Genomic DNA, 68,726 nt, shown 5'->3' with positions numbered 1-68,726 from the left:
GGTCCATTTAACTTTTTCCTGATTGCGTAATAATCGTGTACGAAGATTAATAATATTCTGATCGTGATTAAATGAATAATATTAAAAAAAAAGTTGATTGAAACCGACGATATTAGAGAAAAAAACCTCTTTCTGCCAGTCTGTACTTTTTCCAGGAAACCGATGCGCCCAGCCACACATAACCTACACGACGAGTTAATTACTCTCATCGGCGGAAGTTGGCATTTACGACGATTGCCCATCGTCAATTTATACTAATTCGGCGAACGAACGGTTCGAAGTAACTGGAATTAAAGTCGAAAAAGGAAAGCAATACCGAAAATATAGCCGCGCGAGTTTCGAGTCGATCGGCCAGAAAAGAATTCATTTGAATGTCTAACAAAGTATGGTTTACGTGACCCGTATTCTCTGTTCGCGAATAGAGAACGAAATTGGTATTGTGGCGAGCAGAATTGATGGGCCTGAGCTACCCGCACCGGTGCGCGAGAACTATCGTGCTCTTCCTATCGCTGACGATTCGGCACAATTCCTGGCAAGGTCTCGGGAATGTATATGGCAGGAAGAATAAAAACAGCATGGGATAACGAGCTCGTAGGTCCGCGTGGGCGCGAACGTACAAAGCTCTTTCGCTTTCTCCCTCGTGGTACCGTTCGCCTCTTCATTGATTATTTTACTTTGGCACCACTTTCCCACCTACCACCATGTGCCCACCATCCTGTATTAGCACGTAACTTATACGTCCTGTATATACATACAATATACACACCTTCGTGCGTAAACGTATTCTTGGATCTCGATGGAAAAGGTATTTTCTAACAAACGATGTTAATTAAAGGCATACATGTACAACGTTCAATCGCATTGCGTGCCTTCCTTACTTTGCTCGTGAGTATTAACCTTATGTCAACAACCGGATGCCCAGGGTACCCTTTCTCACATTTCATTGAAAAAATGTTACAATATTCTTCTTGTAATATCGTAAAATAGATTAGACCTTCCTTCTTTAGATAGTTGTACGTCAGTTTGTATTTTTAAAATAAAAATTTATGGAGAAATTATCGAGCAAGTAAAAAATATTTATATGCTTGTTCTCGTCAGTAATCTCGTTCAACATTTTATAAATATTAATATTGTTAAACATACATATTATACACTGTGTCTCAGGTATCTTATATGAAAATGTTATTTGCAAAAGTTGTAAGGTTTAAGGAGGTGCGTAATATGTTATAAATTATTTATTTATAGGCGGATGCGTAGAGGGGCTATAAAGGTCAATTTTGTGTTCTAAAATTTAATGTACAATTTTTATATCAATTCACGTCACTGGATGAGTATTTTGGTTATTGACACAAGGATCAAATTTACGAAGAGATGTCGTTGCCTTTTATCAAATCTCAAAAGTTTGTAAAGGTGGATCTTACGCCTCCATTGGAATCATTAATAATAACGCTGATCTCGTCGTTTCAACGTCTTTCAAGTAATTTGGAGGGAGTATGTACTTACGTCATTGAGTGTTCCGAAGCGAAAAATAATTTACTCTCGCTTCTAGGTTTACGAATTCACGCCTTAACAGGCACGAGGTTGATTCACGTAAGCATCGGGTTGCTTCTAATTAGGGGCGTTTCAATTGGAAGCACGAACGAGAAACAATAATAGGTAATTACAATTTATTTTGAATTTAGAACTGTTCATTCGCCGTTATTGTCCCGCAAATAGAACCAGACCATTTCAGATTGCAAGCAAAGGGTGAAATTTCTGAATTTATCTGCGTCTGTTTTCAAGACAATGAAAAGCTTCTAATGCTCGTATCTCAAAATGCTGGCAGCTAGCAACAAAAATGTTTTATTCCAAAATAGTGTTCCGGTTGTATAACTGACTTAGTTCTGAAGTGTTGTTTGGCTATTTATTGGGGAATAATTATACCCTATTTATAAAACACTACTGAATAGAAACGACACGTGATTCGAATGACATTTACACTTTATAAATATGTGTAGTTTAAAGGCCGTTTTTTAACGTCTAATAAGTTTCTAAGCGTGGGTTAAAATTGACCATCCACCATCCGACTGTAAACCAAAATAATATTGCGTTACTTTTTACATCCTTCTAAACGGTCGACTAGCCTAATTTTATTTTTTTTTATTTTAGTTTGGCACGATCCACAATGGAGGAGGTGGCTACGAGCAACCAAAGTGTTCACTCTCTACTTAGTTGATACGGGAACGTTAGAGAGGTGAGAAGGGGGACAGGATAAAATCCTGCAGGCAGTTTTACAGCCGTGCCTAGTGACCGTGTAGAGGCTTTGCGTGCCCGGAGGAATGTGGGCGCACCAGTTTCGAGAGTCATTGAAAGAAGCATCCACCAATATTTAGATTTCTCCGTGTACAAGGCGTGAAACGCGAAATACGACGGGGGAAGCCGCAACCTACGAAGACACATGTACAATCTTGTCGCGCGATAGTGCCAATATAATCCAAGTATCGGTGTTTACGTTGCTCACGTTACATCGTCTGGAAACACGTTGAACCTTCGAGATCAATTGCGATAAGCTACCGCCGTTGCTTTTAGGCCCGACGTCGAACGCGTGCTCGATGTTTGTGTATTTCTTCCTTTTCTACTATCGACCGCGGGCAGGATACGATTACTCAGACGCTGACGAATATCAGCAGACGGAGGAGGCTGGCTTCGCTGTTAAAATAGAGATCTGTTTAATTTATACGACTGTCGGCGTCCTGGTTTGTATATTTTCAAAAATCTCCGACGGTATTATTCCGGACGCTATTCTTGTCTAACGCGGAGAGGGGTCAGGCAGATCCTGACGATTCAGTGGAACGAAGGTATCAATGAAACGTTGTATGCATGTATGTACTACGTTAACTATAATTCAATAACACCTTCTACAAATATATACCACGGGTTGGTGTTACATTGGTGCAAGGGACCCCCGATCGGTTTCCACGGAAGTATCTAAGATACTGTTTTTAACACGGTCATCGCCGCGTCGGTCAATGGTGACCGTAATTGTTATTTTTATTTATATATTTATAACGTTTAATCACAGTACTAGACTAGCACAATAGTAAACAACTGTGTATATATTTGCATTCGAAACAAAATCTAAACTTTCCTTTCAATTATACAAATTTTGGTCTAAAGATATTTTTAATTTTTGTTAAGTATAAAAAAATAGAGTTCGCTTAATTTTGCCCCCAACCAAGTATGCCTATCAGTTAGTCTCAGCTGTCGATAGTGTAGCATATCAAAATTCGGTTACGTAATTAATTTTCTTTCTGTACAATGAAAATCGCCTTCGAAGAAGCGTGGGAGATAATGGAAAATGTCCTTGACGTCGAACGTGTTAAGGACGCGTTTGTAAATACCTGCCCTCAAACAATACACAAGAGGAACCTTTTACATATAATGTTCAGAGTCCGTTGTACGGCGAAGAAAGCTGCCGGATGCAGAAGAGGCGAGGGACGTCATTATCTTATCTCGAACCATTTCCTGTCAACCTGGGGCCGCTTTTCGTGGTAATCACACGCACACTCCCACGCGTTCGTGGCGTGTAGGCACACGAGGCTCACGCACACGCGGCCAAGTGCGTGCACTAATGACCAGCCAAGTGTTAGGGAGTATTGCTTCCGGTGCATCGTACACCCGCCCGTGTGCGCGCGTTTATGTGTGTGTTCGCATATTCGACGCTAGGACACGTTTACGCTGCTGCAACGTTGAGTAATCCTTGAAGGGGGGGACGATTTTCCGAACTGTGTTTGTAGCGGAGATGGGCGAAATTCTTATCTAGATAAAAATTCCGAACGACGAATAAAAGATAAACGATGCTCGTTGAATAAAATTTAGAATATGAATTACGGAATGTATGTACATATAAATATTTAGTTATTTTAATTAGTAACCAGTAAATAAATATCTTGCCTTAGATCGTACACTGTACTTTTGAAAGGAAAGTATTTAATTTGTTGGAAAAATTCTTTAAGAGTGTGTCCTACTGTAAAACTCATTTAAAACTCATTAAATGAATGATCTCGTCTCGTCGAAATCATTCAACGGTATTTCTATACGAACAGAATGACACGCTTCTTATAGCAACAAACGAGAGGACTGACCTTGGTGTATGTAATTACATCTGGATTTTTCAAACCATTGTCATAACATAGTAAATGCATGCTACTATAGAAACTGTAGGTTTTCTTATGCGAGTAACAGTTGACTTCAAGACGACACGTACATTAAGATTGTTGTACCGCGCATTGGTAAATCCTACTTGGAATATGCGTCATCCGTTTGGTCACTGCATCGAAATGTGTATATTATAACTGTAGAAAGAGTTCAACATAAGTTTCTGAGCGTAACGACTCGCAGAGTAGGTCAGCCTATGTCCATCCTTGACCATAATTATGAACCATTACTGAAATCGCTTAATTCAGCGTCGTTGCGAGATCGTAGAATTGTGGCAGGTCTCGCATTTTCATTGAAAATCATTAATGAATACGTTACGTATCCTCTCTTATTAGATACAAATCATTTTCATGTTCCACCGAGACCGACTAGGACTACATGCCTGACCTTTTTACGCGGCACTTTTTTATACGATTTTTTTAAAACGATTTATTCAAAATTACACGATTAATACAACCGTTAGACTAGGGGATAATCGCCACTTTCAAGACATATTATATTGAACAAACAATTCAACATATCTTCGATAAATTAGATAAGGATAAAATGTTATCGTTCCAGATATTTAGAAACAATTTTCTATAATGGTTCGTGTGAAGTGTATTGAATTGACAAGCTGGCTGAACTGTATAAAAAATAATAATGTTGTACCAACATGTAACATCGAATATTATTTGTTTAACACATGCAGTTGACGAAGAAGGATTTATCGATATTGAAGAAATGATGAGTGATGATCTGCCTGACGAGGAAGAGTCGATTGAAGCGGCCTTAAATGATTCTGATCAAAACAGCGATGATAATGGTGAAAATTGTCCTCTGCGAATTCATTGAAAAGGATCCGGCTGTTGAAAGAGCTACGAACATCCGAATAAACTTCAATGCTTGTATAGCTGGTTATAAGGGATTGTTAAAAACAATATCTATTCTACAATTGTGAAAAATTTCATCAAAATTAATAAAAATGAAAAAAAGAAAGGGTATTCTACGAGTACATTGTCTGTTGGGTTAACGAATGTTTTCTTCATTTTTCAGCTTCTTTTGCACGGTTTCTGGCAGCAGCGTAAACGTGCCGTTACATCTGGCGAAGCATCGTGAACCCGATAATCGGTTTCCTCCTCCGGTAGAAGAGCCTGCAGGATCCAGACGCAAATAAACGCGCGCTGCGCGGAGCCGCGAGTTGTTTTGGATTCGTAGAAACCGTCCGCGCGGGCTCGTGCAGGCCTTCGAAACGATCGACACACTTCCTGCGGATGTTTCCTTTCGACCCGTCTCGCTGAACGATCGATTCGAGAGGTTCAGGGACCCGCTCGCGAGATATTTGTAATGTATGTACGTACGCCGTATCGAGTAGGAGCGCGTTGCGGCTGGTCAGTGTTGGTACGGCGCAGCACGCTCGCTCTTTAAACGAAAAACTTTTCCGCCTGATAAAGTCGAATTGTGCTTTCAACGCGACACGTCTCGTGACGATTCGTCAACGCGCGTCGACCGAACGATCTCCGCTATCTTTCAAGATTATATCGTGCAACGTTCACGCGTAACGAAATATATTTTTCTTTTTGTTATTTCAGAATGGGAATTATGCGACGATGCTTATCGCGAAACGTGACAGCAGGCATGCAGGCTTCATTTCGATGATCGAGGGTACGGACAAAAATACTATTTTACGATTCGCGAATTATGCACGTTGCGTACCTGTTTCGCGTAATAATAATAACCGATAGAACGTTCTTTTTTGTGTATATGTTTAACGTCGTATCGACTGCATCAAAATGATTATTAGCGACGATGATTTAGCATTTAAAGCAAAGAGGTCTTCTATTCGTTGTGTATTTATCGATAGCAGTGTTTTCGAAAAATGTAATTGGAGCTTCCAGAGTAGTTGTTTCAATATGCAAAGCTCAACTTCGTCTCATACATAGTGTTTCTTCTCAGAAGACACCTTGTTTTTTCATTTAACATCGAAAAGTATGATTCATGATTCTCCTGAAGATGCTAAAAAATTGTCAAAATAACATTCCTTTATATTAAACCGAAGACTTCCATGATCGTATTTTATTTTATATCAGATCGACGAACGCTCGTTGCTGACCTTATCCGTGGTATACACCGATATAAGCCGGACACGTGTGAATGATATGAAGTATTTCCTGTAGAACGTTAAACACATAAAATGAAATTAAATGCTAAGCTCGCAAAAACACGGCTTATAATCACAACTGACTAAATACTAAGCATTATTATCATTTATCTTGATTTATGTGTCGAGGTAGTATCATGTTAAAGACACTTGACTTGTCATTGATCATGCGAGTGTTAAGTTATTTGCCATTTCGTACGCTACAGATAATAGAAATAAAAACGGTGACTACAAATCCAAATATTTGCACTTTGTCTTAGTAATTGTATTATTTCAATATGTTGATTTCCTCCACTTTAGCAAGCAAATAATTCTCCATTTTAAAGACGAATTTGTAGCCTCGCATGCATCATTTTTGTAAATTCTGTATATCATATGATATTGAATATACGGTAAAAAAATATACATTTTAGATCAAACGAACAAGTTTATGATACAAGAAAGTTTCTAAAGGAGAGGGTTGGAGGGTTGCGCTTCCGTTACAGAGAGTACCTGCTAATAACCTTTCTATGATTTTCAGTTCCGGACAACACGAGGATGCAAGGAGTAAAAGGAAAGCGCAGTGAATTACAGCAGGAACGAAGCGTTCGTTTGTCGATTGGGTCTCGTGCACACGAAGTCGTGAGAAAAGTGCAACGTGCACCCGGTTCCGCGATGCATACTATGGAATCATGATTGAGTAACGCGCGGTTGTGACTTCCGACTGCATCACGAAATACGTAATGCCAGTCCCATTAAGTATGCACACCTGTTAAGGTCATCAACAGGTATAACTTACGTCATCTTAGCGTACACATTACCACTGGTGTGACTGCCATAATGATATACCGTGTGCACCTTTCGATCGGCGACACAGCTTTCCTTCGTTACGCGTATACTTTTTCATTAACGAACGATCGATAATCGCTTTAATGAAATTCGTTTGGCGGCGTGCTCGGAATGAATACGGTTTATTTCCATTGTCCTGTACACGCGCATATACGAACGATACTATTTTAACTTGTCAACCGAGGGAGGCGAATTTAATTGTTCTTTGCAAATACTATGTAACAATGGACATAAATCATTGTTACATAGTCCGAGTCGACGATGCAAATACCATTTTTCATGTTTGCGCTAAATGTAATATACAGATTACATCTCTCATGATTTAACCCTTATGTCAATAACCGGATACTCGGGTAATAATTTTATTTTACACTATATCCGATTTATTCAGAGAGAATGTGTGAAATGGTATTTCGGTTATTGAACAATCACAAATATATTGGTCATTGACATAAGGATTAATGACGAGTATACTCCTTCGCGCGTTGCTGATTGTAATGCTAAAAAAAAAAGAAAGAATGTAAATGTAGCGAGCGAATGGGAATTGTTCCGTAAATCTCTGTACATACACGACCATTGATCGAATAGAACGTGTAATATCAAGGACGGTATATGTAGTACGCTCACCTTATCACGCTCGTCTCCCACGCAATCGAATCGAAATTCGTCTCGGCATACGAATGCCTGTGGCTCGTCGAAGGCCACCGACACCGGCAGCCCTTTTTGCCTCCGCCTCCGCCTCCGCCACCGCCCTCTCTGTCCTTCTCTACATCTACGGTTCTTCTTCCACCCAACCGACGGTTCTAGGGGTCGCGATGAAGTGGCCCTGCGCCGTCCGCGTGATCGAACGTGAAAATCTTCAACGACAGCAGCCCAAATGAATGGAATGCCAGCCCACGCCTGAGAGCCGCCTGATAGGCTGCTCGATCCGAGGTGAGGCTTCACGTACACTACGCAAGAGTTCAGGGACGTATCGTTTAATGGGCACCCGGGTAGAAAGAGATTCATTCACTCGCGCATTCTACACCTACAACCATCTACGTGCGAGCGTTCCGTGATGCGTATTTTTTTTCGAAAACGATTCGTTATTCATTTAAGAAAACATTGAATGTTTCTTGCGTGAATGAGAACTTTGTAGGGCACGAGGATGAAACGAGATTCAAATTCGAATAATCCACTAGCGAGAAGATTCTAAGTAAAAATAAATAGTTTTCTAAAAAAAAGTGCATGTGTTATAAATATTTGAATTTCATTTTATGAAGTAGTTAACGAATTACTTTCACGTTTGGTGGATTATTATTTATTTGTTAAAATAAATAGTATTAAAATTTATAAAATGTAATATGCAACGAGTTCGATCAAAATTTTCGACGAATTGCATTTAAGATTTATGTATGACAACGATCTAATGAATATGTAGATGCACTTCATTTGAATATTCAGCACTCTTTAAAATTCAAAATTCGTTTGAGCGCGTAAAAATCTGAATGTGAACTTTGTTCGAAACAGTTTCATTCATGTTTTCGAGTCGATGATCGCAACGATTATCGTTTCGGATTTAAAAAGTTCCCGAGTTTGTCTCTATCTGTTTCTTATACATACGTCGATGAATATAAAGGTCGGTCAAAGACACCGACGGATCGCATCGAAGATTATATAGTTTCATGGACTTCTGTAGGGGCGATATCGAGCGTCACGACGAGCCTGGAAGCAAAAGCACGTGCACACTCGTGTGCGTGCACGTCGATACGAAGTAGACTCTAGTAGACGGTGCTGTCTTTCTCGCGTGGATTGTAATAATATGCGCCCACGCACGCGTGAGACAGTGAGCGTGTAGTGTACGGGTCCCCCTCACGTCACCCCTGTACCCCGTTTCAACGAACGGCTCGGTCAGTACCGACCCCCGACTCAGTATCTACCCACGCCTTGTTAATGAAAACATCTTTTGTCAATGAACTGACGTCAGTCTGTTCGCGGATTGGTCGAACAGCCGGGACCACGTGATCCGCGGCGAATCAACGCCAAGATGAGGTTCCCCTACGCTCGAAGACTTGAGCGCCATTTGTCCATTCTGTACGGAAGAACGCTCGAGGTAAGGTGTGGCCTGCGGCAGGTTGGCTCGAGGAGCAAGGGAGAGTGAGTGAGGAAGAAAAAGATAGAAGGTGAGACACGAGAATCGTCGTTGGTAGTGTGCGAAGAAAGAGAAGGAACGACGAAAAAGGAGAAGAGGAGGAAAAAAAGAACAGGAAGTCGGTACGGCAACTGAGGGAAGACGCGTCGAGCGATGCTGGAGGGATTCGTGAGGTGAGGGCGACGGTCTGGTCTCAGACCGAGTACCTACCTTGTTCGCTTCGACCGATTCGGTTCGGTCCAGCGTGTACCGCGCAGCATCCTTTTCTCGAGAGGAGGGCAAGAAAGATCCGAGGATTCCGTTGAGCGCGTGGCAACACAGCAAATAATTCCGTGGAGAAAAAGTGTTTCGGAGTCACGTCTATCCGTCACCCGAAGATAATGCCACTATCCGCGACAGGTCGAGATGAAGTCGGTTCGCGCGAACCTCGAAACCCGTGGTTGAGATAAATTCAGAAAGTGACCAGCGTGGATCATGCATTTCCCCACCGAGCTGGAACAGTCCGCGGCTGTGGCGTTAATTGGGCCTGTCGTCTTTATTTACGAAAGGATCAATAATCGAGACGAGCTGGTGGCAGTGGAGAAGGAGAAGGAGGAGGAGGAGGAGGTGGTGGAGTAGAAACGGCGTTGAAGTGCTACAGGAAGTAATGGCAACACGTGAGAATAAAGCTCAGGAACGCGAACGTGCGTCCGGATGTCTCTGAGAAACACGTTCCATCATATAAGTCCAAGTGCCATTTCATTGTATTTGATAAATGTTAAGTACACGTATGCTTGTTTTGCACTATCCGCAGAAACAAATTAATAACAAGTTTACGTTCTGTGAAATATCATGCGTGTGTACTTAGATCATCTTGCGCCAATCTTTAGTAACATGTTATTCAAAAGTGCCATAGAAAGGAAGAGATTCTTCTAATGTCGTGAAGCGGAGGACATCTGCTTTGTAGAATACAATGGAAGGTAGAGAGGTCTTTGCGACAAAGGAATTGCTTCTGTGAAAAAAGAAGGGTGTGTTTTAAAAGAATTAAAGACCAAAGAAGCATCAGGAATTTGAATTAAAACTTGCAACATGCCTGGTGGAAATGCTATGGAGGATGATCTTGTGGGTCCTGAGTGGCTCTTGAGAGAACTTAGATCACACAACAGTCCCAGCAAGCTTCTTATCCTAGATTGTAGAGCACATTCTGATTTTTCTGAAACTCACATAAGAGGTTCGGTTCCTTTAGCTATACCTAGTATCATGCTAAGGAGGCTGGCAGCAGGTAAAGTTGATTTGTTATCAACTATAAGGTGCTCGGATCTAAGAAATAGAGTTGAAGTGTTTCTGTGTGGCGAAGAAAGCAGTAGAGGGACATTTGTGTTGATTGGTGACTCTACAGGCCCTGCAGGACATCAGGGTGAAACAATTCAAGTTTTAAGTCGAAGAATTAGAAACAGTGGAGGATGTGTAGCTATTTTAATTGGTAAGAAAAATAACATTCTGTTCTTTTAACAAAATAACAAAACTATATAGAAATATGTATTACAATTTTTTTTATTATATTTTAAACTGTTACTCTTGTAAATTACAAGCAACAAATTATTCATTGAAAGTAAGAAAATATCATTGATGCTTTAACAAAATAATGTTGCTAATTTGATGAAAACAATGTTGAAAGAGGTTGTAAGTGTGTAACAGTAAAATAATATTGTATATGCTGTAGTAGTAATCTAAAGACCTTCATATGTATCAATTGGACATTGGGAGTAGTTGTGAATGAAATATTGATTCTTGTAGAGGGTACTCCTATTCAACCAAATATTTAAATCTGTCCTATAGTTCTCCAAGTTATCTATGTCCATAGCTATGTGTATACATTAGATATTAATTTTAGTTTGACATATGTGTTTACTATTATCAAATAATATAAAAATATTGTGTTAGAGTGGTTAAAATAAATATGGCAGTAATTACTTTTACTGAGAATATTGTTATATACTCTTATTATTAATTGATTGTATAATACACTTGTACATATATAGATGTACTACTTCTTAACAGTTCTTAAAGTTTACAATGTTTATTCCTATCTATATATGTGTAATTACATTTGTATTTTTGTTTTTACAGGTGGTTTTGGAGCATTCAGAGATAGATATCCTGAATGGTGCGAAGGCAGTCAAGCTAGCGGCGAAGGACCTCCTGGTCAAGATGCTAATGAAGGTGAATTAATGGGTCTTAGATCCCTTCGAATATCTACTCCACCAACAAGGTCTTATTCAGATTCTGACAGTGATAGTACATGTGATTCTGTTGGTTAGTATGTTTGTATACATACTAGCAAAACATTATATTCATTGGGCATGTAGGAAAAAAATAATAAAATTATTTTGATATTTTGTAGGGCCTGAAGAAGATAAAGACTTTCCAGTTGAAATTTTGCCTCATTTGTATCTTGGAAATGCAGCCAATAGCGAGGATAGGGAAGCGTTAGCACGTCACAGGATACAATACATTCTCAATGTAACTCCAGATTTGCCAAATGTATTTGAAAACGCTGGTTCGATAAAATATATGCAAATACCCATAAGCGATCATTGGAGCCAGAACTTAGCTAGTTTCTTTCCACAAGCAATTCAATTCATTGGTAAGTGTAAATATTTTCTACAAAGTATACGATATTGTCTGATGTTTAATATAAATCTCTTGTTCTATAACTACGAAATTAAAGAAGATATGTCCAGTCTGGAAGAGATACACCTACAAATATAAACGGAATGTTAGGACGTGTGTAAATTTGAAAAACATTGTTCATTTCCTTTCAGAGGAAGCTCGAAGCTCGGACAAAGGAGTGCTGGTTCACTGTTTAGCTGGAGTATCGCGGTCCGTCACAATTACTGTAGCCTACCTTATGCACAAGTGTAGCCTCAGTTTAAATGACGCTTTTAATTTAGTACGTAGTCGAAAATCTAACGTTGCTCCAAATTTCCATTTTATGGAGCAATTACATAGTTTTGAAAAGGAACTGAGAGATCGGGGTGACAGAAACAGGGGGAATGATCAAAGATGTATTGGGGCATGTCGACCTGGAGGTCCTTGCAATTGTCCAGCACCTAGTTTTCTCAGCCCTATCGATTTAGGTCTCAGTCCAGATTCAGGTATAGAATTTGATAGATGGGCGGCGAGTACGCCGGCCGAATGAGACGGGTCAGGGGGGACCCAATATAAATTTTAGGTCCCTCCTAGTATGTCACATGTCATAGTAGAAAAGCCCTAATTGAAGGGTACGGGAAACGAAATTTTACATTTTGCTAGGGAAATGATGATCGAAATACGGTGTAAAAGTAGACGATCAGATATGTTTGTTGCGTACTAACTGACGAAGTTGTTAAACGGCTGAGCCTTTCCACTATTTTTCTATATAAATTCTTTCCTAAGGCTTTGCAGCCATGATCTATTACCACATAATAGAAATTGAACGATAACTAAGTAATGGACATTGTTTCTTAGAATATACTCCGAACGATTCGGATGTAAACAAATATTTAATTTTACGAGAAAAATAACAAATGTTCTTGTTATGATTCTAAATCCTTACATTTCTCGTATATTGTCAAATTATTATAAGGTATAAATCATATTGCAATCTAGGGGGGGGGAAAAAAATAGGTAGGACTGCGGAGGTTCTATGACTTTTTTTCTAAGTTGTCAGGGTAGCATTAAACATTGAAAGTATTTTATATTCGAAATCTGTACTTTCTTACTATATACTACAATTGTAATTGTATATTCTGAAATTATGCTTCCAATTTCGAAGTTCTTCGTGCAAATTATTATAGTGCCCGAGACACATTGAATTTGTTGTTTAATACTATGTTGTTCCCACATGTTTCTAGGATACAATTTTATACATACACTATATCTTGAATGACAAAATCTATATTTTTAATACTTATTCCCTGAACCCTTCAATTAATGAGGCTGTGTTTGTTTCATCTCAGACGATGCTTACTATGGAATGAAATATTCTCTAACAAATTAAGTCGTCAACCAGGCAATCACGAGTAGTTGAAGTAAAAATCACTGCTTAATACACTAAGTTTAAGTTATCGGAGGTACAAAAATTGAAAAATGTCTCGTACTCAGCAGTTAGATTTTAAATTATATACATATATATACATATACGAGCATATGTATATGTATGTATGTGTATATACGTACACGTATATGTAAAGTAATTTGAAACTCAAGCGTAATTTTTGACATAGTTTTTCAATACACAAAAGTGACTTATCTTGAGAAGCGTATTCTCGCTGCATTGTGACTTTCAAGATGCAAAGTTGGTATGCACGGTTTCTCGAGTGAATATCTCGGTTAAATAAATTTAAGGAGTACATCTTATGGATCAGTGCATTTCTATAGGGCATTCCGAATCTCTCCTACTTCCGAAAAAAAATCAGGGTCGTCGTAGACACATAGGAGTTCAGAAGCTTTACGTTTTGAATTAAGCTGGGTGAAAAGTATCTACAGTTACTTTTACCAAGAAGTCTAATAGTCATGAAATGGAAAGAGAAATGACTCGTATACATCAGAATTCTGCCAGTACAAGTAAAATTGGTCTTTGAAATTTTTTATAGAATTTTTTTATACGGCGGTCTTGATTCTGTGCGTCGATACAAGAATGCAACTAATTATACGCTGTACAGCAATTTGAACACTAAATTTTGAATTGTACGAATCAGCACTGTTTCTATTATCTTACAGATCTCAGATATATATTTAAAATTATTTTTGTAAAAAAGAAAAACGAATCGCATTCACATTCCCATAATGAGCCACAATGACCTGATATACTGTAAACTATCTTTCATGTACTATATGTATTGTTCATTGAGCATAATTGAGGTTAATATGAGTGTACACAGTGAATGTTATTTTCCATGTAATTAACTACAAAGTTGTGGTAATGAACTCTTGATTATTGCGGGAGTGAAATTGATATACAACTAAGGAAATATATATTTGACGTTAATGTAATAACAATATTCTACTATTACACTGTTGTCTGTTGTATGTTTATCGAGCGCGATACTCGAAAGATTTAATCAAATATTATGTATATTATATAAATTATTATTTTATATTCATCGTTGTACATATATTTTAATTAATTTTCATTAGAAATACAACTTATCTTACCTGAAACGAATATAAACAATTATTCTTTATAAAAAGGAGCACGTTCCGGCAAGTTTAGCATTGGTTTTTATATTAATGAAAATCATCTTGATTATGGCAAAATGTACTTTTATTAGCAATGAGTAATTATAATGTTTTAATCACCAAACTGCATAAAATATAAGAAACCTATTTAACGCAATGTTGATAAGTATATTCGTTAATTACAACATTAATTACTTGAGTCTTGTGTTCGCCGTTTCATTTTTATAAATTTTCTAGAATACCTTATAATATTTAAAAGATTAAACTAATAATTTGATTTGAACAATTTGCCAGCTTATTTGTAGTATTCGCTGGGACATTCGTTTCCGACATAGTTTTTAATACATTTAATGCAACTTCGGATTGTTTTACCGCTTTGATTAAGTCATTACGATCTTTTGAATCTGATGTTGTATATAAAAGTGTTCCTAGTCCCACAAGAGTTCTAAATACCGCTTCGGGCTCATTTAAATGAGGTAAAACGGAAAACATTGCATTCAAGCATTGTGCCCTACCAACTGCATCATTGTACTTATTTAAAGCCACGGTTAAATTCAATATATAAGTTGATATTGCGACCTGAAAAATGTGTACTGAATTAGTTTTATATTATACTTTATTCATGTATAGCTTACTCTTTTACATTATTTTTACCTGATTATTTTTACTTCCAAGGAATTCCAAATCTGATAAAAGTTTTAATATTTCGTCTTTACAATTAAAACCGAGCCTTTCTCCTTTTTCATGGCAAAACATGTTCGCTAATAAACGAAACGCGAGCATTTGATTAGAAGCAGATGCATCAGGTTTGATGTGTTTTTTTACAATTTGCAATAGATCATCCGTACATAGCGCATCATTGATTTCTTTATAAAGTACAGCGAGTCTTGTTATATCGAGCACGGGAAATAATATATCGTCCGGCCAATTTAAAAGTATCTTCAAAGTACTTAAAACATCAATTCCTAATTGTTCAGAAGTTTGTTCTTCCCCAAGGGTTATCAAGGTGTCTAATTTATCATCGGATACTTTTAAAGCTTCGCCTTGCTTGGAATTAAATTCACGTAATTTGTCTGTAAAAAGTATAATGAAACAGTTTCTAGTTCTATGTTAATACAGAAAGTTAATAGCATATTATAGAGTATAAGTACCTAATATAGCAGACAGATTGGCATGCTCTAATTTTAAGTATTTTGTATGAGGAATATAAGAAGAAGATACAGAAGAATCTGAAGAGTTAAGCACTACTGGTCTCACAGGCTCCTCCTGTTCAGTTGCATCTGTTGTCGTGCGCGGAATATATCTATTGCCTCCTGTGAAAGGATCAGCATACTGTGCACCGGCATTTACAACTGGTACAGATTGAGAATTTTTTATTATGAAATTTGCAACCTACAAACGAGAATCAATTATTAAAAAATTGTATTATCAATGGAATATAACAAATATCTTTCGAGTTATGTACCTGATCTAAAAATAATTGACTAAGATCATTGTCATGAAGAAATCTCTGTGCAACATGCCAAGGATCTTGGCCATCATTATATGGTAGTTTTAACGGAGGTACACCATCTTGTATATCAACCGAGAACACATAATCATATTCTATTCCATTATAAAGTCGTTTTCCAGACGTAACTGCACTACCGCCCGTTGCACCCATGACATCCCCAATTCTTATCCATCTTTGTTCATTTTGTGACCAGCTATATGCTCTTACTACATCTCCATCATTCACAACTTTTGTTTGTCCATCTCTTTGACCAGGCTCTTGCAATGCATTTCTGCTTGGTAAACTGTTCATACAAAAATTAAGACGCTAATATATTACTTTTATTTTACTTTTTCATCCAAAAGTTTTACTTACTCTTTAATTTTGATCCCACCTAATTCTTGTTGAGCATTTAACTTGGTATGCGCTACCTCCTGCTCAAATGCCTGTAATGTCTCTGCATCAGCATATCGATCCGAATCACATGTAAATATCCTAACAATACCATCAGAACTTCCAGCAACTATGTCACCATTAGGGAATAAATCGATACACCATATTGATTGAGTTGGCAATACAATAGTTTGACCTATTTCACTATTATGCCATACCCTGATAGTTCTATCTTCACCTGAAGTAAATACATTTGTACCACTTTCCTTAGCTAAAATACTATAAATATAATTTTCATGTCCACAATATGTTCCTAAACATGTTCCAAGGGTTGAGTTCCAATGGCGCACAGTGGCATCGTTGGAACATGTTAAAAATTCATTGTTATTTATTGTAGCGATATCACGAACACAATCGGTATGCCCGGTTAATTTATGTTGTAGAGAACCGTCGTTTGTCCAAATTATAACCAATTTATCTGCCGATCCGGTGACAATAGATCCGTTTAATAAATCTGCCACACACCATACAGCGGCTGTGTGACCTTCCAGATTCAGCTGTGGTTTACTTAAATTGTTAATATTCCATAGCTTAGCACTCAAGTCCCACGAACTTGAAAGAAATGTTCCTTCTTTTTTACCTGTTCTTAATTTGCATACTGTGTCTTGGTGAGCTTTTATTATGTTCATAGGTTCTGTTTGATCTGGTACATAAATGCATATGGTTTTATCGTTGCTACCGGTTATAATGAAACCTGTAGGATGTCTTTCTGATGGGTTTAGAACACATACAGAGCTAACAAAATTAGAGTGTCCCTTTAGCATTGCTGCTTGTTCATAGTCTCTACCATTTCTGTAAAATATTTAAATAATTTCTACTTTATAATATGTAGTATTACATAAAAACACACTGTATTTCGTTTAGAAAAAATGCAAAGCACAATCATTTATATTAGATTGATGCACATGATATGTTTTCCTTTATCATCAAACTAAAATTCATGTAATTTTTAAAGCTTCGTATATCTGATTTAAAGCTGTATTATTCCAGTTTAACGAGAACTAGAAGTTTCGAAGGTAAAAAATTCTTTGTATGCATCAACCATATATTAATAACAAACACATTAACAGGTTAAATACCCGGACGGTTTCCATACACGAGCTGTTTTGTCGCGGGAGGTTGATACAATAATTCCATCGGCGAATGTTGCCACGGCTCTCACATCAGACGTGTGTCCGAAAAGCGAGGTCCTCAATTTATAACACGGCTTAGCCATGATACGCTGATATCCTAACAAAGCACGCGAGAGGAACGTAACTTGTGCGAATCATGTACCGTGCAAATCTTTCCAACCGGAATACATAAACGCAGACAAATGCAATTGGTTTTGACATTTAAAACGCGTTCGAGCATGCGTGATGCTTTGTCGCTGTATTCGTACAACATGACGTGCGTTTTTCCCATCCACGTAAAATAAATTGCATCCGAGAAAGAAATTTTTTCCCAATGTCAACGACAATCATTTATACACTCTTTAAAATATCATAGATGCAATGTTACCATCGGGTTGTATATGAAAAAATGAGGAAGGAAAGTCTTCTTACATTTTCTCTAGATATAGCTTGTATAGTAAGTTTCATTCTCGCGGTTCGCCGGAGGACGTGTCACTTCCGATACAAGGTGGTTTCCGTTTGGTTACGTGTGTGTATGCGAAGCCGCTATACGGTGTGTGGTAGCCTATGCCAGCTACAATAGGCTCGTAGATCGAACCGGTCTGTCTCGTGGCAAGTGATTACTACGTATGGTGCACAATGAGATTTACAGATAAGTTCCTCTATTTATTCGCGATATTCGGTATCGCGAATGCTGCTGGACCTACGCTCGTTTTACTCGACAATTTAGCGATAAGAGAAACGCATTCCATATTTTTCAAAACGTTACAGGGTACGTAAACATTCGGCTATTTTCGGTTAAATGTCCATCAGTAATTGTTCATTGACAGCCGTTTTACATTTTCTTCCCTACAAATTATAGTAACACTATATTTATATAATTGTTCTTAAAAGATTACTACATGTACACTTTTAATGAACGTTTCAAAAAATTTCGTTGATAAGGTTAAGCTTTTAGATACTCTGGCCTTAGAATAATAATGACTGAAAGTATTGTAAGTTATTCTGGCAAAATAGAGTACAAAATCATTGATGCAATAATTTACCTTGAACTGTACTTGTCAAAGGGTTAAAGTGGTATAAAGAGTTTTAATATTTTGTTTTTGCTTTATTGCAGATAGCGGTTATACATTAACATTTAAATTAGCAGATGATGCTAATTTATCGCTCTCAAAGTACAGAGAGTATTTATACAAACATTTGATAATATTTGCTCCATCCGTGGAAGAATTTGGTGGAGCTTTAAGCGTAGAGGCCATAACTGATTTTATCGACGGCGGTGGTAATGTTTTGGTTGCTGGTTCTTCTCAGTCTGGACATGCATTGCATGAACTAGCATCCGAGTGTGGTTTTGAAATCGACGAAGAGGGTTCTGCAGTTATAGATCACTTAAACTATGATGTTACCGATAATGGATATCATACTAAAATAGTTGCGGATCCATCTAACTTAATAGATGCCCCTGTCATTGTTGGAAACAAAAATGTACAACCCTTACTTTATCAGGGAACTGGACTAATTGCAGATACAGACAATTCTTTAATTTTGCGTTTACTGACAGCATCTAGTTCAGCATATTCATACAATCCACAAAATCCTATAAAGGATTATCCTCATGCAGTTGGCAAGAACACATTATTAATTGCAGCTCTTCAAGCTAGGAACAATGCGAGAGTAGTGTTCTCTGGTTCACTATATTTCTTTAGCGATGAAGCTTTCAGTAGCCCCATTCAGAAAGTACAAGGTGAGAGTATCTCTTTAAATAGGAGAGAAAAATTATCTCCTTAATTTTGAAAATGGTTTAAGTTATTTGAGGTTCTGAAAATCATATTTCCATATCAAATTTTAACTAAGACTTAGACCACTTTCATAATCACTGGTACATATGTATTCCTTCCTTAATTGTAGTAATATTACAATATTTATATATTTAATAAATAACGTAGGTGGACAGAAACATGAGAAATCTGGAAATGGGATTGTAGCGACAGCGATCGCCCGATGGGTCTTCAAAGAAAATGGTGTAATACGTGTCTCTTCCGTTTATCATCACAAAGTCGGAGAATCCGAACCGCCTGCAGCTTATACGATAATGGACGATGTTGTCTATTCCATTGATGTTCAAAAATTGTCAGGCGATAAATGGGTACCGTACGAAACAAATGATTTGCAATTGGAATTCGTTCGAATCGATCCTTTCGTCCGTATGACGATGAAACCAGTAGGGAACGGTCGATACGAAGCAAGATTCAAAATCCCTGATGTCTATGGGGTTTATCAATTTAAAGTGGATTACACTCGTATTGGTTTGACCCATTTGTATAGTACAACACAAGTGTCAGTCCGTCCTTTGCAACATACACAGTATGAACGTTTTATACCAAGTGCATTTCCTTATTACATAAGCGCATTTTCGATGATGGGTGGCGTATTTTTATTTTCGCTTGTGTTCCTGCATTATAAGGAGGACACAAAACCAAAGTCTGAATAAACTCTTTGTGGTTATAAAAACTTATAAATACTTTACAACCAATTACAACCAATTATATAAAATTCAGTATGTTATTTTCATAATGAACACATTGAGGAGAGGAAGAAAGTGCTTGATCAGACATTAACAAAGTGGTAGGCATTTAAAACATATAGGTGCGTGTGTGGTAAAACGTTTATATTTATTTAATGAAATGTTGGAAATTGAAGGGTACAACTTGTTTGAATGCAAAAAAGCGTAAGAATCGCACGAAGCCTATCTGCACATGAACTATCAAAATTTTTTTTCTGTGTAATGTTAGATACCTTTAAATAATGTTTTTATGGTTACTACAATAAATGGAGAAAAAATGTAAATAAATAACTTGTACTCTGTTTTCATAGCTAGTTATTCGGAATGACCCAATTTAATTTATTGAATGTTTTATCCGCTAATTGTTGCGTGGGACGTTTAAATAGAGTTTTCTCATTGGTCGGTAAAAGTACATCGCGAGTACACTTTATGCGAACGTGAATTTGCATATAAAAGACAGATAGAAATTGTTCTTATAATTGGAAAGGGAAATACAAATTTTTATTTTTTAGTTGTGCAATCCGCAACGTTTTTGCTGATGTCTCGTAATTTCAGACATTTTTAACGGGTGATTGCAGACGCATTACCTCGAGCGTCTAATAATAATACGTGAGACAACATATCTACATAGACTATTAATTGAAATCTTGTGCTATATAAATACTAAGAAAAACGAGTTTTTCCGTAAAAAGACCGTAAGATTCAAAGTCCCATTGACAATGTCGAACCAGTTCGTAACAGTTCAAATCGCCGGTGTTCGATCAATGAGTCGTTTGATATGACTTCCAGTGTTAACGAGGAATTTCATAGTTTTTCTTATAAATGCAGTAGTAGATCAACATAGAATATGTTACTTTTACTTAAGAATAATCGTACTTTGTCGTTGGTACGATCTACGAATGCTGTTAATTCGCGAATTCCGAAAGCGTGAATGAAACTCTGAAAACATAACCTAAACAGGTTATTTATGCCTACTACTTCTGCTTGTACATTCGTTTTTATATTTATTAAGAAACTTTCTACTTTTTCAAAATGTTGGAAGGACTCGTAGCCTGGGTGTTAAATAATTACCTTGGAAAGTATGTCGAAAATTTGAATACAGATCAATTAAGCATTGCTTTATTGTCAGGTAAGGTTATGTTACCGTTCAGAATCATACTTGTTTAACTTTAGAAATGAATTTGCACTAAATCACGCATTGACAATACATGTTCGTTGATAATAATATCATAGTTTTGTTTAAACATTTATAATTTGTCATATATTATATCGTAACTTGTGTAGTTCATTGGAATTCATTTCAAGGCTGATCTTTGTTAGATACGAATTGCTTATAATATTAAGTTTTTATTAGAACACTTAGAATTAATATTTATGTTTAAAATCTTATGTTCATTGTTAGGAAAAGTAGAATTAGAAAATCTACCATTAAAAAAGGAAGCATTACGTCATATTGGGTTACCCATAGAAATAAAAGCAGGTTTCATTGGTAAGGTCAGATTGGAAGTACCTGTTCGTCAAATAAGGACAGCATCTTGGGTTATAGTGATAGAACAACTTTATTTAGTGGCAGGACCAATAAGTTTGAGCGAGGTACATGCATTATAATACTTTTGTATTATTTGCGATTCTATATATTTATCATTAAGTATTAAATTTACAGTTTGATAGCGAAACAGAGGAACAGGCACTTCTACAGTATAAATTGAGCAGATTAGATTCTTTAGAGGCAAGATGGAGAGCAGACACAGAATGTGATCCTGGTTACTATGCTACCAGTTATAGTTCTTGGGTAAATTATGGTACATCCTTAGTAACAAATATCATTGAAAATTTACAACTGAATATCAAAGATGTCCATATAAGATACGAAGATGGTGTAACATTATCAGATGGTAAAAAAATAAGCTTATTTAATCGAATAAGAAATTATGTTGCTAATAATAAAGATGAAAAATGATTTTAATTGATAGGCAGTGGTATTGCACTTGGTATAACTATAGGAGCCATAACTGCTCAAAGTTGCGATGCCAGTTGGATACCAGGTTCCACTTCGTGGAATTTTACAGATGCTTCCTTTAAACTTATGGAACTTGATAGACTTTCTGTTTACTGGAATCATTTGAAACCGGATGAGTTTTTTGGTTCTCTCAATCTCGGTGATTTAGCTGTATATATTTATTTTTATATAAACTATCTTAGCAATATTTTAAAATGAATTCCTTGATAGTGCCTTGAGTTATACATTTTTTTTTGTTAGATTGCTATGAGCGAGCTAAAAAACATAATGAAAAATCACATTTTATCGCCCGTTAGCGCAAGAGCGCATGTTAAAAGAGACAGGTCCGAACGACCATTGAGATCTACAAATAAACCAAGAATTATTGTAGATCTTTTGTTGGATGATGTCCCACTATGTCTTACAGATGTGAGTTATTAAATTTATGTGTTTATATTAATGCAAAGTACTAGCAACTTTTTTGTTAGGTGCAATATGAACAAATAATCAAGTGTATAAAGAGCCTGAAAGATATAGATCGTCATAAGCAACAGAGACTTTGTCGTCCAACAGTTAGTGTGTCTGCAGCACCTAAGGAATGGTGGAAATATGCAGCACGTTGTCATATTGGTAGGGAGGCTTTCAAGCCCAAATTATGTTGGGAAGATATACTCAAAAGAGGCAAAGAAAATGTCTTGTATGTCGAAACTTACACTAAATTGTTAGGTACTTAATCGAAAATTATTACGCCTTTTTCCTTTGTGACTTCTTGCTATTAAGTAGTATTATTTTATAGGAACAACAACTGGTATTTTACCTCCAGACATTAAACAATTAAAGGACAAAATAGAACAGGAAAGAAGTTTTGATGTACTTAAGGACTTGAGGGAAATATCAATGCAAAAAGTTAGGCCACCAAAACCTGTTCAAAATTCAAATGTTAACATACCGCAACCACGTGGAATGCTCGAACAATGGTTTCCACAATGGTGGGGATGGTATTCCAAGGCACCAAACACAAATACTCAGGGTACATCTTCCACTTTTGACGGAGAACTTCTGGACGTTTTGGCAGATACTATAGACGATGATACGTTATTGCGTCGCGATACTGTATTCGGACAGTTTAATTTTACGTTATCGAAGGGTGCTGTTTCTCTTTGCACAACGAAAAGTGATAATGAATATGCGAAAACTGTAATTGAGCTACAATTTGAACGAGTAAATTTAATTTACGATTCAAGGCCCAGGTCTGGATCTCATAAATTTTTTATTAGTTTGGGAGCATTGTATTTGCATGACTATCTTACAGAAAATTCTACTTTTCCAATTTTGATACAACCTCAAGTAGTATCTTTTGCAACATCGCGGGCACGCAGCTCCACAGAAAAATTAATAAGTCAACTGCCGCAACATTTATTTGAGATGACTTATGAGAAACGACCGTTACACTTGAGCGCCGATCACTCCTTACATGTCAACTCCAGGTCGCTGGATATAGTGTATAATCCCACTGTAATATACTGGCTCATAGATTTTATGTGTAAGCCGCATAGGTCATCGTCCAATCAAAGACTCCAAGCAATGAAGCGTAGAACACGAAGGCAACTTATAAAAAATTGGGAACAGATTTTGGAAGGAGACTTCGTGTATCGTTCTTCTTGGGACTTGCAGTTCAATATATCAGCACCACAAATTTTATTGGTAGAAAATTTTACGGACTCCAATGCTGCAGTCGTGGTTGTTGATTTCGGCAAACTTCATTTATCGAATTATGTACAAAATAACGAAGTGATCATGAAGCCAGGTTCAGGGACAAATAGCGACGACGAAGACGAGAGATTTGAAACACCTTGCTCAACGCCACCCGGCAGCCAAGAAAATGGTTCTGTTCAAGATTTTCAGACTATATCTGAAACCGCGTTACACCAAAAATTGTATGATCATTACACCATCGATTTGGTCGATTTACAGATTTTAGTAGGAAAAGTAAAAGATAATTGGAAACATGTACGAACCAGAGGGATGTCCAGTTTACATGTCTTGGAACGTTTTAACATATCATTACAAATTGAACGACGTGTTTTCTCCACGTCAGATCCAAACTTTCCATCCGTAACAGTGTCGGGAAATCTGCCAAGATTAGTGGTGCACGTTAACGAGCAAAAGGTAGAGGCAATTAGATTGATGTACACTCTACTTTCAAGTTTCTCCAAGTCTACCGGAATCCCACAAACGAATGTGGTCAATGTGGAACCTGAAAGCCCAAAGAAAGAAGAAAATGGAGACAAGTGTATAAGTCACGCTGTGATGGTCCAATTTATTATTGACCAAATGACCTTTGAGCTGCAATCCAGAGGCCGCAGTGTGGCAGAACTACAAGTATCTGGAGTCAGAGCTGCTTTCTGCAGAAGAACAGTAGACGTTAATGTTTCCTTGTCGGTGCACGGATTACTTCTAGTCGATGCTCTTCAAGAATTTGGTCCCGACTTTGAATTACTAGTAGCCAGTCACAAACATGTGGGGATGGACAGCATTTCTGGAAGTTTAAGAGACTCGGAACCGACGTCACCTGTTTCACCAGTGTCTCCTGGATCTCCAGATCCCACCCTACCAAGGAGGTTAACTTCTCCGGTTGCTCTGACCAATGCTTTATCCACTTTGGCAAGTAAAACAAAGAATCCTCAGTCCCCGAGGAATAATTCATTGATCGAATTGGACAAGATGGACTCGGAGGCCTTAATTGTCGTTGAGCTAACATTGGTGTACGACAGTTTGGAAAATTTGAGAGTTGCCAACATACAATTCAACAACTTGGATATTATCGCCAATCAAGAAACGATAGTAGAATTGATGGGCTTTTTTAGGAGGATATTTCCATCTCGAAAGATGAGGCCAAACATAGAAAGACAAGAATCGTTTTCGAATCAAACTGTGGAACCAAAAATCTCAAACAGGACAGAAATAACATTTGAATTCCATAGATTGAACGTTTTACTTCTGCGGGCAGTAATGCACGATAATCATTTGGTAGGGCAGAAAATCGCCACTGCTACAATGTGCGATGCTCGTATACAAGCGACTTTGGCGGTAAATACTTCAATCTCTGGATCACTCGGAGGTTTACAAGTGTTGGATCAAACATTGACTGGCAAAACGCATCAGCGGATTGTCAGTGTTGGGAGGGATCCTATCGCAGATCCACCTCAACAGTCACTGGAACACTTTACTGGTTTGACCGATCAGCCAGAGGCATTTCGATTCTCAGCGTATCGTTGTATCAAACCGTGTACACAGCAGCAGGATGGAATGGAGACCTTGATAGATTTAAACATACGTATAGGCAGTGTATGGTACACTCACGCTCCTCATCTGCTCTCTGAATTACGTTCGTGTGCTGATGAATTTAAACAGTATTTGAAAAACCTTGCTCGCCAGATCAGTGCAGCAGCCACGGATATGGCTATTGGTTTAGTTAATGCGGAAGATTGGTCAATACCACCGCGCAGACGTTTGCCAAGTCTGTCTGTAGATTTGGAGAATTCAGGGGCCTTATTTTTCAAACTAGACATACTTCTTGACAGCCCTGTATTGGTGATACCTCGATCATCCCATAGTCGTCAAGTTGTTGTTGCTCATCTCGGTACTATGTCTTTGCAACATGAGCCTCATCACGGATCTATGGCGAAGCACAAGTTGACTTTGGAAGTCAGAGACATGAATCTGTACTCTCTTGAAATATCTTCTAATCTTAGTCAGGGCCACATCAATTTACCTTTGAGAGCAGAAGAGATGTATTCTTGCAAAGAGTCTGGAAAACCAATCTTACATGATACCGTCTTAAAAATTGTAGTCGAGAAAGAAAACGCGTTAGCACAAAGTCCCAGCTATTTCCTTGATGATTTCTCGGGTAACCCGATCGTTCAAGTTCATGGAGTCGTGATGACGCCTCTGAAAGTATCTTTGTCTCGAGGACAGTATGAACAGTTGTTGGATACAGTGAATAGATTGTTCTCAATGCCAGTATCGGTCCCAGTTCAAAATTCACAGATAATGAACAAGGTACCAAACTACTCCGAGAAGCTCGACCTGCCTGTTAAGGTTCTATTCGAATTGCCCACTTTGAGCGTGGAATTAAAACAGGGCATCCTAGAGCAGCCATTGGTTGAACTGTCTATGAGAGATTTTATTGCAAAGTATGAGAAATTACAAAGAAACGAATCTACCATTCAGGTTGCTCTGCGTTCTCTACTTATGGAAGACTTGTTGTGCCCCATTGGTTCACGACACCGATGTATGATGCAGTCCTCAGCACCGATTCGTGCAAAGCTTCCTGCTGGTGTTTCCAAATCCTGTCCAGACTTTGCGTTTATACAACAGTTCAGAAGCGAGTTTGGACGGGGAAGTTTGCCCGACAGATTGGAGACTGACACACTGTACGGTACAATTCCTGCTCATTGGCGCAGGAAACCAGTGTCACTGGCGGGCACACCGAATACTCCACCCCCATCGCCTGGTGCATCTACGAACGAAGAAAATTTGGTACTAATGAGCATCACAATAACCGAACCAGATCCTGGTCAACAAACAAAGGATCAGTTTCATCAGAAAAGTGTAACCGTAGACTTCAATTGTTTGGATTTGGTGATAAGTGTAGAGTCTTGGATGGTGGTTTTCGATTTTTTTGGATTTGCAGGACCTTCGGGAACTAATGCTAAAGTTACCATGCATCAAACCTCTATTGATGTGGATCAGGTAGACAAGGCGGATAATCTGCCTTTGCGCTCAGAAACTGAAATAGAAGTTAGGTCGTTAACATTGGTGTTAATACAGTCTGAGAGAGAAATAGCGAAAGCCAATGTGTCTAATGCTAATATGCACATTTTAAAAGCAGATGGAAAGACAAAAGTATCAGGATCCTTGGGATCTATGTCTTTATTGGACCTGACGCCACATGGCAGATTTTACAGAGAGAGGTTTTTATCCTCGGGAAGGAAGGCGCTAAATTTTCAGTATTCTAGTTACGTAGACGCCGAGAAACGACCTTACGATGCTCAATTGAAATTAGAAATGTCTGCGGTCCATTACGTACATACTCAGAGATTTGTAGCAGAACTTCAGGCATTTTTTGGTCATTTCTCTCAGCTTTGGACTATAATGGCGAATTTAAGAGCTGGCGTGGGGGCTATTATAGATACCAATAAACGAAGCATAAGATTATCATTGAAACTTCACGCAGGTGCACCTGTGATTTTACTGCCAGTCAGTTCCAGATCCGACGAATTAATATTATTGGATCTGGGAGAACTCACTGCTCACAATCAGTTTGCAATTTCTGAAGTAATGGAGAAGTGTATGCTGGATATAATGTTTCTTGAATTGGTTAATATGGACGTTTATGCAGCCAAGAGAGTAAAGTGCGACGACCAGAACGAAAATATAGACAGCCTGGTTGTCGGTGGTTTTGTTATCAAGAAACTTGGATCGTCTTTGCTCACGGAGATGTGTCACTTAAAATTACGTATTGAGAGAAACTTGGACACCTACATTAGTAGAGAAATTCCTGATTTAAGCATACACGGTATATTATCAACGATGGATTGCGCTTTGGATCCTGCTCAGTACATGTTGATTCGGGGTCTTCTCTCTTACAATATTGGAGAAAATTTGGATGACCTGCGACAGTTCATGCAAGACTTGGACCAAACGGTTGAGTATTCTATAGTCAGCGTAAATAATGGAGAAAAGATATGGAAGAAATCGTGCATAACCCTTGAGTTAGTGAACGTCACTGTTAAGTTACATCCAAATTATAATATCGCGGCTCTGGCGTGTATTAATTTCATAAAATCTAGACTGACTCTGGATTCATTGAGTGACGGGTCTCAAGATATAGACCTAGTGTCTCAAGAGATATTGATCACGGATATGCGATTCCAAGATGAGCCCGCTAGCAGTCAGTCCAACGTTTTCACAAGTATTTTGCAGCCTTTAAGAAATTCTAACAACGAGAATCGCGTACAGGCGGAAGTACATCACAGGAGACGGAAGGCGAATGCAGCAACAACTATTCTTGTGCATAGTATGCGTTTGACTGCTATACTGGACTGGTGGGAAGCCGTAAAAGATTTTTTGATGTTGAATTCCCCAGAACCGGAACCTATTTTTGGAATGGCACAAGTGGCCACAGAGAGCAATCAGGAAAATGAAAGCAATGCTTTTGCTATGATACCGTTTGAACTAAAGATCAACATCACTGATTCAGAATTGGTAATTGTAGAAGACACATCAGTCTGTGATACCAATGCTGTGATTCTAAAGAGTACAGCTGTCCTTTCATACAGGTCTGCCCCTCAAGAAGGAGAGAAACCTCTTTCCTGCAACTTATCCCACTGCGAGTTGTTCTCCTGCATTCTAGGACTAGAAGAAGAGACTGCTCTCTCTATAATCGATCCTGTAGGGGCTAGTTTAGATCTGACGCAGGACAAGTGTCTCGAAGTACAATTTCAGCCATTGTGTGTGAGACTGAGCTACCACGATGTAACAATGTTCTCCAGGATGCTTAGTTCACTTCCGAAACAGACTTTAGTAGCGAAGCAACGTTCGAACGAAGCGTTGACTTCTACAGAAAGACAAGTACAAAAGTTGACAGCACTGGGGTTCATGGACTCTGATTGTAGAGCAGCTTTGCAGCTCTGTAATGGTCAATTAGATGAAGCGGCTTTATGGTTGACGCAAAATGCAGTACCCAATTCTGACGTTAATACCAAGAACGAGTCTGTTTTCCATACCGTTGAATTACAAATCTCCTGCGCCAGGATATGTATTATAGACGATTGCAGAGATGCCGACGTGCCACTGCTAGAAATCACATTATTGGAGCTTAATTTGAGACAGGAATGCATGAGACCTGGTCTTCTATCCTCTGCTGTTAGCATCGATTATTATAATAGAGTTCTCAGTGGGTGGGAACCTTTCATTGAACCATGGCGTGCTACCGTTCAATGGGAACAGACACCGACTAACTCCCTTAGTTCAAAAAGGCTACAGATATCTGTCGACTCTCAGGATTCTGTCGACGTTAACGTTACTTCAACATTAACCGAGTTAATAGAATTAGTGAAGAACAATTGGATGCAGGATTTTTATTTGACGTCGGTTAAAGATATAAATGTGAATAAATCGTCGGGTAGTGGCCAAGCGTATCGGCGTAGACTACCTTTCATTCCGTTTGCATTGAAGAATGAGACGGGCTGCAAATTGTGGTTCAAAACTATTATTGCCACTGCGGATGACATCAAGGAAGTAGGACACAATTTCAAGACAAAAAATGATTTTCAAAAGGATGACACGTGGATTGAAGTTACTTCAGGGAACACTGTTCCATTCACTTTTGAAGGGAGAGGAAAATTAAGGCATCACGCCACGCACACTGTTCGCAGACATCAGATCACGGTACTCGTGGAAGGATGGAATCCAGTAGATCCAGTTACAGTAGATCGTGTTGGTATATATTTCCGACACGCAAATGGAAATGTAACTGGTCCACCAGGAAACGAACGACTGGTAAATAAATTGTGCTCTCGCGTATTAATCGTTGTTGTACCTAAATAATTGATTTCAGTTTCAGATGTTGACAACGAAGGCTAGAATAGTATTTGCAGTTGAATTAGAAGGATCAGCTAGGAAATTAGTTACCGTTAGATCAGCTTTACAAATATCCAATAAATTAAGACACATGGTGGAGATCAAAATGGAGAAATCTTTAAATCATTTTGAATGTATGTTTCCTCGCTTCTTTGATACGAATTTAATAATTGATTTGTTGCTTATTTTAATGCCCTCTTCTTTTAGATTTACCTCTGACTTTGTCTGTTAGTGATAGAATTCTGCAAGTACCTGCACAATCTACCATATCGGTACCTTTGACGCATACTGGTGTGCAAATGTGTTTAAAACCCATACATTTAAACAATTTATTTCAATACTGTACGGAAACTATAGATTGGACAGTAGTAAAGAAACCATTAGAAGTTATAGAGAATCGTATTACATGTAGAGCTAATCATAATAATATATTTAGGTAGGTTTCTGTGCTGTTGAAGTAGAGTAGCGATTTTCAACCTTTTTATTTCTGTAGTAGTACTCTTGCGCCACGCTGGTTGAAAATCGCTGAAGTAGAATAATTTGATAGCCCTTTAAAATTGTTATATTTTTATAGGATGTGTGTAGCTGTGATGCGAGATTATTATCCACCGGATACGAGTCAAATGTTGCCAGCACACACCATTACCGTGATGGCTCCAATTACAGTGATTAATTTATTGCCACATGAATTGTTATACGAAGTTGGTACAGAAAGTGGTCAAATTCTACCTGGTGGTAGTGCAAATTTGCATACAGTAAATATCGAAGAGCAGCTAGAAGTCATTATACAACTAGATGGTTATTCTGGATCAGGAACGGTGAATAAATTATCTTTCTTTTTTTTTTATTTAAATTTCATTAATATTCTACCGGCGCTTAAAGTGAGCATATTTTTTCATAGATGATATTGCCGCCAAATACTAGTTCCTTCACCGCTCGTCTCAGGATGACGGATTCCGCTGGAAGGATATTGTTTCTGCATGCAGCTGTTAATATAGAAAAAGGGTCTGCCATACAAATTAACATCACCGCGCCATATTGGATCATCAACAAGACTGGTTTGCCGTTGGTGTTTCGGCAAGAGGGAGTTGGAACGGAAGCGGCCGGGCAGTTTGAGGAACACGAGAACGCAAGAATGGTAGCGCCATTATTGTTCTCTTTCAGCGATGAAGAAGCTAGCAGAACTTTATCAATGAGGGTTGGTACCGCAGTGCATCCTCATGGAATACCACAGTGGTCTCAACACTTTTATTTACAGTCTGGAATACAGGTTTGTAAATTATCTAAGTTACACGAATAATTATAAAGACATTAGAACCTTTGTAATATCATTATAACCAGCTAAAGCGGAGGAGATAACTTCCAATCACTGTGTCTTTATACCTTTAGGTACACCGTCTTAGAATATCCTTACGCGATGGTCGACCGGATATAGTTTATTTGATCAGTGTAGCTACTCGGACAGCAAGAGGAAAATATAGAGCTACAACTGTAGTTACACTGTCTCCTAGATACCAGTTGCATGATAAATCAAGTTTCACATTAGAGCTAGCACAAAAATGTTTTACCACGACAATTGTAAGTAAGAACTAAAGTTTTGTTACGTTCGTTATGTATGCGAGCGATTGTTATGTTTGAACCTTTTCAGAGCCATCCCGATGCCCAGGCAACTTATATTAAAATTATGCCAGACTGCCATATGCCATTTCATTGGCCACGTCTTGATAAAGATTTATTGTTATGTGTTCGTATCGTGAATGTTGAAGACTGTATGTGGTCAGGTGGTATAAAACTAGACGACAGTTATTCATTGACGATTAACATTAGAGATGCATCAGGAAGAATGCACTTTCTTCGTGTAGACGTGGTTCTGCAAGAAAGCACGTATTTTATAGTGTTCACTGATGCAGACACTATGCCACCACCTATAAGAGTTGATAATTTCTCGGAAGTTCCACTGGTGATCAATCAGGTGATTATTCGTAGAACCTTAATAAAAGTCATACTTCAAATTTTTTTAATTTATTCGGGTGGTTACATTCTTATCGTCTTCGTTTTCAATTTTCATTCATTAAGATATTTAAGCGAATTAATTAGAAATCATTTTCAAGATTATTCTTATAGGTCACTGTGCATAATAACCTACAATGGACTGTACGACCTCATTCGTCTGTACCATATGCGTTGGATGAACCGATACAGTCTGCAGGTTTAGTGATAACAGCACCTGGTGGTGTGACTGCCACATACGATTTGAATATACTTGGAGAGGGTAGGGGCTTGACTTACGAAAACTTTATTTATATCGCTTTCACTGGTAATTCCTATTCTTCTATCAGATATTGATGTTACTTGCTGCGAGAGTTAATCGTTACAAGCGTTGTGATTGTTGAATTTAGGAACTTTCAAAACTGATTGCGATCTTGGGACAGGGGAAGGTGGTCTTGATCCTCTGGATGTCGAAACGCAAAGATTAGTCTTAGAAGCTGGTCCTGGTGGATGGGTTGCTTTACGGAGAAAGCAATATGGGGCAAGATCCCAGTTGTGGAGGATGACCGGCGATGGGCAGCTGCAACACGAAGGTGTGCAGTGAGAAAATTCGTATCATTAACTCTGATTGTTTTTTTAATTGTTCTAAAGCGATTGTTTTGATAAACTAGGTTCTAGTCCACCTAGAGATAAACATTCGAAAACCCCGGAGATGGTGTTAGTTCTAGACATTGCGGGTACAGCACCACAGCCGTTTACGTACTGTGCGCTGAAATTAAGAAAACCTGACCCTAGAAGAAGATCAACGCAAACTTGGCGATTTACCGACGACGGTCGATTATGTTGCGTGCATAAAAATATGTGCGTTCAGTCAAAAGATGGATTCATGGGATTGCACGAAGGTTTGACAGATGGATAATAATTCTTTAGTAAAGTCTATATTTACCTTTTATTTTGACACATGTACTTATAAATTTTTTTTTCTTATTCATTGCCATTTCGTATCACTCGGTTAACAAAGCTTTCATTATTTAATTCGCTTACTGGGAATCATTACCGTCACATAAATTATTTTTCCATTTATTTTACCCATTATATCAAAACTCGAATGTTTGTTTAACCAAATTCAAAACAAAGTGGCTGTAAAAGTAAAGATACAAATTAGTTGAAAGACTCGTGTAACGTTGTCTATGTGTTCTTGATTTGATTGATTTGAAGTTTATAGTTTTCTACCCCGTTTTTCTTCCGAAAGTATATTATTATTGTGACTCGTGAAGCTTAAATTGATAATGAATGTTGCAGGCGGCTGTGTCGCCCGTTGGCAAATGTGTACGTATAGATTCGAAGTACACTAAAATCGTCAGTTATTTATAAATTTACGTATAAGTATTATGTATTAAAACTTTTGCTTGTTTTTTTCTTTAATTAGCGTTATGCGCATTAAATGTTTCAAAGGCTCAGAGCAAGATATACAGTATATGTATGCTTCTCTGTGGTCTTTGAACGATGCATGAAACAAAAGATTTTTCGTAAAATGTGTATCTTAACTTCGAGTCTTTTATGCAGCCACTTAATTTTTATTAATCTACGTATTATGCACAGATTCTGTAATTATGTTTTTTAGGGAGCGAAGCAGTATTAGGCCCCCAGATTCATAGTAGTCCCCCGCCGATCGAACAACGCGTAGGAAGACAAAAGTTACGACCAGGATCTGGTTTCCTGTCTGTCAGAGTAACAACTGACGGGCCAACACGAGTTTTACAAGTACTGGACATCAAAGAAAGGGTATACATATGTTCGTTGCAAACATATAAAGAGAAATATTAAAATAATTACCAATAACCCTTTACAGAAGAAAACCTTTGCTTTATTGGAAGAACGCGATTGGTCACACATTGCTGTTAGCCACCGTCCAACTCAAATAAATACAGACGCCGAAAACCTAAATTCCAAAGAGTTAGAACTAAAAGTTAATTTAATAGCTGGTCTCGGTTTGTCAATTGTTTCTCGAAGGCCTGTGGAGGAGCTGTTGTTTGCACGATTGGCTGGTATTTCGTTAGAATTTGTACAAACCCCTGCCAATACCACCTTAGATCTGAGTATCGAAGATATACAAATTGACAATCAGTTGTTCGAAGCACAGTGCACGTCTGTCTTGTACGTGACTCGAGCTACTCGCACGGAAAGTGAACCCAGACCGTCGATACACGTGGTTGCCGAGAAGCTGAAGTCTAAAAACCAAAATGCCGAGATCTATAAACACGTGATTGTGACCATTAAACCGCTCTGTATACATTTGGAAGAAAAGTTGATCTTGAAAATGGCTGCTTTTGTCGGGACAGGGAGGTCGGAGTTGGAGGTTCCGGTAGACGAGAATGATTTTAAAGCGCAAAGATTTATATCCGAAGTGTCTGCGGCGCACGCCAAGCGATACTACTTTGGCGCGTTAAAGATCGTCCCTAGTCAGATAAAATTGAGCGTGCTCACCACCATGAAACTACCGCGGCATCTTCAAGCAATAAAGAGACAATTGGGTTTAACTTTAATCAAATTCGAAGACGCTACGATCGAATTGGATCCTTTTCTCAAGAAACATCCTTTCGAAAGTACTCAGTTTCTGATACATTCCATTATAAAACATTACAAAGATGAATTGAAATGGCAAGCCGCCGTAATATTAGGATCTGTGGACTTCTTGGGCAATCCCCTTGGCTTCGTGAACGATGTCACCGAGGGTGTCTCTGGTTTGATTTACGAAGGAAGCGTTAAAACGTTGGTGAAGAATGTCACGCACGGTATTTCGAATTCAGCTGCTAAAGTGACAGAGTCTCTGTCGGATGGGCTAGGACGTGTCATAATGGATGAAAGACACGAGGAAGCTAGACAGAGGATTCGAGCCAACACCGCAGGTAGCAGTGATCACTTGGTAGCTGGTCTGAAAGGTTTTGGCTTCGGATTGTTAGGAGGCGTTACGAGTATTTTCAAGCAGACATACGACGGTGCCGCGAACGAAGGATTTCCAGTACGTAAATTTATTATGTTGGGCGTGAGCAATTATAGAACAATCGGGTTAGAGGGTGATTCTTTAATATGTCCGTATTGCCTACTGTTTTCAGGGTTTCTTTGCTGGTTTTGGTAAAGGAGTTGTTGGTACGATTACCAAACCGGTTGTAGGAGTTCTAGATCTGGCCACGGAAACTGCCACTGCAGTACGAGAGACGAGTAGAAGGTACGTGGTGTACAAAGTGGGCAAAGAAAAAGTTCAGGATTAAGACGAGGTTTTGAAGTTTCTCAATGTTTAGAGTCTCCTAGATTTTTCAACTCGTTTTCTCAATACCTTTTGCGAATTGAAGGTATATCGTGACCTGTTTGTGATGTCCCCAGTGCTCATCGTACGATACCAAAACGGGACAGGCCTCCTCGTGTCGCGTGCGGTCCAGCTGGTTTATTACCTCCATATAATCGCCAACAAGCAGAGGGCCAAGAATTTCTTTATATCGTGAACGATCACGACTACTCGGAACTGTTTGTAGCGTACGAATGTTTGCGAAGCGGAACGGAGAATCTAAGGGTGTTGGTGTCAAACGAGAGGATCCGCGTTATTTCTGGCGGCACCAAAGGGGTCGTGACCGAAGTCAGCTTGGCGGACTTGCTATATTGCCAGCCGATGCATAAACCCGAAAGTAACAATGTAACGTTGTATTATATAGAATTAATATCTAGATCGGATTCGGCGGTGGCTGTCAACGTAGATGGCCCTGAACTATTGAGGAGACCGAAAGTCCGATGCGATAACGAGGATGTGGCCAAGCGAGTGGGTATCGATAGAAAGTATATTGTCAAACGTTATTTTTGAATGATCGATATTTTACAGGTATCGCAACAAATTAACTATGCCAAGGGGATGCACGAGGAACGCAGTTTGACTCTTTCTTCGTCGGACAACATGTTGGATGACGTTCAGTACTACAAATAATTGCAAATGACCGCGCACCAATATTTTCTACTTTGAGTTTAATGTAACCGTATATATTTCGTATGCTAGTCAGTTCTTTGATTTCTGTATTTGTTTTTTTCTTTTTTTAATAGTGCACATAATGATGCCTTATTACGCTTAAACTAAGTTGACGATAAGACTGATGTAAGGCACCATCGATACCGCAGCATCTATAACGAGTACGTGAAATTTTCTCGAGCGCAACAGAATGTATCAGTTTCACAATACATTTAACGAAAAGACGTGAGAATATTTGGTTCTTGTACAGCTAGTGCACGTATAATTTTGATACTGGTATTGAGATCAAGGAAAAAATCTAAACGGCGTGAGATTTTTTAATAGTGTATATATATGTATACGTACAACGTGTAAAATATAGGCGGGTAAGATATTTATTTGCAGGAACGTAATCTACTTAAATCGATGTTACATAAAAAAAAAAAAGAAAAAATGACAAAAACCAAAGTTTTTGCATAGAGTAGGAATGATATTCATTTTTTTTATTAACGAAGTTTAATATTTTACAAAACTATTTCGATTTCGACAAACTGTATTTGTTATGGTATATCAAACATAGCGTTGCGTGAAAGATAATGCCACTAACGATTATGTTAACTGTACATTCTTCTAACAATTGCGTGTGTAAAGGTATTAATTTAAAACTAGTACGGATACTGTAAGACCAGGAATATCAGCTTAAATACTTTTTACAAAGCTGGTATTTTGTACAGTTTAAATACAGTATATATCTTTATATTACAGTATAAATTTATGCTATTCGATGATTAACGCTGTGTATATAAACTAATAAGTATCAAACGTGTTGATGATATGTATAATAATCTGTATACAATTGTCTAGATTTGTTACATCCTGAAATTTCCACGCAGTCGATATAATTTAATAAATAAATCCTATTTTTGTTTGATACGTTATCGTTCCACTTGTTATCGAGTTTTAATATAGCATAATTTACTATACAATCTATATGATTATCCTCCTCCGAGATCAAGGAAAAAGTAGGCGTAATTCGCCAGTCGATATTGTGTCTGTGTGTTATCAGTGACAAGTTTGGTGTCAGAAGCATGGCGCCTTTCGTGATTACTTGAAACGTCGGACTCTTAATTGGAATTAATCGAATAAACGTGCATAATTTTTAGCAACAGAAATTGGCTTTTGAAGAATATATCGGTCGTCACGCATCCGTGAAATAATCGACGAAGTACGTCGTATAATTGGATCTTCAAAGTACACAGGAGAACGATAACCTCGAACAATGGACGAAACCTATTTTGATGAAGGTCCAGCGGGAAATTTCGAAACAGCAACACTCGAAATTACCAAAGACCTGGACGAAAATGAACTCCATAAGTCGAATTCTGTGCCTGATGGTGAGTTTATTATCTATTTAAGTTCTGGGCGTATGTAAATATGGAACACAATATCACGTAAATTATTGAGTGATACTTAGCGATGTTTGTCTTTGCTTGTTTGTAATGTTTGTAGGATTCTATTAGATTCTTCGGATATCGTTTTAAGCTTGATATCTAATGTAATAATTTGTAGAAATATGTTTTTTCATATTTGTAAGGAATCAATGGTACGCGAAGAAACATGGAAAACCAAGATAATGCATCAAATCAAATTCCAATGTCAAAGAACGTTTCCAATATTCCTTTCAAGCATATAGATATACGTTCCTTTTTTGTGGATAGAAACGAAGTTGTAGAAAGAGCTATAAAAGATTGCCAAGATAGTTTGATAAACGAAGAAGAAAAGGACATAGTTGGGAGCTGGCTCTTGACCGAGTGAGGAATCGTCTTTATGTATATAAATTTTAGTAAGTTGTTGTACAGTGCTGCGACAAACATTTGAAAATAATGTTTGCAGAATAAGCTTATGGGATATTGAGAAGGAAAGACTTATAGTACTTACCAAGAAAGCTCTCTACTCTGTAAAATACGACTTTATTTCCTTAAAAATACTTGAGTATAATAGAGTACCTTTATCGCAAATCGATACTCTAATTTCGGGTGAACTGATTTATCCATCTTCGTCTTTAACTCCGTAAGTGTTATAATGTGTTTGAAATTAATATATTCTAACTAAATTGTAGGTCACAAAAATGTCCGTCGATTAGATATAACAGGAATATAATGCATAGATTTATAAATTTATGAACAAATACATTTACACATTTTTAGACGATTAAGTGGATTGGCAGAGGGCATGTCATCAATGTTTAATTGTGCAGTTCGTCAAGAGTGGTCTTCTCTTGTCTCTTGTACCGGTCTAGCACAATTTGAATCTAGGTACATTAAACTCTTACGTAGAGTTGGTGCCTTTTTTACTTTAAAAATGGACTGTTTTGCACTTTTTGGTTACTTTATTTGTACAATCTCAGTTGTACCATCAATATTGGGCCTCTGTGTACTGAATGTTTATCCTAATGGTCGCACAGAGAACAAAGTACAATAGTGCCCACATAAGTGTCAAGTTACTCTCAAGTTACGCGTAAGAATTGGTGGGGATAACCGCCGTCATTTAAGCGGGCAAAAATCGATCACTTATACGGGCGCTACTGTACTCATTAACTTTTATTCTAAACATTTTTTCGTCAGATTAGTTGCAACTGTTAGAGCGGACACCCTGCATATTTTTCCTTTCATAGAATGCACAAACGCACAAAAATTTATTTGATCTGTTTAGAAATTTTGTTTTAATTGAACTGCAGTTAACTTTCATATAAATGTAGTATTTTAGAAGAATGTAATTTAGAGGAATGTTGTACTTATGCTTGCGGACTGTTGCTTTAGCAAATAACATATTAGCATTCTTTTTTATGACATTAATTTTTTGGGAATATGGTGTTTAAAGAGCATCAATGATTTCGATTCTTTTTTTAAATTCTATTGAAATTAACTCCTCAGGAAAAGATACATATCTGGAATAAGACTAATGTGGAACAAGGGTAATCCATTACCACTAAGCAAAAAATGGAATCCATTTGTAAAAGATATACCATGGCTCACATACACCAGCCATCCATTATTTTGGCATAAAGGTAAATGTATTTCTATTCTATGCTCGTAGTTGTATAAATATATTATCAGAAATATGTTTTAAACATTTTTTGTAGGATCAGAAGCAGACAAAGCGAAATTTGACGTTGATGGTTTGCATTCGTCGATTGTAGGTTTATTGTCATCGGAATGTGTCATAAGACCTGGCGCTATTATCGTAGAAAATTATTTTGGTTTAGGTGCTTTAGTACACAACAGAAACGGATTAGGTTTCTTCAAGATTCGGGGTAAAATTAGCTTTTAAAGATTGTGGTTACAGATTTATAATTTCTCTTCAATTTATCATAGAAATTTCCATTTCAATTCCTAATCTTCATATATCTATTTGCAAAATTTACAGTATTTATAAAGAAGTTTCAAAAACTTATAACGATATAAGTATAGTTTAAGTAGAGAAACTTCTCTACAGATTTATATTTATTTAATCCTATTTAATTATTTGCTTATATCGCATGCATACAGAGCGTGCCATAACTTGTAGAAACCCACTTTAACGGAAGGCCGGATTAAAGCTTTCGAGGTGTGGGTCTGAGGAACGATTCGAAGCTCCCTTGAAAAGTGGAGGATAGCGGGATTTGTAGGTATTTTTAAAAGCGGAAGCGTCGTTTTAAAAAACTCTTTCATCCTGTTTTTCTCCGAAAGTCACTTATAACCCGGAAAGTTAAACAAATTTTTTCATTTAAGTATTTATAAGCATTTATTTTGTTATTTGAAAAAGTGAGGTCCCTTGAAGAATGGGGCCCGAGACTATAGCTTCCCCCTTAATTCGTGTCTTCTTCAGCGGCGTATGAGGGCTACGAAAACAACGATAAGAAGTCGCAGTTACTTACGTTAGAACTCAGGAACAAGATCGAACAAGGTACACGCTCATTCTTTATTGTTTTTATTCTCCATATGTCGCTGAAGGTATCCTACGTGTTACGAAGCATTCCGAATATTATAAAAAGTTTTATTATCTAAAATCGTACCGTACCTGGTTGATACGAACTTAAAAATAAGTGTGTATGCATGTACAGTGGTGTGTGTTTAGCCGTAATAATTACGTATGTAGAGTTGTGGTTAGATTAGGAGGTCTCTGGAATTGTTGGCTCGGAGCGAGCCTTGGCGTTATCTTCAAGGTTGTGCCATAATTAATGCAGTACAGCGACAAATCCGACCAACCAACCGACAAAAGGTTGTTGTTTTATATTACCTGTTTAGTTACGAACTATACATTTTAGGATTTGTACCGAAAAAAACTTCTTACAAGCTTTCTATGACGAAGTCTAAGTCTAAGAAAAAAGGTTGTAGTTCCTAACTAATTTTATTAATTTCTCGTTATGCATTCGCTAATGTAAACATTTATATTTTTTTTTCTACGATAATATTTGCTTGAATCGAATTGTGCCACGAATGTATTATGTATGAACGAGTGATACAAATCGGTATTAACACGACAGAAAAGAAACGAAGGACATTCCATGATCGTATTTAGATTGGCAACGCGTGGCTGTGCAGTTTGTTATTTATTGTATGTATACACAATTTTGCGAAGTTATTAATTTCCCGAAGTGCATGAACGACCTATTTTATGAAATAGATGGATGGAAAAGTATAAAAATCGTGTATTAGCGGATAAGGAATGGGAAAAAGTAGCAGAACATATGCTTTGCGCTCTCAGCTAACTAAATAATACAGTAGGATAACAATATTTATTGTAAACCAGGAAAAATAATAATCTGAACTTCAGTGTCGATGTAAATATGGCGTCGGCGAAACAAGTTGTCAGCAACCCCAAGATAACTTGTTTTTTTTATTAGTTGCGGGTGTTTTTCACTTGCGATTGTTTCTTATTTTCTTTTACTGTTTTGTGATAAGAGGGATCAGATCTCGTTTCTCTGCTTTTTCAATTACAGAACGCGTAACCTAACAATGCTGCAATTAAACAAACAACACTGTACATCGCATTAGAATAATTTCTCTTGATCATAATAATAAATAAAAGTAATTATCCTTCGAAACGAAGGTTTGTAGTTTCATTTTGATTCAAACATGGTTTGAAATCATTTTGGAAAACGGTCGTTTAAATAAATTTAGGATAAATTTAGATATGCATGTTCCGCGTCGAGAAAAATTAAAAAGTTCTTTGTTATCTTGAACTTATGTTTTACAAACATAAGCAGTTAATTGTTTTTCGTTTTTAAGGGCTGATACACGTTTGAACATTAACGCATTGTCTTATTTTAAGACTACATAGTGTAACTTTTAGAAAATGAATCGGATTGGTCTCATAGGTGGCGACACTGCATTACTCAACTATTTACTCTTAAGTTCATCAAACATTATGAGTTTAATTTTCGCTAATATTCTTAGTAAGTTGTTGAATTTTGTAATGTTAATCAATCCTGAATAATTATTAACAATATCATAACACTTCTGGTAACTTCGTACAGTAAATATCTACTAGCTTAGATGAAGATAGACCAGGTAAAAATATTGTTGATATATTCTTAAGTATATTCTGACATAACATTTTCTTCTTACTTAAATGCAAAGAATATGTTGACAAAATTTGGTCGTTAGAGTCTAGGACACTTTGTATACTGTTTGTAAACTGTTAAACGAAGAAAACGGAGTTGGAAGGTTTCATTTGTAGACAGGGTTCCGATAGAACTGGAATGATGTCCAAGGTACCGCTTTCTTCGACGCTCGGTTTCCTGAAGAACAGTTCCCTCAATAACGTTCCATCCGTAGAAGACTCCTCCAGATCGTGTTTACTCTTGATCCGTGCATTGTGTGGACGACACGAGACGGATTCTTTATCGATCTCTTCCCGAACGCATCTCTTATCGAAACTGAAACACAAAACGTTTAAAAAAAACAGTCATAAACGCCAAAAGTTTTCGATAGTTTAATGTAAACACCGTGTAACATATCTGCAAATTCTGGAACGAAAGTTAGCGTAACAAGCGATCGATATCGCCACATTTAGAGAGCTTTGATTTGTTATTGCGTATCTATTGTACAGGTAGAGTCATCTAATGCGTTCATTTTCGATTATTTACAAACTGTAATCACTGTATCATTTCAAGGTCAATAAGTATGGCGACAGTAATTCCACGTTTCACAAAGCCTCAACGCGGGAGGCCAGATTTTGAATCTTTAGGGAATCTCATATTGTAAAACTAGCAACGCGACTCTTTTCGTTAACGGAAAATTTAGATAAAAATTGTTCATTCCCCCAGAATTGTAAATTTCCTTACGTTGTTATCTCAGTTTCTCCAGTTTGGCAGGTCCGATGAACCTTCTCCGCGAGATTCTTGCAACGTTGCAGTCTCTCCGCCTCTAGTAGCTCCTTAGTTCTCTGAAATTTCGACTGTAACGTGTCAGATTCCGTCTGCTTTTGTTCAAGAGCGTTCTGTAGACGCGACTTTTCGCGCACCAAATCCCTGACTATCTCCGTAAGCTCGAGAAATTGTTTTTCTTGAGCGGCGACCTGTCGCGTCAGTAGATCCAGGATTCGCGAAATTCGAGTCTTCAGCTCGTTCGTCTCGGCTCGGGCTTCCGTTAGCTGATAGAAACGCGATTTAAAATGTTAGACAGAATTACTGGACTCGTAAAATCCCTCTAAATTACTTCCGTACGATTTTAGCGCATGTAATGCGAGACGAAGTTGCGTGAAAAGTAATAAGAGAGTATTATATGAAGATCGGTTGCAAATACTTTGTTACAAAGATATTGAATGCAACATAAAGTAGATGATGGATTTTCTGTAACGTAGCGTTTACTTTAACGTGTTAATTGCCATGGTGGTCACCGGTGACCGGCGCTTTAAACTTATCAAACAAATCGATTTGTCTGGGTCAGATTAGTAATATACGACTGGTTCAATTCATAGCTTCGACGTTGACACGTTTATTAACAATTAAATGCAGGGTAAATTACGTAACTTGTTCAGCCGTATTATGTTTATCGTTACCGTACCGATCAAAATTTGTTTATCATAAATGGTATTGCATTGATATGATAACGTTACTTTAAATTCTAATTGCTTTTTTTCTGTTTCCCGACGATCCAGCGATTTTTGGTATTGGCTCCTTATGGCATCTTTCTCGGATTCGTTGACCACCAGTTCGGATTTCGCGTCGTGCATTTCTTTCGTGCATCTAAAAGCCGGAGATCCGTCTGGGTATGTTTTTTAAATTATAATATAATTTAAATCTTGTCGCAAGTATAATCAATTCGAAACGAACGTTAAAAAAACTATAATATATCGCTAAACTAAGAATGTAATTTGTGAAAACGTTGATGGTATATAGCGGTACAAGAAAAGGGAAGGAAGAAGGAAAGAACGAATTTTTTATCGTAAAGAAAAGAAGCTCTAAACCAAATTGAATATTGCGAAGTTGAGAAATTGCTTTCCTACAAAGAGTAGAACACATATATTTTTCACAGAGTCTATTGTGCGGGTAGACGGGAGAGAAACATTAGAGTGAACCATGAAAATATCAATTTATGAATGAAAATATTATTGTATTTGTCTCTTTTTGTATTCCATAGGTTCTTATTCTTTTCCCTGAATTTAGGAAAAATTTGTACCCCAGAGAGTGTGACTTGAAATATTTAAATTCTACAAATGCTGCAGGAACTTATGAGATGATTTAATATACAAAGAATAATTATAATATTGTATCTACGGGCTTTGAAAATCTATATAAGGAATTTAATTTCAAGAGTATGCTACATTATGAATATTAATATGAACTCAGGAGGCTTTAGTTCTTTGGTACTCCCTATAATCCTTCTGAGTCTCTTGCTAGGGATTCTGCAATTAGTTCATATGCCCTAACAATCCTCACTTGTGTACAAAATGGCCAACTCGCAAATTGCATCTGGTTTCTGTAGAACGTAAAAGAAAATCTGAACAAATTAGATTTTAATTAGTCACCGAGTAAAATATTTTTCCAAACTTCTGGAGTCCACTATTGGCTAAAAAAAATTCATTATTTGAATTCGTTGAGAATTATTGAATATTCAGAAAGATGTTAATATTTCTATTTCTATTTATAATTAGTTTCCTACTTTTTCTTAGAATTATTTTCTATCAGATTAGGGTATATTCGAATTTGTGCCAGTATCGTGTTTCAATTCTATTTAATTAAAATTCTAGATTTTCTGTGGAACATATTCACATTTAGTTCTGATTTTTCCCCCATAAAACCAGTCATTTTTAAATCCTCGGTGATATCTGCAATTTCATGGATTCGTTTTTATGAAGTTTTTATCAGCAATGTTAGAGTGCAATTGTAGTACCATTTTTCAAATTATGGGTGACTGTTTACATATCTGAGAATAATGAAACGAACAAGATCTCGTAAACTTTCGTATGGTGTCACGCAACAATCATTTAATACCACGTACATGTGTGTAAATGTGCACTTTGTACTTATGTGTACAATCATACGCGAATCGATCACAGTCATGCTACATGTACGTACAAATGATCTAGAAAGACTTAAAGAAGCTATTAGCACGCAAATGTGCAAGAAATATGCGCACAGTATGCAAATAATATGCAGTATGCAAAATAAAATATGTGTTTTTCAAATTTCCCAACGTCAAAACAAACTTTATCTCGATCCAATTTCTTTATCACTTTCCTGCAAAAATATGCATTTGCATAAACGTTCTTCGTCCAGCCATAACAATCGTGCTTTGTCAATATTTTATGCAAACTATAAATAATAATGCAACTCATGTTATATGCATGTCATTTTACCAAAATGTTAACAAACAATTCGAACTTTTCCTTTTATAATTTCGTTTAAAAACTATAATTGCTTTTCTTTACTATTTTTCTGAAATATTTTCCATGAGACCTCCAATTTTAAAGTTTGACTTCAAAATTTTCTTCCTTGTACAATTTTACTCATTGCATATTTATTTTGATTTTTTACGTGAATTATAAAATTTATACAGGGTGTTCGGCTACCCTGTATAAATTTTAATGAGAGATTCTTGAGGCTAAAATAAGACGAAAACCAAGAATATCAATTTGTTGATTGAGACTTCGTTAAAAAGTTATTAACGTTTAAAGTTCCGCCAGTATTGAATTTTTTTCTCGAAAATGCGCAGGATTTCGGGGGTATGTCTATTCACAAAAAACGATTGTAATTAGCCCCCACAATCGAAAATAATTTTTCTAAAGCGATTTGAAATTTTTTAATTTTTGTCAAAAAATTTCACACCTCGAATTTTTTTCTAGAAAATGGGTAGGATTTTGGGGGTATGTCTATTGACCAAAAGCGATTGTAATTAACCCCCACAAACGAAAATAATTTTTTCAGAACGATTTGAAATTTGTTAATTTTCGTCAAAAAATTTTACTTTCTCGAATTTTTTTCTAGAAAATGGGTAGGATTTTGGGGGTATGTCTATTGACCAAAAACGATTGTAATTAACCCCCACAAACGAAAATAATTTTTTCAGAACGATTTGAAATTTGTTAATTTTCGTCAAAAAGTTTTACTTTCTCGAATTTTTTTCTAGAAAATGGGTAGGATTTCGGGGGCATGTCTATTGACCGAAAATGATTGCAATTGACTCCTGCAGCCGAAAATAATTTTTTTAGAACAATTTGAAATTTTTTTTTTCACCGAAAAATTTCAGCAGCTACCCCCTGTCGATTATTCTTAGAAATTTGTTTTTCATTTTTAATAAACTTGTTTGACGCTGTACGGAGAAGTTGTCTAATACTCTCTTGTAGGTACCCATGGGCTCTGTTTCAGAAAAAAATTTCAATAAGATACCTTTACTATTGTAGGAATTATGGCTATTTGAAAATTGGACCACTTTTATGTGGGTTTTCTCATTTTACGGGGCCAAGGAGCAACTTTTCCAATATTTTTACGATTTCTACATATTCTTCACTAAAATACGCGTTGATTGCTTTTTGAAAAATTAAAATCCCCCAATCCGTTCAGGAGTTATGATATTTTTAACATACGCTTGAAATTTCAGTGAAACATATCAATGTATGGTCAGACATATTTACTATAAGGAATTTTTTTCTCGAATGTGCGTAGGATATCGGGGGTATGTCTATTGACCAAAAATGATTGCAATCGACCCCGGCAACCAAAAATAATTTTTTCAGAACGATTTGAAATTTTGTAATTTAATTTTTTAATAACTTAATAACGAAGCCTCGGTCAAGAAATTGATATTCTTGACTTTAATTCGTATTTTTTAAGATGGACCAGCAAAATATACGGTCACTTATGGACGATAATATACATGCTTATAATAAAATTCGTCTGATTCGATTTCTCGATTCTCCGCGATAGGGCTATCTAAACGAAAATCGTAAAGCGTGTCGTCTTTTTATACAATTTGCTACGCGACGCTACATCCGCAAGTAGGTCGTAAAATGGTCGATATGTCTGCTTTGCGACGTCTCGTATCATTCTTCGTACGAAAAAATCGTAACGCGAATGGGCCGCTCGAGATTCTTGTCTGCGCACCAACTTTCATTTCCATAATTCCGTACGCGATACTCGACGGGAACAAGCGTGCTTATATGCAATCGCGACGCTATTATCTTAATCGAAATCGAGCCCCCGTGCCTAATGCTGATATTCCGATCGTCGAAGAATTATTTCGACCGATACGGGGTTGCAACGCATGAAACTCAAGCGTTTCGCGTTATGCAACTGCTCTGCACCAAGAAACAGATAGTTTGCCTCAGAGTTAGGCGTTAACAATTAATAAAAGTTTGCAATTGATCTTGTAATCGATATAATCGATATAAATCCTTTTTACCTACCGTTGAAAGCATACAACGAATATAGAATAAATTGAAAATACATATTCCGTTATATGATTTAAACTATCATTTTTTTTAAACATTTAGATATCTCTAAAGGAAAGTAAAACAAAATGAGCTCCGCGTTTAACCACTTTGACGTAACAAAACAGTATTTTAACGAGTTTTTTGAGATAACATTGTATATCTGATTCAAAGAAATTTTTTCTAGAAAGAAAATTGTCAATTCGTCGAGATGAACTCTCCAGAAAAGAAACTTTTGGAAACAGTCGAACTAACAGTGCATCGATTTTACCAGCGAATCATCTGAGTAATCATCATTGTGAGTAAAACTAACACAAACATTCTAAACCTAGAATAAGCCCATAATTATGAGCGTTAAGTTTAAGTAAAAGATAAGTTTTCAGTAGAAAAATATCCAAATCAAGAAATAGCAGAACACGCGTTTTCTCGGTTTATCGAATCCAGAAACCCAACATTGCATGGAAACGATATAATAAATATCGTAACGTAGGAGGAATATTTGAACGCCGAACGAATGAATAATACGTTTACGTAAAAAGTGGGAGTGTGCGTGGAATATTTCGAGCGAAAGAAGCCGACGTTTCATACGTTACAACCTAATACTTTGACAAAAGCGATCGACGAGATCGTTCCCCAGGGTTGACAGAGTTTGCCAACGCCGACAGACACAAATTACGCGGTTCAACTTTTAATAGCTGCCGTCAGAATTACCAAACTTGTACCGAAGATAAATTTTCACGTATGGAGAATATTCTCGTATCTGCCGGGTCCGTCCGGCGAATTAACACGTTGGCTACCAGTTTTATCTGTTTAAGAATATTCTTGGCAGTTTCCCAAACGATAGAAGCATTCAATGACGTGTTATTTCGTAGTATTCCTAATATTTCTGACGTTCTTCAAAAATTTACAATATACATACGTATTGTAGTAAATAGAAATTATTAATTATTCTGACAGGCGAAAGAATAAATCTGATACCAATTACACGAAGTTGAAATAATATTATACATTATCATCATTTGTAATGTATAATCCATATTTCTCATCACTGTTTTAAATTTATTGAACCGAGCAATAATATTGAAGTCAAATAATCAGTTTTTCTTCTTCTTTTAGATAGTTGAAAAAATAGTAAAATGCATTAGATTTTGAAAATTTCAGTTTGAATTATAAAGGTAGATGTGTTGAAGATTCCTTTTAAATTCAGTGCCAATTAATCGATTAAAAGAGATATTATAGCAACCATATACACTTCTTTTTAATATTTTCACTGGATTCATTGTAGCTCCTATAATTTTGAATATTTTTGAACAAAAAAAATTTTGGATACTCTTGAAGTATAGAGCTGAACGTATGGATTCAAATTGAATGAAACAAATTTTTAAACTATTAAGAAGTCACATTAATAGTGTCCATGATTTAATTTTATTGCCAATATGTATCAACTATGGTTTTACAACAAAAACTATTTAACACTATCTTTTGCACTAAGATGGGAACAATTGGAAATTTGTGTTTATTTTACCTTTCGTTTTATATCTTGTTATCAGTGTCTACCAATGGTCATATCATATAATTCTCATCTAGAAAAGGCCAAACGTAATTTGAACTATGGAGGATTAATATATGAAATGTGTATCACGAGATTTGGTTGTTTCAACATATTTTTTCGGCACTTTTGGACTTTTAATTAAAATATCTTTGCTCTTAGAACGCGTAGAACAAACGTGGGCATTTTTTTTTTATGTAATTGGAGGTCGAGCAATCGATTGATTCCACTTAGAAGTTAAACTATGTCAGCCATTACCGCGGCTCGATAATTTGACTCCGACTTAACTAATGTAAGTGCTTTGCATACAAATAAGTGACGTGTCTCTTGACAAATGAGCTGAACAATGACTATGTTCCACGCAATAATCACGAACTGCACAATTCTCACGTATTGTTGGACAGAATAGCGCCGCGAATTGTAAACAAAACACATAGTGCTTTGTTTGCATTGTCATAGTGTTATGTTACGCGGCACTGTTGTTGCGTTGCAGTTTAATTTCAACGAGCTAGCCATGATTTGATCTATCCACGCCCATATAAATAAAATCCGTTTTGTCTCTATCTGATTTTTTATCCCTTTTTTTATTCGTAAAAGGATTTTTATCCTTTGATAAGGGTATAGGAATTTGAAGACACACATTGTGTTTTAAAGAATAGTTCAACAAAATTGAAAGTATCATTGCTATTTTATTAGTTTTTTTTTTAAAGGCGAATACTGTGTTCGAAGTTTCGAGAATTTAAAAAAGCCAATATGAATCCATAGATTATAAATAACGAATGGTCGGTCCAACGTCAATGTTAGTATTTAAACAGATAATATTCTTACTTGATCTTAAGCGCGTACGTCGAGTATTAATATGCTGCAGGGCACTCAGCAGGATAAAAGGATTTTTATCGCTGCAGGAATTAGCTTCGTCACGAGGATATTATATAGAGTGGATTATTAACCAGAAAGTGAATTCGTATTGTAAAGAATATGAAAGACGCCTCAGAGACTCGAGTTTAGTGTTCTCACCAACCGATAGCGTACGAACACAGTGTCTCTGATCTCGTTTCTACGAAATTAAATACGAGAAATTTACCATACAATGTCTATTTGTTACATTTTTCAAATCTCTGACGATTGGTCCATGAAAGAAGTTAGTCTGTGAAAATGAAAATTTTTGGATATTTTATTCGAGAATTGCGAGCTTCTATGAAGATAATTCGTAAACTTTTATACAGCACGATGAAAACTATAGTTATCCAAGACTTCAGCAGTCTAGTGTAGACTATGGACGCGATGGGTATAATTATTGGTCCCAATGCAGCTGACGCTGCTAGAAACATGGACGAGACAGGTATTTCCATCGCGAAAGTACGAAAGTTACAAAAAAGGTTGCACTAGTTACAAGATAAGAGAGCTTGTCGTTGTTAATAAAAATTAAGAGTGTTATAATGTCCGAAAGGCTCGTTAAAGGTATAAAGTATCAAGATTACCATAGAAATAACAGTTTCGATAAGTTTAATCGTGCTTTTTTTAAAACGCTGCAAATTATAATTAAGCATGTCCACTCTAATTACCAAGACAAAATTATAGCTTTATTATTCGTTGGAATCTACTTTTGCTTCTCAGAGAGACTTCTTAGTGGTCTTTATTCCCCTATAAAACGACATTTTTTGGAAACGTACACACCTGTAATTGTACCACTTAAAATGGTTTCTGTTCTGCAGATATCGTTGTCTAAAGAATGGCGTAATTTTTAAAATTCCACTTTTCGTCTTACAAAAGTCTATTAACGCGCGTTAAAAATAGTTAAACTTTACACACTTGCAGTTCCGTAACTATTATTGCTTTTCATTTATGTCGATTCGACTTTCCGTTTTGGAGATATTATAATTTAAATGAAAGGAGTGACTTTTTTATTCGACTATCTCTGTCTCCGTCTTGCGCGTCAGACCTCTCTCTCTCTCTCGCGCATGCGTCGTGATAATCGTGACCGAGTGACCTATTTGCTACGAACACGTGCAGGCCAACGACCTTACCAAAAAGTAAACAAATGCTTCGAAACCTCATATCTCCGAAACTAATAACCCGATCGACTTGAACGAACACTCGTTTTAAAGGGCTTTATATCCTTTATCCGACGAATATACCAACTATTATTATTTATGCTGTCTTTCATGTTTATTTTGAAATCTATTTCGATTCTATGCGCTCAAACAAGTTTCCGTGGTATAAAACTGTATTATAAATTGTTTATTCAATCGAAAATGAATTTAAGATAAACTCGAGTCCCCCGGAAATTAAACATTGTTCACCACTGGTCAGCGCGCAATGTTTCCATAGACAACGTTGGCAATAATAAGATGAGATCGAATGAAAACGGTCTCAGGTTATTAATTAGCGCGCGTTAAGGGATTTTACTTAATCAACTGCTTAACAAGCTGGGCTATCCTTTTCCTGTCGGCTGGGCAGAGATCCTGGATGTGGGGGAACATGGCCGCGTTCTCGTCCGCTTCCGCGGTGGCTCCGTTGCATTTTGAGCAGAACTCCTCGTCGGCCTTCACCTCCTCGCTTTCCGTCGAGATCGTTTGTCTGCTCCGAGATTAAACATTTACAATATTTCTCGTTATTAACAGAAATGAATTGACGCTACGCGCCGGCACGGAACGTTGGAAGTGCCTCTCGAAATTGTTTCGCTCTACACCGATTCCATTCTAACGCCGCGTCGAAAACCAAAACGAATTCGCGAAATGGAACGAGGAGAAAGAGCAAATTAATTATTGTTCAACGTTTTGCAGAATAATTAAATATCTTTCGCGAGGAACAAAACCGCTGGGGCAATGATTTAATATTCTGGAAGCTGGATGTTTTTACTCAAATAATTGTTCGTCCGAGTGGTACTTGGATAATTCATTTTACTTCGTTTTCGATGAAAATACGGGCACTGAAGTAATTTACTCCTCTCCAAACACGTTTTCGTTTAAATTTTCTCATTTTGAAACAAAATTTCGTGGCCAGTCGTTGTTGTATATGGTATAACAAGATCAGAGTCATAAAATTTGGCTCATTTATTAATTAGTTGCAACTACAGCCCAGTTGGATGGTCCATATAGTACTCTTAGGAAAAGATCAGTCCTTAATTATTTTATTCTAAGACTTTTGTACATTAATCACAATTGCAACGATCGAATACTTGCTCAGAGAAACGTTCTATTACTTTGAAGATCGTTAACAGGTCACTCGTTACTAATTTTTTAGATACTCAGGTATTCCAAATATGCTTCCTCTACGCATTTCATTACAACTCAAGTATTTCACTATCGTAAACTACTTAAACAGAGACGTACGCGAATAGAAACGAATTTTACCACGAAACGTGTAGCTCGCGAGGCACGTGCGCGTTGGGAATTGCGTTTGAAACGGCGGGCACGGATACGTAAGGGGCAATGTACCGTTTCATCTTTCGCTGTTGCCAATAACAGCGCGATCGCTCGAGTCAATAAGTAGCATCCTAACGAACTGCAATTGCTCGAAACGAAATTTAACCTACGCGGCGGTAGGAGCCTGAAATTAGTTGAATTCGATCACCGACCTTCATCGTTCTCGTGCATGTGCTCGTTCCCCCGATAGATTCGCAGGATACTTTGATGGTGTCTGGCCAGTCTGCTCAAAGAGTTCGTTTTGTCGGCGTTTAGCCTCCCCTCGATAGAAATAATAAGGCAGGACACGGGGAGAGATGAATTACAGGGCAAGAAAGCTAGCAATAGAAAGCAACTTCCACCTTTTGCTTCATTTAACCTCTTAGGCACGATGCATCACTATACTGGCTTTCGCGGATGTCACCTTTCTGAACAACGCGTCACTATAGTGGCTCACTCGCTCACCGTTTGAATTAAATGATCGTTTTCATATGTTTTGTTTCACAACGTTTTATAACAGTGTTGACAATATACAGACGGAATATACGATCATCAAAAAACTTCATTTCAATCTTTACGTCATACAGCCGTGGCTAAGAGGTTAATGTAGGAAATCATAAGCATGCCGTCGTCGTAGTCGTTCGAGTAGACGTCTCTGCTGACATCCCGTCGTTCCCCAGGCGATCGTAGAACCGGAAAGCGGTTAGGACGCGGAAGGTCAGAGGTCAAGACGGAGACATTCACGAGGTCGATTAAAGTCGCGAGTGTAACAGCGTCGACGAATCCCTGACGGAACGATTCCCCTGCTGCCCGGGGAGCACTCGTCGTCTCCGGGAACTCCGTGACACGAAGTTAGATTTATATCGAACTTCGAGCAATATGTCCGTGTCCGGGGTAAACAAATATTGAAACATACCTGAGACCAGAACGAACAATTTTTACTTTTTCTTCGATTCCGAATTTATACTCTTCTTTGTTTATTTAATCTCTTAAAATCTGATCTCTATCTTTAGTAATAATTCTGACAGTCGTTGATGCAAGATTTACGGTAAAAGCTTTATGGTAATTAATTTTGTTTCATGATTGATAACGTTTCTTTTTCCATTACAATTTTAAGATGGAGGAATCTGACGTTTAGATACCATTTTGAAATGCAGTGTATAATGAAATTTATTATTTTTTATGAGTTTTGGTGGCACTGATTAGAATTAGATTTTAAAATTAACCACGAGGGTTCTTTAAGCTTGAAATTAGAAACAAATAATTGTATTTATGGTATCTAACGAAATTGACACAAGTTAAGGTATGAAAAATTGAATTGTTTCATTATGACGTTCAGCAAATATTGCACGTTTGGTTAGTTCGTTTCCAGTTATTTTTAAACCGTCTGACAGAAAGTATATGTTTTTATAAATCGTTGAAAAGTCCCCTTCGTGCCAATTATGCCAACATATTTCGCATTCGTTCTTGTCCGTTTTATTTATTTTCAGGACAAGTAAAAATAAAAATTCGTCGTGTTTTTGTGCAGATTATAAAAGCGAAATCGTAATTGTACAGCAGAACTGTCAAAGGGGCTGAGTGCCAATTAAAAATGTTTCTCAAAGTGAAGAATTTTCCACAAATGTTGACTCGACAATTATGGAGAACAAAAAACTGTACTGAATGATATAATTATTATTGATTTCACTTTTCCTGTGTGAGATTTTTAAATATATGGCATTATCTATAAAACATAATTTCCAAACACCCACAGGGCTATAACTCTCCAACATTATATATTTTTTCTCGAATCGAGTACTCCCATAAATAAATTTATTTAAAACATTTTCCAAATGATGGATTCGAGCCTCGGTCTTTCCACGGCTAAGAGACACTTCGATCGAGTGTTATCGAGTGCCTCGAGAATCCTCGATCGCAAAGTGTGCCCTAAAATATAAAATTCCCGATAAAACTGGACGAACAGAGAGGCGATAGTAATGGTGTAAATGGACGTCGCGGAGATCTGTTCGACTGTTCGGATAGAGATTTAATTATCTCGACCGTGCTTCATCCTCGATTTTTTACCAAGTCCTGAAAGGAAGCGCCAACCAAATGAAGGGAAGGCACAGGACAGGAACGACAAAGGGACAGACGCGGGGCAGAGAAATCATCAACAGTTTCGACCTCTGAATTTTATTTACAAAATCGTTACCCGTTAAATCGTACAACTCCTAGGCAGTCTGTGTGCCCGCGAACCGCACTGATTTAACGACCGGACGCGAAAATTGCTTCCGGTTTTTGGCGCCAGTTTCGACAACGGTCGCACACACGGCCCGTCTATCGCGTAAGAAACAATGGACGCCGTGGCGTTCGCGACGAGACACGCCATTGATCCAATCGCGGTCGACGTTGGTCGCGTGGACGATCATTAACGCGATTATTTACTCGCTCTTCGAATAAACCGAATTCCAGGGATGGATTAGTGTCCCCTCGATCGGAACACGCGGTTTACCGCGAGATTCCGATTCGTAGACGCGAGCGAGTCCTATCGCGCGGGAGAAGGGGAACGTACGACACCACTGTTCGCGCTGATCGCCGAATCGTTCAGTCTTCGGAATTTTAACGAGCACTCGCGACCGGTTCGTTACTCCGTCGCCGAGTTATGGTCGCATTTGAGGCCCTCGTCGACCTCGTTCGGGCAACCGGTCAAGCTGATGGTCGTCTCCTGTTCCTTGATCGGGAGGCTGGTCCTACCGTCGTTCCCGAACATGGACATGTGCATGACGCTACGCTGACCTCGACGGGAGTCCCCCGTGTACTTCTTGGAGCTCATCATCGAGAAACTTTGACCCCGTACCCGCGAGCTCAGGTCAGACGATCGACGCTGTCGTCTCCTCATCTTCCGCGGCACGCAACACAGCAGGTACCTGCGCGAAGTTTAACTTTAACCCTTTAGTACTCCGTATCACACGGTTTCGGGAACAGGTTTCGTTGGAAACAATGGCTTGAGCGGTGTAATATGATAGTCGTTTCGTATTACATTGTTATATTATATTTGTAAAGGTGTATTAGTCTTTTTCGAAATAACTTAGTTTCGATGCACGACTATAACCGTGAAAACTCGATACTATTATTTAGAAGTAATGCCTTGGAGTAGAAGTATCTTTAAAATAATATTTATTACAATTCTTTTAATATAGTTTTATATTATAGAAAAGAGAAAGTCCTATACAAAACAATTTTATTTATTTCTTCAATTAAAATCACCTTTTTCCTGGTTATGGCAGTATTACTAGATACCTTGTATATCCATTTTTATTTTATTTACAAGAAGCCTGCTGCAATATATTCGTATTTTTATATGCAGAACAAAATACATTTCATTTAAAAAACAAGTATGCATATTGTATTCACAGAAATGAATTATACAACCAAGAAACAGCTCCTATTGCTGCGTAATCAACCCCCCGTGTAACACGGTAGTTAGGATTAAGGATTACTGAGAAAGCTAAGTTCCAGCGAATAGTAGAACTACCATTTTGTTTTGATCATTTTTTCCTGTATCAATTTGTACCATTACCGGGGAAAAGGGCTGCGGTTTGTCCCAGTTTCTAGAATCAGTCTGTATAATGGCTGCTTAATGGACGCCGCGTTACATCGCGTGGTAATATAGGCGATAATCCCATTGATCGACTAAATTTTTATCGCTCCTATCCGAATTTATGGAAATAGGTCGGGCAGCGGTTGGATCGTGGTTTTCTGCCCGGGTGTCAAGTCGCTGCCAATTTTTTCTGAATGCTCGATACTTCGCTACGAAACGGCTGTAATTTTATTTCGCCCCTGAATATTTACTAGCACACGGTCGAAACAGTTTTCGATGCATCTCGGGGGCAATCGCGTTTTAATCGAATCGTCGATCGAGGTCGAAGGTAACAATTTTATAAAAACTGTTATCGTAATAACAGTAATGACTTTGGAATACAATTTCATGAAGACTGTTATCGTAATACACGAATTGTTTAGATCCTAATGAAACGTACTTAATTTACATTATTGAAACCATAGCGCTGTAGTACTGTAGTACAATAATAACACGATCTTAATTAAACGAGCCAAATGTGTATCGAACTTGTGGCTATTAATAATTATTCACCAATTATTATAGAAATAACACGTGTTCCAAAGCGTTTCAAATAATTTAGAAACTTCCAAATCTGTTATTTGATAAGGGAGGTTTAGAGAATAACCGTAGATAAAATATTTTAAGAAGAATATGCAATTAGAAGCAATGCATGTTAAATCAAGAAGAAAATAGGAAACTAGCCTTAAAATTAATGATACGTGGAATTGTATTTCCGTAGTGTCATTCCACGTATCATTAATTTTAAGGCCAGTTTCCTATTTTCTTCTTGATCTAACATGCATTGCTTCTAATTGTATATTCTTCTTAAAATATTTTGCCTGTAAGAGTAAATAATGAGGTTTAATGGTGGCGTTAATTTGCATGCTGCATTTTGTTTCCATGGAAAAAACTGTATGTGTCGGCTGAAGCGTTAATTATTAATTGATTAAATCGATAAATGATTTATGACAAAAAACGATTAACGCTCGAGCTGGCACGTATGGCGTCACTAATGGGGGCTGTATGTTGGCTGCTGGGATTGGTGATTATCACATTATTGATGGTATCATGGATCGTTGGACGTATTTAAATTTATTACCAAGTGCTGAAAACTGGGAATAACAAATAAATTTATGTTTCAATAATATAACAATTGGAAGCATTAAGTCAGGATCGTATAGAAATGTATATTGTGCAATACACTATATTATTTGCAAACATCCCAGTCGTCAGATACATTTGTTAGCAAAAACAACAATAAATATTAGTTTTACATTTAGCTACTAAATAATCGTTTTCCTAAATAAGTTAATTAAAGTTCAAGAACGCTTGGTACAAGAGTCAGACGTGCAGAAATCAAATAAATCGGGGTCAATTTTATTTGGTTAAATGCAGCACCGCAAAGTAGAAGCGAATAAAATGAAATCTTTCAGAATTATACGTTCTCGTATGTTTGTTAATAAATTCTGTCAAACAAGTTTGGATCGGAATTTCCGAGAGAAGTTATTTTTGTCCAACTAGAATCAGTATTTTGTGCGCTAAATAGCGATCGAAAATTGATTAGGTTCGCGCGAAACCGTAAGAAACATAGGGAAAAAGTGAAATGCAAAGTGCAGCGAAAAAGTAACTAAAGCTAAATAGCTATTGGGTCGTTCCATAAATTCTGGAATTAACGAGGATAAAATTTGTAATTTAGTTAGAGCAAAGTTTAGGGGTGAGACAACCCTCTACAAAGCTCCCATTTCATTAATTCTACTAATCAAAATATGAATTTGCATAAAGATCCGTAGTCTATTTATAAGAAATAAAACGCAACAACCTTTGGGCTCATTAGTGGGGAAACAATTTGGAAACGTCAACGTTTTAATGAAAAGCGTTGAACTACATTTGGAATAAAAAAGGAAAGGTGTTCTGTTTTTCATAAAATTCCAGTATACGTCTAAAACATTGCTTTAAATTGTAGTACAAAACGAACGTATGGGACGACCTGATATAATATAAAATAAATAAGTCGTATTTTTAATCTCAGTCTATCTTACGATGACAAAATGGCGGTTTCTTCGTTTCGTTACCTGTCGAAATACTTTCTGAATGTGCCGCTGACGCAGTACAAAGCGATAGGGTTGATGCAGCTGTTGGTGAACGCCATACAGAACCCGACGATCCGAAAGTAATGCCAGAACGCGTCGTAATCGTCCGCCGCGGTCGGATGGATATGAAACCACAGCATAAAGACATGCTGGGGAAAGAAACATACGGCGAAGACAATCACGAACGCCATTACCATCTTGGCCACTTTTTTCCGCGCCTTCACTTGCCTCGCCTGAAATCAAGCAGACACGACGTTACGAAAACACGGGGGGACCCCACTCGAGACAAAAACCATCGGTATTCGTCCGACTGTGTTTGAGATTCTGAAATTATCATTCTTTCTGCGCGACCCTCCGCGGTACTTCTTTCGAACTTCCGGCGTATTCCGTTCTAATAAATCGCGGACGTGTTCCCCGGACCGAGGTCCTCGCGAACTGGTATCATCGAGGATCGATAAGCCAGCGTCTCGTTTTTAGCGAATTTAATATAGGAGTGTTTGATAATATTCGAAATGTCGTTTTCTCGATGTTTCCAGTTACGAAGCCTGTGACAGCCATTTCAGTTTGCTTCAACTGTTTTTAATAATAGCTGAAAGTTCGTACGCTTTCAAACGTGTGAATAGGTGATCTTTTTTATGGTAGGAAATATCTTCATTCGATAATAGATTTTACGAGTACAGACTTAGGAAAATGGCGGTGGAAGTTGCTGGAAATGTGTTAGCGAATGTTAGAATGGTTCAATGTTGGTGTGGAAAATTCAAGGCTGGTCTAGCGTGTTGAAAATAATGAGTCAAACGCCTTCGAGCGTTAGAAGATCAAGTTTTGGCGCGTTTTTCAGCCTCGAAAATTAAATTGCTTCGCGAGAAACGATCGCACCGTGGTTTCTTTTACTCACCTGACCTTGCATCTCCCCGGGTATGTTTCTGGTGCTGCGCATCAGGTGTCTGGCCATCAGGATGTAGAAAACCGCGATTATGCTGAGAGGCACCGCGTAGAATATGAAGAAACGACAGACCAGGATGGTTTTAGGGTAATTCGGCCCGAATTCTTCTGGATAAGGGTAGCAGGCCTTCAAAGATAATTGTTTAATTCCAGTTGAAAATGGCGGTAATCATTATTCGAATCAAAAGGTATACACAGACGAATCTATATTTGAAAAAATAAATCTTAAAAAGAAAGGATTTCATTTTTATAAAATATATTCCTCGTGCAATAATAATCCAACGAATGCCCCTATAAATATTATTTTTGTTAATTTTATCACGTAAACTGTTCACCATCGATGGATTTTCATTTAATATGAACTTGTTCCTTCGAATATCGAAGGGCACGATTAAAAATCGAAGTACTCCAATAATAAGATACGAATAATGAAATTCAGTGGAATTTAAATACGATACGAATAATGAAATACCGATTACCTGGAATTTATATCCGCGACGGAGGATTTCATTTTGTTAAAAGAGAAAAGGAACGAAGAAAATATCGTTCGTTGGGTAAAAAAATTCGGTGAATCGATTCGTTTAGGTGTGTTATTCGAACTCACGCGAAAGCTGACGTTCGTGTTCACCCTGAAGTCTCTGATGTAAGCGAAGGAAGCTGGAATGGCGCACGTAATGGCCAACAGCCAAATCAACGTGGCGACGATCACCGCGAATCGCGTGGCTTTTCTTCCTGTACCTTGAACGATAAAAACGAGAGATGAGATGTCTTCCGTCACAGTGTCGCCTTTACGCTCGCGTTCGAGAATTCCGGGAATCGGACATCGAAAGTTGTAATACCGGTGGCGTGAAGTTTTCTCATCGGGTCCACAATGGCGAAGAATCTGTCCGCGGAGAGCGCTGTTAAAGTGAAGACCGAGACCCCGATCGAGATATCCTTGAAGCACTCGAACACTTTGCACAGAACAAGTCCGAAGGGCCAGGAGTCCAGGATATAAACGGTGAACGTGAATGGCACGCATGTCACTATCACCTGCAGGCGTAACATCGAACAGACACGTCTCAGAGAAACGGGTTAATTTCAAATCCGTCGAGAAATCGCGATATCGCGAAATATTCCAGGACCCGCGTAACTTCTGATCCGCGAAAAATCTTGATCGCGCAACTTTCCAGAAATTAACGCGCCCCGGCGAAATTTACGAGGGTTAATTCCCGGGGGGGAGCTCGGAATTTTTGCAATCGCAGGGTAACGAGAATCGGAGAAGGAAAAAAAGTTGATTGCCTTTAAAGCGTTCGGCTTTATTCATTCGTTTAATTGCGACGCGATAAAAGACGAATCAAATGTAAAAAATAAAATATAGGGGGTGGGTGGACTTATTGTTGGGCGAAGCTGTAGCGTTAAAATGGAGAAACGTCGTGTTACTGGGAATAATTAAATAGTTTCGAGCGTGTGGAAGCGTTTCAAAGTCACTTTCGTTAGAAGCAAATAGAATTTTTAATCACTGAGCTGAACGATAACTTTGTTTCTATCGAAGGCGGAAAAAAATTAACGTTTCGATGTTTCCGTTTGCTTTTTTTATAACATTCTCGTTGCTTCCAGTAGGCAAATAGTTTATGCATTTCGTTATTGTCGAAATGCTTTTGAATTTTAGTCACGAATAACAAATAAATATTGTAGACTCATGGACTAACTTCCCTTTACGTTTCTAAATTTATTTGTAAAAGTAATAGTGTACGAACGAAGATGTTTAATCATTATTAGTAGACTGCGGATGTTCATGCATTTATGGGAAATTTTAATTTTCAAAAGACTACAGACTATAGGTACTTAATGTACAAAAATAGTATTATATTTAGTGGTCGAAACAACCCTTTACGAAGCTTCCACTTTATTAATCTTATTAATAAAAATATGAGTTTGCATAAGGATCCGCAGTCTGGTTATTAGTGAATGTAATTTGCCCAACGTTGGAGTAAAAATGATCACCAGTAGATCTCCAAGCGCTAACGAGAAGACGTAAATATTGGGAACGTTCCTCATGTTGCTGTGCCGTAGGATAGTGAGCGCTAGCACACCATTTCCGGTGAGCCCGATCAGTAGTATCAACAGGAACACGATGGGCACTATGTACGTTTCCGGTCGTTGTCCGTACGGCGTGTATTCCTCTTCGTTATCGTCCCTGGCCACGGTGGTCGTCGCGATGCCCGATGTCATCCTCAAGATGGACGACGCCGTCTGCGTGGTCCAGGGAACCGACAACGGGGAAACGGTGGCGCGGGACTTGAACATGTTTCCGTTTTCTTCTCGCGACACCACGTGGTTTCACGTTCGAACGGCGAAACCGTCGCGTTTCACATCGTGCTCGTTCCTCGATCGATCGATAGTCCTCGACGAAGGTTCACCAGCTCCCCATCGTTTTGGTTCTATGCTACGAAGTAGAAAAAAGTTCGAGTCAGAGAGAGAGTCGCTGGTTAATGGAACGGAATGACTATAAACGGGGGAAATGATTTGGGGATGTGCATCGAAAAACGATTTCCAGACTGCGGAAAATTGTATCCTTTTTGGAGAGTTGTGCATTACTGGGCAAATCTACTCGGAAACAAACGTTTTGTGAAATTCAACGCAAGTAGAAATATCGAGCGATAGTCAGACGCGGGAAATAAATCGTACTCAATCGTATTGGTTCTCGATGAATTTTTAACACCCGTTATCTGGATGATAAAAACTTATTTACAATGCATTGTTTTAAATGTGCTGAATTTAATTTTGTTGATGAACAATATTTTAATTGTCGTAGAGATCAGACTAAAATTCAACGCAAGTAGAAATATCAAGTAATGGTCAGACAGGCAAGACAAATTGTACTTAATTGTGTTAGTTGTCGAGGAATTTTCAGCAGTAAAATGTGCTAAATTTAAATTTGTTAATAGATTATATGTTACTTTCAACATACTTTTTTTAAACTTTTTTCAGCAAGAAGTGTAATTGTGGTAGAAAATTAATCTGCATCTCTGCAATTTCATTTAATAAATTCTTTAGATTCCTCTGGACTTGTATTTAATTTTAAACATAGTCCTATATTTATTTTTATTTTCGACATATACGTGTTTCATCTTCACATCCAAATAGAATTAATAAACAGAAATTTATTAATTTCTACTCTAATAATTTATCAGGAAAGAAATGTCTGCCATTTTAGCGTTCATTCACGCAATTTGTCCATGTCGTGCATCGTTTCTATTTTCTCTTGAAGCTTTTTAGTTTCCTAGGGGATTCGTTGGTACAGTATGTACATTGTCACGAACATTTATCGTATCTTTCTTTGCCACAAGGCTGGTCTTCGTGCAACAGAACGAATTCTTGTAAGATATTTTTTGAAATATTCCGTGTATCCTGCATTTCTTGTTACGGTTGGCGGAAAAAGTTGACGGGGAAGGTTAACAGAAAAATGTTAACAGTCTCGCGACCCGGGCATGGCAATCCTTGATTTATCCAGACCCTCAGACTCTAGAGGGTGGTTTATTATCTTGGCTGTCAAGTGCAAGCCTCGCAAACGTGGCTCGTAACCAGGCGGATAGGATACAAATTCTAGTACACATTTTACTATCTTCCTGGATCTGCAACAATTGCTATATCGCACGAATAATTTTAAAACTAACGTAAAAAATTGGTCGATCCAGTCCTTAAGGAAACTAGGTTCCTGGCAGGAAACTAGACTGCGGATCTTTATGCAAATTCATATTTCTATTAATAGATTTAATGAAATGGAAGCTTCGTAGAGGGTTATCTCAATCCCTAAATATAATAATTCCTATCCTACTTTAACCATTTCTTAAATTCTTGCATATTAATTGCTCTCGATAGTTTTTCAAAAATTTAAATTCTTCATAAATGCACAAATATTCGCAGTCTACTTATAATCTATTTCCGTTATTAGTTTCACAATTCTCTGTCTCCAAAATCTTAGGACCCCAAGTTTTCCCCAATGAAGGAATTTTGGTTATACATAATACAAGGTCACTATATTAATTCCTTTAGAAAATGCAATTTAATGTTACAAACATTTTATATTCGGCATAAATTACGTCTTCACGACCGAAATAGTAGAAAAATTGATAGATATAGTAAAACAAATCGAGTTCTGTTAACAGCCTCTAAGGATTCCAAGTTTTCCCCATTGAAGGAATTTTGGTTATACATAATACAAGATTACTATATTAATTTCTTTAGAAAATGCAATTTAATGTTACAGACACTTTATATTTAGCATAAATTACGTCTTCACGACCGAAATAGTGCAGAAATTGACAGAGGTAGTAATCGATACGTTATTATCGGAAAGTACGCGATATATTCGTCACCGTTAATTTACCGTCCCCATAAACTTCCGGGCGTTCCTGTGCTCTGTTCTCGAGCGTCATGAATCCCTAACGCGGCCGCGACGCGTCGGTTGTACGTGCGTTCACGTATTTTTCAGCGGCAGGACGTTTGTTTTCGGTTAACGGCAGTCGACGGCGGATAGAGTCGGCGAACAGGACGAGATACGTACCGTCTCTTCGCAAATGTAACAAGGAATGCACGGAACGGGGAGCCTTTGAACGCGTTCGACGCTACGCGAGCCGACTTAACAAGAGTTCCGTCGCTCGGGGTGTGTATCGAGCAGAAGCGTCATCAATAAATTCGCCATAGGGAGGGTCGCGTTTCGACGTAAAAATGCAGGGCAAACGCGAAGTAACTGCGTGACCTCGTTAGCCCGGAGAATTTTCATCGCGTTTCTTTTTCAATCGTGCCTTCCACGACCTCCGAGCCGTGAACCGCTCGGCTGGAACACGTATAATCTCATGGAAAACTCGTGGGTGAAGTGTCCTGCTCTACAATGTCTTCAAAGCTCGGCCTCACTGAGTAAATCGACTTGTTTCAACCACCCTTTAGAATAATAACGACGCGTTGTAGCATATTTTTCCTTTCCACCTCACGCTTCAACACCCGCTAAAACTTCGTTCACGCGTCGCTTTTGGTTGCTGTTTCTTGAACGTGAAACCTCTGATTCGATGTTTCCTCAACTTCTCTCGTTATTTCGAGACTGAAAGATATTCGATGACATTTGTGGTACGTGTATTTAGAGCTTGGAGTTAATTAAAATGAACAGGAATTTATAGGTTGTCAAACGTTGTCAAACGAGGCGGTAGAAAGTTAAATTCGAGTAATTTTCTGGTACTGATAATCGCAAATGGTTAGACAAAAATGAAGCACCAAGGTGTATGCTTAAATCAAACCTTAATTCAAGATATTAAGTATTACAAATTATTCTATTCTTCAAATTGGTTCAACGAATGCAGAAAATTATTTGTTCTTTCGAATTTTATTTTAGGAGCATAAATTAGATCGTATTTTGATAATAAAGACTTACATTATGATTAAGCATATTAATATATTCGTTTGATAATGTTTGAGGTCACATTTCAAGTGAAAGCCAAGTAATAAATCATACAATGAAATAATAATAATAATGAAGACTTAAATTATGAATTAAGTTATAATGTTAAGTCACATGTTTAGTTAAAACTGTGTTACTGTTCTGGTCTCTCCTATATTAATTCGAAATTGTTCGAACGATCAAGAGAAGAAAATAATAAAACAGCAAACGATCCCCACGATATTAAGGGGGGAGGTGAAAGTTAGGTTTTTCGTATTTAATAGCATTTCTTCTCTCGTGCTGTTTTTTGTTCGAGTTGATTAAAAGATACCTTCGACTTTTTGAGGGGAAATATGACCTCCGTGGAAGAGCTATTTATTATACTGCGCGTAACCTACTTACGATGGGGTCTGACGAAATAAAGAGCATGTGTAGTGGATGTTCTTGATATCCTCCGAGCGAAATTTCAGACGAAAACGTATGAAGTCTTTGTTTCTGGTTTCCTGAGCTTTCTCCAATAATTGGACAATTTGAGAATGCTCTGGATACGATTTCGAGGACATGATTTTAGAAGTATGCACACAAAACCGGGATAAATTTTTGACTGTTTTGTAACAATAATTGTAAGGTGTCTCGAGATTTGTTATTTTAAAATTTGCAATGAGAGAAGGTAATCAATTTCATTTAAAATTTACAGACACAGTGATAAGTTCTTCGTTAAGTGCGTGTAAGGATACCAGTAAATAAACTGAATTACTTTTGTGTTAAACCTTTAAGCCAGCGGCTTAGCGTTTCCTGAGCCCTTCGATTCTTACTTGCTGGTATCTTTCCAATTCCCATAATTTACCGTGTGTGACTTACTATAGTTCCCAAGATAATTTTCTTGGGATAAATCCCAAATCCCAAGAATTTCGCATATATTATTCCTGGTCTGATCTCTCTTTTTATTCAAATAAATTGCATTTTCCTTGACACTCGGTATCTTTATATAGAATAACTAAACAACTATATAATTTACATTATACGGGCGAGAATTCTTTGTATCTCCGCTTGGAAAAGAGAAGCTCGTTCCAATTATAAAAATCACTGATTAAGTAAATTTGGAGCACACCAGCTTTCTCATTATTACAATAGTAAAACTCATTAGGATACGTTTCTGTTGTACCAGATATCGTACTGCTGATGAGAGGATTGTCGTGTTAATAACACGAAATACGATTATTCAGACCAATGGTCTCCACGTGACTGACTTTATTACGCCAGACTTTTTCAGTATAAAACGTGCCCTCTCTACGCGCACACGTATTCCGCGTACAAACACGCAACAAACAGCTACAATAGTTTCAAATTAATTCAATTTTACACGGTTAATGAGCAAAATCGCGTTGTTCATCTAATACCCGTAACTACGGTCATCGGTGTTGCGTGATCTAGTATAATGAATAGAGTTTCAACATGAAGCCCGGAGTTATTGAACACGAACGCAATACATCAAATATCTCGTAGAACGTTTTCAATGGTCGTACCTTAATATTTTTCTATACGAAACGATAAGAATTTTATATTAAAAGTATTTTAATTTAAAAGTATTTTAATTTAAAAGTATTTTAATTTAAAAGAAAGAGAATTCAATTTTTTTAGGTATGAATTTTATGTATCTTATTTCGTTTAGAAAAGAGAAGCTTGTTACAGTTTGTAAAATCATCCTGTTTACTTTACTGTTGCATGTTTATCTTCATTTTTGGAACACCCTAAAATCATTACAAACCCACCAATGTGCTCATTAGTGGGGAATTATACCATATTGATCAAATCCATGCAGTCTGCAAATATTCTTGCAAATAATCTCACGTTATCTCTGTCCACACATAATTTTTGAATCGAGAACTCTTTTAAACGCGTATTCATAAAGACATATTCCAATTTACATTTCTAAATCAAAATACATATTACGATTCAACAAATAGAAATATTTTATTCCCAGAAATTGTGCTTCTTCGAGGAATTAATATATTTGAATTGCAAAGAATTTATTATTTAAAATATTTACCCCTATATTATACTCTTACACAAGGGCGAATTGCGATACCCAAGAAGGTTAAAAATTGCTGATTTAAGTGGTAATTTAACACAGAATGCACGACTAACGAGGTTTCATTAGCATCCCCGCAATCCCACTTTGGCGGTTTCGAGAAGACTTACTAATGAATCTTTTCGAGCGTAATTTAATCGTTTATTTTGATGTAACGTTGGATTGCTTTGATAGTTTCAAACGATTGCTTTCCGGGAAACTGTGCTGGCTATTCTGGAACACAATATCAATTGCCTTTGCAAGCAACCTAAGCTTTCGAGAATACGTTTTCGTTCACTGGGGGGGATGAATTCGTGGAAACTTCGTCGTTGAAGTAACAATTGTACGTGTCCTGTAAACACGAGCTAGCATTGTCATACGCAAAGAGCCATGATGACGTTGAAGTACTCTTTCGACGGTATGCAGTTCACAAAAGAACCCCTGTTTCGTAGTGAAGACTCAGCTCTTGTCTGAAACGATCAAATATATTCTTCTCTCTGCGACACGCACGAAGATTTAACTTTAGAAAGACAAGGGCACTGGACTTATCAAACCCCCCATCAGCCAGACAATTTTTCAAATATTCACTTTCTATTTAATTCTTTGGGCTAGATACATGAAATTTTAATATTTGGAAAGTTAAATTTGGAAGTTACAAACAGCATTATGGATTGCTTTTATTATTTTTAGGCTAGTTTTGTTGAGTATACTGTTCCAGTATATAACCTTCGATTGTAATGAAATACTTGTAACGTTATCTTACAACACTCTGTTTGGAAATATGAAATTTTAACCAAGGCAAAATTGATCAAAATAACTAGAATATTTGATCAAAGGGTATAGCGGAATAAGGGGATCAAATGTGCCCCCAACCAAATTGAACGTGTGATAGGATATTCGATAGCTTACGGAAAGAAAACCCTTTGTGCCAATTTTTAACTCGAAAATGATAAAGAAAATAGTGTTTTCCTGCAATTTATCTTGCCCTATTCAATACAAAAATGTAAAAAAATTCAGAGACATTTCGTGTACCGGGGTACGTGTTTCGAAATTTTTTCAGATTTTTAGATTCAAAAACCAGGTAGTGAAGAATAAAAAACCGCGAAAAATGCAGATTACTTATTGAAGCAATTGCAGAACTTATTCTCAATTCAAAATTCAAATTAAAAAATTCGATCTGCTCGAATGTTTGAGGTAATTAAATTTTTAAATAAACTTTAAGATTTCATGGTAATTAACTTCCACCAAAATAAAAATTAATTATTACTTTATTATTAACTTAGTTCACTTCCAATTATTACGCTTTAAAAACTTCCAGGAGGTACTTTAAATTGTTTGGAATGATTATTCATTGAAATGCAATTTTAAAATATGATCTGTTTATGGCTTCTCGGCTAATTGAATTATCTAGCCGACCCCGCGACGTTTCCCCTTGGCAGGAAGTATCATTTGCAGGCAGCAAGCAAAGTTTCCCTGATAAGCAACGGTTCTCGTTATAATTTCTGGCGCGCAAACGAACGCGGAGTCGAAATCTCGCTTATTATTGATTCCGTCGAAAATTCGTGCGCAATTAGAAAGTTTCGAAATTGAATACCCCGGCACTTTTGTTGTGACCACGGCGAAGCAATTATTATATTATACTTCGTCCTCCTTCGCGACTAGAATTTCGCGATACAATTTAGATTTCAAGCAGTACCAACCTATAAGCACGCCTCGAGTCTCGTTGCAATCGCTTCAACGGCGTTTCCCCGGTGCGATAATAAATAGGTAGAACTATATTTTAATTAGGCAGTGAGCTATAGCTAGTAATTAGAAGTTTCGGTAAGATCTGTACCAACGTTTAACGTGCAACACCAAATCAACCGTAGTCGAGATTCTGGCTGGTTCTTTGGTAAATTCTGTCGCGACCGTATTTTAAACTTATCGGAGTTTCCGATCGCAGATACGAGCGATCGGTTTTAGGGAAGTAGTTTGTTCCTAACATTCGTCAGACCTAATCAACCGTCGTTGGCTCCGTATAGCAGCGTTTCGAACTTCCACGCGTGTGCTTCGAGGTACAGTAAAATTCGGTAATTATGCCGAATAATTGGACTATATATGAAGCGTTAAAAACGAGGAATTGGTCCATTTTTATGGGGATTTTCTCACTTTGCGGTGTTAAGGAACAACGTTTCAGATATTCTTAGAATTTTTAAATATCCTTCATCAAAATACGCGTTGTTTGCCTTTCGAAACATTAAAATTGTTCAATTCGTTCAGAAGTTATGACATTTTAAAGATTCGCATGAAATCTTCGGGCAACATTTCTGGCCTCATATTAGATTTTCGGTAAGGAATTTTTTTCTCGCAAGCACGTAAGAATTCGGGGGTATACCTATTGACTAAAAATGGTTGTAATTGATCCCTGCAACTAAAAATAATTTTTTTAAAACGGTTTGAAATTTTTCAATTTTCTCGAAAAATTTCACACCTACTCGAATTTTTTTCTCGATAGTGGGTTGGATTTCGGGGGCATGTCTATTCACCAAAAATGATTGTAATTAATCCCTGCAACTAGAAATAATTTTTTTAAAACGGTTTGAAAATTTTCAATTTTCTCGAAAAATTTCACATCTACCTGAATTTTTTTCTCGATAGTGGGTAGGATTTCGGGGGTATGTCTATTCACCAAAAATGGTTGTAATTAATCTCTGCAACTAAAAATAATTTTTCCAGAATGATTTGAAAATTTTTAATTTCACCGAAAAATTCCTGTCGATTTTTTTTTTAATTTTGTTTCTCATTTTTAATAAAGGCAAGCATGGGTAGTAGTAGTAATACTAATGTAGTAATAGTAATGTAGTAATACAATTTATTAATAAAAAATAGAATTCCTACGCTTTATTCGTCAACTGTTTGGTATCGACGACACTGCTGGTTGCATGTGGCTGTGACTTGTTTGTATGAAATGTAATCCGCAACATTTACCGAAGAACAGTCGGGGTAAATA

The 68,726-nt window shown here is 37.3% G+C and overlaps 6 protein-coding genes across 10 annotated transcripts; 4 read left to right on the top strand and 2 right to left on the bottom strand.

The window, feature by feature from the left end:
* The first annotated feature begins 9,251 nt into the window (after positions 1 to 9,251).
* LOC122401234 (dual specificity protein phosphatase Mpk3) lies at positions 9,252 to 14,469 on the top strand. Of its 2 annotated transcripts, none has more exons than XM_043403244.1 (4): positions 9,252 to 10,758; positions 11,406 to 11,498; positions 11,680 to 11,922; positions 12,101 to 14,469. In XM_043403244.1, the coding sequence occupies exons 1-4, from the start codon at positions 10,365 to 10,367 to the stop codon at positions 12,475 to 12,477; spliced, it is 1,107 nt and encodes a 368-aa protein (XP_043259179.1). In that variant the 5' UTR covers positions 9,252 to 10,364; the 3' UTR covers positions 12,478 to 14,469. The 2 variants fall into 2 exon arrangements, with proteins under 2 accessions (XP_043259179.1, XP_043259170.1); XM_043403235.1 differs by having other exon boundaries at positions 11,406 to 11,591.
* A 96-nt stretch (positions 14,470 to 14,565) lies between these two features.
* LOC122401220 (phospholipase A-2-activating protein) lies at positions 14,566 to 17,735 on the bottom strand. 2 transcript variants are annotated; one of them, XM_043403214.1, is made up of 6 exons: positions 17,523 to 17,735; positions 16,366 to 17,235; positions 15,964 to 16,294; positions 15,650 to 15,890; positions 15,153 to 15,571; positions 14,566 to 15,077 (listed from the first exon to the last, which is right to left on the bottom strand). In XM_043403214.1, exons 1-6 carry the CDS (start codon positions 17,657 to 17,659, stop codon positions 14,751 to 14,753), a joined length of 2,325 nt encoding a protein of 774 aa, XP_043259149.1. In that variant the 5' UTR covers positions 17,660 to 17,735; the 3' UTR covers positions 14,566 to 14,750. The 2 variants fall into 2 exon arrangements, with proteins under 2 accessions (XP_043259149.1, XP_043259158.1); XM_043403223.1 differs by having other exon boundaries at positions 17,540 to 17,709.
* A 386-nt stretch (positions 17,736 to 18,121) lies between these two features.
* LOC122399985 (dolichyl-diphosphooligosaccharide--protein glycosyltransferase 48 kDa subunit) lies at positions 18,122 to 20,392 on the top strand. The gene is made up of 3 exons (XM_043401133.1): positions 18,122 to 18,327; positions 18,673 to 19,299; positions 19,502 to 20,392. The coding sequence occupies exons 1-3, from the start codon at positions 18,195 to 18,197 to the stop codon at positions 20,044 to 20,046; spliced, it is 1,305 nt and encodes a 434-aa protein (XP_043257068.1). The 5' UTR covers positions 18,122 to 18,194; the 3' UTR covers positions 20,047 to 20,392.
* Positions 20,393 to 20,817: 425 nt separating this feature from the next.
* On the top strand, positions 20,818 to 36,649 carry LOC122398968 (vacuolar protein sorting-associated protein 13D). 2 transcript variants are annotated; one of them, XM_043399241.1, is made up of 22 exons: positions 20,818 to 21,247; positions 21,521 to 21,711; positions 21,782 to 22,013; positions 22,092 to 22,288; positions 22,379 to 22,546; positions 22,606 to 22,843; positions 22,914 to 29,683; positions 29,742 to 29,898; positions 29,972 to 30,200; positions 30,339 to 30,582; positions 30,666 to 31,034; positions 31,154 to 31,342; positions 31,413 to 31,736; positions 31,889 to 32,081; positions 32,164 to 32,346; positions 32,425 to 32,655; positions 33,056 to 33,082; positions 33,378 to 33,538; positions 33,606 to 34,775; positions 34,870 to 34,982; positions 35,138 to 35,567; positions 35,628 to 36,649. In XM_043399241.1, the coding sequence occupies exons 1-22, from the start codon at positions 21,151 to 21,153 to the stop codon at positions 35,727 to 35,729; spliced, it is 12,015 nt and encodes a 4,004-aa protein (XP_043255176.1). In that variant the 5' UTR covers positions 20,818 to 21,150; the 3' UTR covers positions 35,730 to 36,649. The 2 variants fall into 2 exon arrangements, with proteins under 2 accessions (XP_043255176.1, XP_043255185.1); XM_043399250.1 differs by lacking the exon at positions 33,056 to 33,082.
* Positions 36,650 to 36,780: 131 nt separating this feature from the next.
* Positions 36,781 to 40,762, top strand: LOC122398983 (tumor protein p63-regulated gene 1-like protein). 2 transcript variants are annotated; one of them, XM_043399261.1, is made up of 7 exons: positions 36,781 to 37,141; positions 37,342 to 37,558; positions 37,641 to 37,817; positions 37,955 to 38,062; positions 38,681 to 38,814; positions 38,890 to 39,060; positions 39,296 to 40,762. In XM_043399261.1, the coding sequence occupies exons 1-7, from the start codon at positions 37,027 to 37,029 to the stop codon at positions 39,325 to 39,327; spliced, it is 954 nt and encodes a 317-aa protein (XP_043255196.1). In that variant the 5' UTR covers positions 36,781 to 37,026; the 3' UTR covers positions 39,328 to 40,762. The 2 variants fall into 2 exon arrangements, with proteins under 2 accessions (XP_043255196.1, XP_043255206.1); XM_043399271.1 differs by having other exon boundaries at positions 38,890 to 40,762.
* Positions 40,763 to 41,429: 667 nt separating this feature from the next.
* Positions 41,430 to 60,539, bottom strand: LOC122400632. Its single transcript, XM_043402179.1, has 10 exons — positions 60,237 to 60,539; positions 59,090 to 59,282; positions 58,855 to 58,988; positions 58,204 to 58,377; positions 57,291 to 57,541; positions 54,245 to 54,523; positions 50,620 to 50,790; positions 42,792 to 42,978; positions 42,076 to 42,383; positions 41,430 to 41,667 (listed from the first exon to the last, which is right to left on the bottom strand). The coding sequence occupies exons 1-10, from the start codon at positions 60,537 to 60,539 to the stop codon at positions 41,430 to 41,432; spliced, it is 2,238 nt and encodes a 745-aa protein (XP_043258114.1).
* Between the last annotated feature and the right edge of the window lie 8,187 nt (positions 60,540 to 68,726).

The sequence above is a fragment of the Colletes gigas genome, unplaced genomic scaffold (genome assembly GCF_013123115.1).
Source record: "Colletes gigas isolate AHSC1104 unplaced genomic scaffold, ASM1312311v1 Colletes_gigas_Sc00002, whole genome shotgun sequence".
Classification (NCBI taxonomy): Eukaryota; Metazoa; Arthropoda; class Insecta; order Hymenoptera; family Colletidae; genus Colletes; species Colletes gigas.
This window is presented reverse-complemented; position numbering and strand designations above follow the sequence as displayed.

Bases quoted from the DNA above. Each gene is read 5' to 3' on its own strand.
- LOC122398968 (XM_043399241.1), top strand. From the start codon at position 21,151: ATGTTGGAAGGACTCGTAGCCTGGGTGTTAAATAATTACCTTGGAAAG. The intron at 21,248-21,520 runs GTAAGGTTATGT...GTTCATTGTTAG, and splicing joins AAGCATTGCTTTATTGTCAG to GAAAAGTAGAATTAGAAAAT. The intron at 32,656-33,055 runs GTTTGACAGATG...TGAATGTTGCAG, and splicing joins ATTCATGGGATTGCACGAAG to GCGGCTGTGTCGCCCGTTGG.
- LOC122400632 (XM_043402179.1), bottom strand. From the start codon at position 60,539: ATGTTCAAGTCCCGCGCCACCGTTTCCCCGTTGTCGGTTCCCTGGACC. The intron at 59,283-60,236 runs GTGATCATTTTT...TTACGCCTGCAG, and splicing joins TAGCGCTTGGAGATCTACTG to GTGATAGTGACATGCGTGCC. The intron at 41,668-42,075 runs GTAAGGAAATTT...TTTGTGTTTCAG, and splicing joins GGAGAAACTGAGATAACAAC to TTTCGATAAGAGATGCGTTC.
- LOC122399985 (XM_043401133.1), top strand. From the start codon at position 18,195: ATGAGATTTACAGATAAGTTCCTCTATTTATTCGCGATATTCGGTATC. The intron at 18,328-18,672 runs GTACGTAAACAT...GCTTTATTGCAG, and splicing joins ATTTTTCAAAACGTTACAGG to ATAGCGGTTATACATTAACA. The intron at 19,300-19,501 runs GTGAGAGTATCT...TAAATAACGTAG, and splicing joins CCCCATTCAGAAAGTACAAG to GTGGACAGAAACATGAGAAA.
- LOC122398983 (XM_043399261.1), top strand. From the start codon at position 37,027: ATGGACGAAACCTATTTTGATGAAGGTCCAGCGGGAAATTTCGAAACA. The intron at 37,559-37,640 runs GTGAGGAATCGT...TAATGTTTGCAG, and splicing joins GGGAGCTGGCTCTTGACCGA to AATAAGCTTATGGGATATTG. The intron at 38,063-38,680 runs GTACATTAAACT...TTAACTCCTCAG, and splicing joins CTAGCACAATTTGAATCTAG to GAAAAGATACATATCTGGAA.
- LOC122401220 (XM_043403214.1), bottom strand. From the start codon at position 17,659: ATGGCTAAGCCGTGTTATAAATTGAGGACCTCGCTTTTCGGACACACG. The intron at 16,295-16,365 runs GTAAGTAAAACT...TTGTATGAACAG, and splicing joins GGTGGGATCAAAATTAAAGA to TTTACCAAGCAGAAATGCAT. The intron at 15,891-15,963 runs GTACATAACTCG...TCTCGTTTGTAG, and splicing joins GTCAATTATTTTTAGATCAG to GTTGCAAATTTCATAATAAA.
- LOC122401234 (XM_043403235.1), top strand. From the start codon at position 10,365: ATGCCTGGTGGAAATGCTATGGAGGATGATCTTGTGGGTCCTGAGTGG. The intron at 11,592-11,679 runs GTTAGTATGTTT...GATATTTTGTAG, and splicing joins TAGTACATGTGATTCTGTTG to GGCCTGAAGAAGATAAAGAC. The intron at 11,923-12,100 runs GTAAGTGTAAAT...ATTTCCTTTCAG, and splicing joins ACAAGCAATTCAATTCATTG to AGGAAGCTCGAAGCTCGGAC.